We start from the raw sequence: 62663 nt of genomic DNA, 5'->3' as shown, positions 1-62663 counted from the left end.
CCAATTAATACACATTACAAAGGCCACACCTTACACCCCAATTAATACACATTACAAAGGCTACACCTTACACCCCAATCAATACACATTACAAAGGCCACACCTTACACCCCAATCAATACACATTGCAAAGGCTACACCTTACACCCCAATTAATACACATTGCAAAGGCTACACCTTACACCCCAATTAATACACATTACAAAGGCCACACCTTACACCCCAATTAATACACATTACAAAGGCTACACCTTACACCCCAATCAATACACATTACAAAGGCCACACCTTACACCCCAATCAATACACATTACAAAGGCTACACCTTACACCCCAATCAATACACATTACAAAGGCCACACCTTACACCCCAATCAATACACATTACAAAGGCTACACCTTAAACTCCAACTGCTGCACAACACACGCCGTCCTTCCCAACGCAAGCTCACGCTGTTGAAGGTGAAATCGCAGCAGCGGAAGAGTTGTTGGGAGAAGAGGGAGGATTTGAGGTTCAGATCGAAGGGCAGAACTTCCAGCAAAGAGGCCTCCTGCAGCTGCTCCTCATCTGCCCTGGTGGTTGGAGTTTCCGGAGGTCCCCAGCAGGGTGAGGAGCCACGCCCGCAACGGAAGATGTCTGATGCTGAGGCTGCCATTGGGAGAAAATTCCAGAGAATTGGCCCTAACGAGGAAGAAGAACAAGCTGAGAGTCACACGAGCAGCCACACGACGCAGAGGCGTCTAGGAACCTCGAGATTTGCGATGAGCTCGCTCTGCTACATAGCATGGGTGTCGCGACACCCGCAGGGAAGCCCGTGCACTTGTGAGAAGCAGGCTACAGCCCCTTGGACCGCCAGGAAAGCTCCCCGCCGCTGCTCTAAGCGAGTTAGAATTCAGCAGCATTCGTTAAAAGAACTCTGGTTTTTGTCGCAGCCTCTAATACCTGCGGAACTACCACAGGCCTGGGTTGTAGGGTAGGGGGCGAGCCTGTGGGGGCAGGGGGAGGCCTTGGACTTGCTACGGTGGATTTGTTTGGCTGCTTCTGCAGCCAAAGAAGTCTAGAAATCTGATTTCGGAGTACAAATACACGAGAGTGAGAAGAAATGCGGATTCAGGCATAGGACTAGCAGTTTCAACGGATGGGAAAGGGGGGCCCTCGCTGAGGACACCCACCAGAGGAAAGATGAACAGAGCCCACGGCGAATTCAATCTCCCAGAGAATAGGCGAACTCCCTGGTAAAAGCACTGTGTAACACGAAGGTGCATGTGTCGTTGTTACGCCGCTTTTTGTGCTGCTTCCTGCCCTGTGTTCTGTCGGGAGCATGGGGCCCTCCAGGGGCTTGACAAGCCTTCGAAACGGGAGGCCTTCTGGCAACAATCGAAATTCCGAGTTTCTTCTTCCCCTGCTAAGTCAGGGACCATTCTGCTGACAGCCGACTCGTCTAAGTCTCTCCTCCAACAGGACGTGTTCTTCAGTGTTTCTGCATGCGCGAGGACTGCGGAGGCAGCAGCAGCAGTCACTTGCTGCAGCAAGAGAAAGGAATTGCAGCGGCAGCTGCTCTCAGCCCGCATGAAGTGGAATTCGGTGCGAAGGTCATGCATACGGGATATTTGGAGTCGGGAGGCAGCGGTAAGCCGCTTTACGCGCCGTTTGGGAGTTCGGCATGACAGTGTATCAGGCGTGCGATGAACGAGAGGACTGGGAGTCCGAAGCCGGCAAAATAATATTTAGGCGGTAATCTTGAACGCGCGGCTCTGGTTGCGGGAAAGCACGCGAGGTTAAAGGGCCGTATTCTCCGCTCGCCTACCTCCTCACGCCGAGTAGAAGTAGCAGACGCAGCAGTAGCAGCACCAACAAAAGGAACGAAGATGGTGCGCCATGGCGTTTTGATCATGGGACCCGCTGGATGTGGGAAGAGCACCTTGTGCTACACATTGCAGCAGCAGTACGAGGTGTCTAGACACCGTGTGGTGTGCATAAACTTGGATCCGGCAGCCGAGTATATGCCTTACGAGCCTGATATTGACATAAGGGAGCTCATCTCGGCGGACGAGGCGGCAGAAGAACTGCACTTGGGCCCTAACGGTTCCCTAGTTTTCTGTATTGAGTATCTAGAAAAGAACAAGGAATGGCTGGAGGAAAAGATCTTGACAACCTGTGAAGATGACTTGCTTTTGTTTGACCTCCCCGGCCAGATTGAGCTCTATATACACCTGGACGCCTTTAGACACATCTTCAGCTACTTGGAAAGACAAGGCCTCCGGCTCTGCGTTGCCTACTGCCTAGACATTACCTTTTTTTCTGATCCCGCCAAGTCGATCAGCGGTTCTCTCCTCGCCCTAAACGCGATGCTCTTCTTCGAGCTTCCCCACGTCAACATCTTCACGAAATGTGATTTGGTCGCAAAAGTAAACATCACTAGAAAAGCCCGCAGACGCAAGAGAGAGAGCACCACCCCGGAGAACATCTCCCACCACTCGGCTGAGCCACCACTGGCAGCCGGACCGAGTCAAGACAGTGCAGCAACTGGTGTGGTGGAAGAGCCGAGAAGTTGCCGGCAGCCTCGGAAGCTCAGCACTGCCAGCAGCAGGGACGACTCGGAAGAAGAGCATAGTGGAAGCAGTGATGAAGAGGAAGGGAAGTGGGGCAGCCACTGGGCTGGGAGGTGGCTCGACTCTTCACCGTTTGGTCAGAGGATCGAAGACGCCGATGCCGACGAGACAGAAGAAGATGTCGTTGTCGAGCAGCTGCTAGCCAAGGACGTGCAAGATATCGTGGAAGAGCTCGACGTAAGCGCCCCTGCTGCTGGTAACCTTGAGATTGTTGTTGCATTTGCTGCTGCTGCTTCTTTTGCTATTTCGTTGCGGGCGCCGCTAGTGGTCTTGGAGTCTCTTCCGCGCTGGGTTGGCTTCGGTGCAGTAGCTTAGTGCGTGAACGGCTACTTTGACGGTGATGCTCGAGCATCTGGATATTGGTCACCCAAAATTTGTGCGACAATTTAAAATTCGGCAAATTCAAAAGCATCTCCAAGGGGCAATAAATCGCTTTATTTCTGAATATGCCTGAAAAGTATACGCGTCTAGCAACTTGCAATAATGATGCTAGGCGAAATTTCTACTTCAACACAGGCTCTCAGGTTGTATCTCGGCACTCTGGTTGTTGGAATGCAGGAGAACATGCCGGCACGTTACCAAGAGCTGCACCGCGCGTTTGCTTCTGTCCTGGAGGAGTTCGGCCTCGTATCCTTCTTCCCGCTAAACATTCTTAATGAAAACGCCATTACCAGCTTGGGTGCTTTGTTGAGGAGCACGCTGCAGGCAGATGAGGAGGAAGAACCGAGAATGGATTACGACTACCAGCAAGAATAAAAAAAACCGGGGCATGCCTCTGCCGATAGGTCCGTTGAGGCTACTCCTACTGCTGGTTCTGCAGGGTAACGCTGTCGCAACTCAGTGTGTGCTGCTACCTTTTGCTAGGAGCCCTCAGCTTGTGTAGCTCCTTTTGCCGACTGCCAGCAGCCGCCCTGTGCGGTGGTTCGCTGCTGCGTATGTAGGCAACAGCAGTTTGAACGAGACCACCTGATGCGTTGTTGCCACACTTGGTTGCGGGTAGCTCGCTTAATTGCAGCAGTATGGACGAGCAACAAAGTGTGTAGTTTCCGAGTCCATCGCATGCCTGCGGCTGTCGTCGGTAGTGCCGCAGTTCCCAGTGGTGCGTTGTTGCGGGGGGCGGGGGGAAATTTTACTGAAGCTGCAACTGCTGCTACAGCACAAACAACGGCGCCCTTAAGGTAAGCTGCAGGGACAAACCTCCCACAGTGGTGTCTTTTGCATGTATTTATTCAGGACGTTGCATTTCGTGGTCGCTGTAGCGGGCCAAGCTGCACAAAAGATATTTCCACCTTTACTGGGTTTATCTGAATAAGGAACAATATAGAATTGACTTGCTGGATTGTCTGCTCGGATAGCTTGTTTATTGAAGAGCGTCACCAGCTGGACAAAGAAAACGCAGTGTTTTGTGCCCATGTATGCACTGAATGCGATGTGCAACTAGCGGTGAATGATCGAAGTGCTTCACGGGTGGAGTAACACGCACCTAGCTGTGCTGGCTCCCCCATGTCGAGAACTGTAAAGGGGTGGGGTTGAGCAGGGAGGATTTCCAATACTCACTTTGTAACTTTCTACCAAGTTTCTATCGAGTTGGAGCTAGTTGTCTGCCGTCGGCCATATTAGATGGAGCGCTACAGGCATTAGCTGGGCGTGGTTCAATGCAGCTGTTTCCCATTGGATCCACTGATTGTGGATCCAATGGGGTGTCTGGATGACCTGCAACAGTTGTCGGGTTTCGGTGGTGTCATTTAATGATTCAGTTGTTTGATTTTGTTGGCAACGGCAACGGGAAAACCGCTTTCTAGCTGTGGATGTTGACACTTGCGCAACGAGTATTGGGGTAGCAGAGGCCGGCCTACAAGATGCTGTGAACTCAATAGCTCCACACCTGGTATATATATATATATATATATATATATACATGATATGCCTCCCTATAGAAGGTGCACAGATGCCTCGATAAGGTTATGCTGGCGTAATAGCACGACAGCAGTAGGGTTCTGCAAGTACTCGAAAGTTCTGGCCGCCGGTTGGGGGATGCATCTCACTTTGTGCCCAGAAGATGAAAATGAGTTGCTCCTTGTGGCGCATCTATTAGACGGAGAAGCACTTCAATGGTTGCTCGATTCATGCAGAGGTCGTCGGCCTGAGAGGATTACTACATTTCAAACCTTCACACTGTCCATGTCACATTAGTTTATGCCGATCTCTGCTCAACAGCAAGCATTGGGATAACTGGAAAAGCACATAAAGAGCAATGTGTCAATAGATGTATACATCAAGAAGTATGCAACCATTCGTACAACATAACGTATACGAACAGGTCCCTAATCAGTGGTCTAACTTGAGTCTACTTGGAGGGTTACCACAGGTGGTCGCAGGATGCATACCGACTACGATCAAAACTGACCAGTGGGACGTCTTCAAAATAATAAACGAGTTGAAGTATACAGCGCAACTGTGCACCACCCAGCACCTTTGACCGAAAAAAGACCTGAATCGGGATTTATAATCTGCGGGTATCACAGCCTTGGCAACTGGCTATAGCCCAAAGTCGAAGGCGGAAGAAAAGTTCAAAAGGCAGAGCAAGCCGGCACTCCTAGCCAGCCCAAACAGCCTCCCAACAGCCCATCTGCTGAAATTACGAGAAGTTGCGCCATGTCCGGAACTGCGAACGCATGCAAAAACCACAAAACTTGAATAACAGATTGGGGCTTAGCTAAAGCAGGATGCTCGGCAGGTTTTTCTGGATGTTTAGAAGCCTAAAAGCCTTGGATTAATAGATTATGTTGTGCTCCCCGTAGGGAGACCATTCCAGCCACACAATTCGATGCGACGTACGTTGAGTGTTTTTGATTTGGGCTTCCTGATTTCCATTCCCAGCGCAACTTAGATGTTCTCAAACAAGGAGAGAAGACAGCTAGGAGGCGCATTGATGCATCCTCCGAGCGTTCCGAGCATCCGCAGTTAGCTGCCCATAGCATCTAGCTCAAACGCATACAACGCTGCGTCTTCTGGAGTTTTAAGAATAATACTCCGTAATACATAGGGTATACAAGGAGGAAAAAGAATCAGTCCGCTCTCGAGTAAATATAGTCTGACAGTGTTGTGTGCAGCTTATCCGGATGCATCTTTCCTCACCCATTTCAAAGACGCCCCAGTGTGTTCTCTACCCGTCCGTTGACACCAACTCCATGCAGGGCACCAAAAGAGTCCTCACTCTGTGGTCACTCACCAGGCCCACAAAAAGCAAAGGCTTTTATTCCAAAAACCAGCGCGTGTATCCAATGGTTGAGAATTTTGACAGGAAGAAAGACACACGCACTGCTCAATAGCGAACGAGTGGCCAAACCAGCATGACCGAGGCAGTGCGATGGCGCGCTGTCGTCGGCTGGTGCCTCCTGCTCCAAGAAAACTAGAAAACAGGTGAGATGTATTAAGGGAATCAAATTGAGACTAGTCGGCCTCCACGCTATTTATAGCAGCTTCTGCATGGTAATACAGCTGGTGCAGGCAGTATAGTCAACTTCAATATCCCAAAACAGCCATACGGAGGAATAAATAAGACACCATAGCTGAGAGTGCAAGCGCACAAATGTAAGTGCAAGGACTAACGTCACAATTATCACCGATAAAAATTAAGCTGTGTCAATAGACTAAGGCAACCTTACCAGTCACAGCATGCGCCGGAGAAGTAAATTACCAAAAACACAGGCAATTTCGTCCATGGTGACTAGCCCTGCTAGCCAAAAGGTTGCCGCAACTTTTTCTGCAGGCAACTTAGCCTTTAACTACCTCTCGCAGCCAGTGAGGTTGGCGTTCCCCACTTCACTTCACTCGGAACTCTCACGTGGTGTCTCTTCGATGTTCAGTAGGCCAATTTTCCAGCAACTTTACGGCTCTTTTCGTGGAGGTAAACATAAGTTGAGAATAACGCAACAGCTTTATAAGCTGGACATAGCTGGATCAGGAAATGAAGCGACATCTTTTGAGTCTATCGAGAAAGACGTAGGTGCTACCCAGACTCTTGACTTCCAATAGTCCACCAACAAAGTCCACAGTCAGCGCAGTTCACAGCAAACCAGGCACTTTTGCAGATGTCCAGGTTTTTTTAAAAATGCAACGGTTTAGCTGCTGACAAGGTGGGCATGATACTGCATACTCGTTCGCCGCGGGACGCATCACTTGCCACCAAAATGACCGTGTGAGCTTTTCCAATATAATCATGTGCTTTGCCCAAGATGGCACTGCGGAGCGAAGTTGAAACGTACCGGCGACGAAACATCCTGTAGGCCATTGTCAAAGTGGAAGTGCTGCATTTCCTGCCATGCTGGATGTTGGCACTAGTAGCGGAGGTACAGGTGTAAAACGCACAAGCCACATGCCTTAACGCATCAACACCAGGTTATTCTCAAAGGGACCGGGCCATTCTTGCACTCTGCCGTGTCCAGTAAAGTTTTTATCTGCCGCTCAATTCCACTTTAATGCTGTGGATGCATCTGCTACCGCGGAACAGCTTAAAATCGATCCAAAGAATAGCTGAATGCGGTGTTCTGGAAACCGGCAGGTGGCGAGCCTGTTGAAGGCTCGCCAATATTTAGCGCATCCGCGTACTCCTCCTGGATTGTTGCCAGTTCATGCTGTTCCTCGGCTGGACACTCAATCAAAATGCTCAATAAGGAACTGGTCTTGGAGCCACCGAAACTGGATGCATTGTCAAAATTTCTTCCCTTACTGCATTGTGAGTCGCCCTCATAAGTCCTCTGCCTCCTCTTGGTGAGACACTGACAGTATCCCGCCTATCCTGGATAAAGCAAGTGTCATCAAGGATTTAGAAAAGGGCCTTTTCAGCGCTTCAAGGCACACTAGCTTCAATAGGGAGCAGCTGTGGCTGCATGTGCGCCATCCAATGAGTCGCCCATCGTCCACATAGAAGTGCGTCATGGTTAACGATTCTAGCATAAAAGTCACAGAACACGGCCACAAAACCTTATTAGACTTCAAAGTGGCACTTGAGTGCCATAGCCTTGCCAGCTCTTGCATCTGACGCCCGTCAGCGAACCTGCTTCTTAAGGATTGCACCGACGAGTGACAGCCAGCTTGCACATCTGCGCCGTCTCCTTAGATAGCACCCACTTCACATCCATTGTCAAGTAACTCCCGCAGTTCTTGACCATTTATGTGGGCATGTGTCATACACTCACACGGTTGCGTTCTGCTCTGTAGTCGTTTGATAAGGCGCGACAGGTGAGCCCAAATCTTGGAACGTAAAGCTGCTCTATCAGCGACAGCAAGATCGACGGATAAACAGACTCAAGGGGTCCTAAGAAGACACAGATTCACATGTTCCCAAGCAATATGTAATGCCAACAAGTTCAACGCCAGTCCACCTGTGGGAACCTTCCGGGTAGTTCCTACGCAAACCACTGAATAGGTAGTTGTTCGTCTACAACGGGTCTTTTGCAACCAAGAATTACATACCTCAAGATGCGTAGAAACGTTGGCAGCTTGATCTCTATGTGTTTTTCCAGTTCTCCCAATGCTTGCCGTTGAGTCGAAATCGGAATAAACCGATCCGTCACGGACTGTGTGGTGTCTTAAAATGTAGTACTCTCACACGCAGCCGACCTCTGCACGAATCGAGCCACCACTGAAGTGCTTTTTTTGAATAGATATGCCACAAGTATCGCTCGTCGCTCGAGAGCGGAGAACAGCTGCGTCGAACTACGTACCGATACCAACTGTGATGCTGTATCTAAGGTACCCTCAGTGGAGCACTTTACTCTAGACTCAGTAAATGCAGTTTCATTAGAAGGCTTTTTGTAGCCTTTATCGAAAGGAGTTTCAACTTTTGTTGTCATGACTCCTAAGGGGTCCGACATGAGGCCACAAGGACAGCTAGGTTGTGCATCGCTGCAGCTTCCAAGCACTCGAGCATTCACAGCTCATTCTCCATATAAACTAGCGCACTAGCACGCAACGTTGATTAGTGATGTATTGAGCTATTGCTACTTCACAGCAACTAGGAATACGATCAGCTAAAGCAAACATCCTACTCTGTATAAGTTCTTAACTAAAAGAGCTAGTGCAGCAGGAATCATTTGAGTGCAGCTTGACACGCTACATAGCCCCTCTTCCCTCTTACAGGGGCCCTGAGGTCTGAAGGCGATAAAAGCTTGGAAAATTTACGAAGGATGAGCAATAACTCATGTTTTTGGTGTTGTCTTAGTTTGGGGCCAAGTGTATCCCTGTACAGGCCGCAGGAGGAGGGGTATGCCTTGACCCAATGCAACAAAACAAATAAAAAACATAAGCATGTACTAAAAATGGCTTCCCATCTTTCTGGAAACTTTATGCAGGGGTAGCGGCGTGAACAAAAACGGATAGATAGCGTGCTCGCTGCTTGACTCTCTGCACGCTACGAGTGTTGTGCATCCCGGTGCAAAATAGCCATTTGGGCAAGGGCTCGCCTGGTAAACTCTATTGTTCTAGCCTTACTAGGCAAGAAATAGCGCATAAAAACGCTAAAGTGACTTATTTCCGTATGGATTTATTCTAATTTAAATATAAGCGATGTAACAGAAAGTGTTTGTGTGTTGTCTCTACAGTAGCCAAGGAAGTCACTTGATACACTATTTACTGAATGCCGGCACAAGCGCCTTTACCTATGGGCTCTACTATGATTGGGTGCAAATGGTAAAACTTTGCGTGGCTCGCAAGTAATATCACATTGGAACGCATGAGACATGGCCACTGCTGGTTGTTCTTCTCCAGCGCCTCAGCAAAAGCAATGCAAGCTGCAAAATGCATTTAAGAAAGTCTGTATGCTTACTGATAATACTATAAAGGTAAGTTTCATGTGTAAGATTTTGAAAGAGAATTAAAAGCATGAATGCACAATGATTTGCAATTAATTACTACTGCTCCCCGACATGGACGGAAAACCGATGCTGCTGGTCCAGTGGTCTGCAGCTACTCCTTGAGCGGCTCTACCCATCCGCATTCAGACAGTGAAAGCTAAACAGCATCATGATTATGTTTTACTCAAATCTTATAGTTCATTTACAGAAATCCCCTTGCCACCGCTCTGTGTAGAACTTTAAAATGCACCTGCCTTCGTTTACTGTAGGCCTGGACAGAGACTCCTCCCATGTGTCGGCACCTTTCCAAAAAATATGATTTGCATGAAGTAGTTCTTACACATGCAGGCCCACCAAATTAGTTGAAATTTCTGAAGATACTGATGAACTTTGGCGCTTCCATTTGTCGACAAGAGTGCACCGGCGAACTCCTCCAAAAATGAAAGCCTCCATATTTTTTTCAGGAGTCCTGACTCCTGCCCTAGTTTTAGGCATTCAACCAGCGCAATTCTTCACGGAAGACGCCTCTCCTGTTCTGGTAATGCAAGATCATGAGCCTTCATTTTTGGAAGGAGCGCACTATGTGCGAGCATTGCGTGCAGCTAGACTGGGTGCACAAGCTGCCCAGAGACATGCAGTGAATCTTCCTCCCGCAAACCAGCCGCCGGGGGGAGCCACGCGTTTAAGAACCCCTGGGGGTCTGTTGGGACCACAACCAGGTGCTCGCCGCTACCCGCTCGTTGAAGCCAAGCCTGCTGTGCGAGCAACACCACATGTCTATCTTCCGAGAATGCAGCCAAGGGTCATTAGTGTCCTTGGGCCAAAGTATAGCCCTTTCCGTATTCCTCCAGCAATCCTCTCTAAGCCTCTTTCTCCGGCTGTGGGTATGAACGCGGCCCGTCACCTACATACGACTTCTCCGCTGCAGGGGGAACGGGGCACATCGGATACCCCACCGGAGCAAGACGCGCCTACTCAACAGGTTGTAAAGGTAGAAGACCTCCGGAATGAGCTTGCTGATGCCGTGAAACACAATGCGAAAGTTCTAGATGACTACGATACCCGTCATAGGCCTCCTGAAGCTGCTGCGTTTGAGGCTAGCTTCCGGCTTGCTTTGCAGAGCATGAATCCTGGCGTCCCCAAGGGGACAGTTGTCTTGCGCGATCTGAAAGAGTGTAATTCTGATCAAATACTTGTTTCGCAATGCAACGCAAAACTGGGAAAAGTACTGGGGAGAGGTGGTAACGGATTAGTGGTCGAGGTGATGGTGGAAGATACGAACACTCAAAAGATCCTTGGAGTTCAGAAGTTTGCAGTAAAGTTTATTTATTTCGAGGGAAAACCTGGAATCCCCGCTGACCGGACTGTGGAATTTGCTAAATCAGTAGTATCTGGTTCTCTGGAAGAGGAGCTGGCTTCAGTTGGGAAGGTAGTTGACACGGTACGTGCGAATGGCCATCGATCCCCAACTGCAAGCATATCCCGCGAAAACAGATGGTCATTGCCACTCTTCGAGGCCGTTGTAGGAGACAGTGCAGGGGCGATTTGTCACATTGAGAATCTTTTTTTTTCGGGTAGAGTACTTTTATCAGAGCAAATGCTGGGGGATGCAACCAACATCTTGGAGCACAATATATCGGGTGCACCGACGCTTAACCTATCCATGGGTGCACGAGAGTACCTTTGCAAACAATTCCTTTTCTCACTTCAAAAACTACATGCACTGGGCCTTGTCCACTTCGATGTAAAGCCCCAAAACATCCTAATTTCTAGCAGCGGAGAAGCGCACGTTGCGGACTTTGGGGCCGTTGAGAAGGAAGGTTTCTGGCGACCATGCCGATCTGGGGTAACTCCTCTCTACGCAGATCCAACACAAGCAGAGTGTATATTGAGAGATGGTAGGATGAACGCTGATCCACTCTTTGATTCGTGGTCGGCGGGGGTCACAGTCTTTCAAATTCTAACGAACGGGAATTTGCCGTTTGGCCTTACTCCTCATGGCAACGTTCTAGCAAAACTCGTGGTTTTGGATAAGTCAAGAAACACGAGCTACGGAAGCCCATTTCCGATGAGCTCACCGGAAGAGGCAAATGCGAAGAAGCTTCGGGAGGCTGGTGCCAGCGAGCCGGCGATCAGAATTGTTCAAGGCTTGCTCCAACACAAGAAGTTTTTGAGACGGCAGGTGAGTGAGGCCCTTGAGGAGAACCCTGATTGGCTGGAGGGCAAGGAGTAAGAGTGCGGAATCTATATTTGAGGGCTCTGACAATGGCGCGATGGCCGTTGATGCTGGATTGCATGCAGCTCAAAGCTATCAAGTTTAAGAGGCATGTGTGACGATGTGTAGTAGCTTCAACCCAGCGTGTACCGCTCCTTAGCCTGCAGCATGGTTTATAAAGAATGCATGCCCAAAGCATGTTTTTTTCCCCAGGTGAATATAGCATAGGCCTGCTGGCACCCGTTCGCGTACCTGGAATCCAGGGGCAGTGCGAGGTCACCTAAGTGTACCACAAACATACAATGACAGTGTAGTAGATTTCTTTGAGTGTCATAGGAGGCGATTATTCGGCCTCTTGATGTTGTTCATACGGCAGCAGAGGGCTTATCCATCCAATTAGGTTTCGAGTAAGCCTACCGTATTTTTGTATCGTAAGTGTGAGGCTGGAATCTTTGAAGCTCGCAACGAGTAAAAACGTATTGAGAGTCCCTACAGGCTTTGTTTCTTACTTTTGCCAGCCATGGTATTATCTACGCGCTTGTATTTTGGCACACAAGTGTGAGAAGTGAGAATGCAGGGTAGAGTATATCTTTTCGGAGCCTGTGCGACTTGTCTTCCCGTTGGTGTAACGCGTGGCAGACAAGGCATCGCAGGACCGAAGCATTCTTTAAAAGCGTAACAGCCCGTTTCATTCGTGTGACGACGCTAACCTCCCTACGTTTTTAGCTTGAACTATTTGTTTCATCTAATAGCTCGATATTTTGGTCTATATTTAAGAGCAGTGGTACGAAGCAGTGAGCATAGTTGTTTGCGCCGAGTTACTCCAGAGATTCGGTGAAAAAGTACCAAAGCCAAAGTAAGGCATCTTCGTCAGTACGCTGACTGCATAGAACCTTCTTCGAAATAAAGGTCGTGCAAAAGTTGTAGCAAGGCATATCTGCTCGTTCTCCCTTCCCGTGGAGGATACACACAAAGCTTCAAAAAATTAAGATCAGGGGCGAACTTGACCGATTTTGGGCTCATTCACAAGAGTTATCGCAGTTCGCTTGCGAAGAATAGAGAATTCTGAACTTGGGAATCGCTGTACACTTAGTAGGACGTTGTTTAGTGGTTTTTAGCACTTCTTCCTTCCCCTGCCCACTCCCCTAAGAGTTCCCACATGAAAGGAGAGGGAAAAGTAGCGTGAGCCTGGTTGCAATCGCTAAGGACTCCGAGCATTCACAGCTTGTTACCCATGGCATCTAGCGCGCACGCACACAAAATTGCGTCAACTTAATTCAAGCTAACAGTACTTTGGAATATGCAAGTAAGACACAGCAGACAGACCAATCGGCCAGCCTTTCGTACTTAGCTAAATATATAGTATACCAGAGGGTGCTTATGCGTAGCGAAGCTCGGTAGATCTTTCCTCACTTTCGAAACTAACGTTCTCGGGTAAGCACCTGTACGTCGACAGCAGTTACATGCCAGGAAGCGCTGCTCTCACCCTATCGCCACTTTTCAGGGAGGTAAAGCCACGAAAAAAACGCTGCTTAAGAAAACAAAATCGCTGAAGGAAAGCTGACTGAAAGAAAGAGACATACACTCGGCAACAACCAACGAAGGACATAAATAACGGTTCCCAGACATCCCGATGGCCCGCTGACGTTGGGATGGCGAAATGTATAAGCCTCCTGCTAGCTAAAAGCAGGAAATAAGCAAAATGTTTTAAAGGCATGAGAAGAGACATCACTTCAGCAGTGTCTTCGCATATATAGAGTTATCTATGCACACAAATGCACCCGGCTTTTTTCGCAGTATGTCGACATCTACGCCCCAAATTAGCCATAAAGAATGATGCTGGGACAGCATAGCTGAGAGTGCCTACGCACAGATCTGAATGTAGAGGACAGCTTCAAAAAATACATGGCAACGTTCTGATCAATAGCAAGAGATAAATGTAGCCCTTTCCAGCAGAGCATGAACTAAGTATAGCGGGCTAAAGTAGCCTTTAAACACTATTCGTCACGCTAGAGTTATTAATAGTGACTGAAGAAGAAATCGACAAACTGATTTTCCACCTCGTGTATCCTTTATATTACATAGCCCTGCTAGCTTGATACAAGAAGGAACAAACTTAGCTTTGTTTGTGTTAGCTGCTATGGGCACCTAGCTCCAAATGCTCAACGTCCAGAGAGTGCATGTGGGCACACACTAGCTGTGTTTCTCCCTGTTGCCAGAACGCTTGAGGGCGATGCCAAGGGAAGGCGGGAACTCTTTCAGAAGGACAATCAACAACATTCTACCGAATTTTTTCTGACTCTGGAGTAGGTGTCGCTAAAGGTACACCAGATGGATTGTTACATTTGTAAGCACCCCACCATTCGATGCAGTGGTTTACCATCCATCCAGTGGCAGTTGAGGCAGTCTAATTTCTTGTTTTCCTACAACAGTTGTCCGGCATGGCTTATGTTATTTGTCATTTAAGTACTTTGCTACTCTTTGCTAGGCTTTCTAGGTGATGACACCTGCTGATTATGGAAGTTAGCGGTGATGGGGCGCCTGTTGTGGAGGCAGCGGGCGTTTTTCAGGCTGATATAAACACAGCAGCGCCATGGCCGGTAGAAAAGTCTGATCCGACATCCGATGAAGTGTTACCAGATGCATCGATATGACTATGGTGGCTAGGGACGTAAGCCCGCAGTAAGACTGGGCAGGCACTAGAAGATTAGTTTAGCTAGTTGGAGATGTTCTTTGCTTTGTTCCCCAAGATGAAGAGAAAGGAGTGCTCCTTGTGGACTGCCTAGCGAGGTGAGAGACACTTCGATGCTGCTCTAGTCAAGCAGATTCAGAAGTCTACCTGCAGGGACTACGACTCTTCAAACCTTCATACAAGCCTGGACTCATGGGTTTATGTCGAATTCTGCTCAACGGCAAGCGCTAGGATGACTGAGAAAGCAGATGAAGGGCAATCAACAGATGGATTGGCACACCGAGAGATACGCTCATACGGCTTTTCAAGGCCGAAAAATAGCTGCTTCTTAGTGGTTAATCTGAGGTCTTCCTCAAGTGCCACCCCGGGTTGCCGCAGGATAGGCAGGGACTGAGCGAAACAAACATTCACTGAAGATGGACTAGTTGAAGGTTCAAGAACAAACGGTCGGATGGATCAGCCATCGTGGACTGAGAAGGCTACGGCACTGAAACGCCGGTATAAGTTCTAAAGAGGTCCTGTCAGCCTGGTCCGTGACCTCTGTGCGGGACCCTTAAGCCATGACGTAATCCTAGGTATACCCTGGGTGACTTAATGAATGGCGCGCATGCGACGGCAGCTGCTCACTGTGGAGATAAATAGGCTCTAAAGCGCTAGAAAGAAGCATCTTTTTTGGTCTCCTCAACAACGTTACGTTCACTCACGGTGAGGGATGTGGAGTCTGTGCCTTACTACGATGAGGTGGAGTACTTATCAGGCCACCTCAGCAGCGCAGTAAGAGAAGCGGGTTCTCAGCATGCATCCCATCTCATTGGCTCAGCGAAGGGATTTCCATTAGGGAACTCATCTTAACGCCCAGCTGAGGGGAAGCAGGAATGGGCAAATAACGAAGAAGACTTCGCGACTGTGATGAATAATGACGAGCTTCCAACAGGCAGGCCACCTGCTGGTCGTCCAGAGCACCACGTTTAGCTAACCATTGGGTCAGCTTTAAACTATCTTTCGCGGTACCGTACGCCTCACAGTGTGAAGGGGAAAATGAGCGGCAGGCGAAGGATCCGATGGGAAAAGTTGGGGTGCAGGAGTTGACTGGCGCATCCGGGTTAACACGGTGTTCGTGCCTAAAGGCGGTGCATCTGCTTCAACTTTGCATTCCTGAACAAGATTACCGTGAAACGGGATAACAAGGAAGCACTGCACATTGTGCGAGGCATGTGGGACAGCTTTCATTCCTTCTTCCAGCTCGTTGGTGTTGCACTAGTAGTAACTACGCTCATGCGGTTGAAAGCAGTAGAGCGCGTATGTGACCTCGAGAAACTGATTGAAAAGCTTGCAGATAAAGAAGTTATGCAACAATTTCAGATTCATCTTGCCAAGCTGCATTATCTCGTAAACGACGCTTCTTTCTTTCACTGCAGCAGGACACGGCTCGAGGACGTGCCTCTGCAGGAGGGTCTGGAGCAAGCCAGTCCTGGTGAAAAGCGTGAGATCGAAATTTGAACCTGCTTCCAGTGCAGAGCACAGACAGCGAACAGAATAAGACTTCCTAGAGTCAAATGCAAATCGAGTCTGGAGAGTGAGCGCCCTGACGTGGGGCACATCGAGACCTTGGAAAACAACCAGCCGAGAATAACTGTCCCGTCCAGTGCACTCTCCAATTGCGCCACAAGGGCGTTGGGATCGTCTACTCCTGCAGCACAGCGAGCTTTGGTCCCTCTAGCGCCGAATCTATGTAGATTAATACACTACCACATGCGACCAGCGGCTGAAGAACGCCGTAGAAGCAATGATTGTCGACGCGACGTCGTGGTATGCTTTAGCTAGCGGCTTCAAAAGGGTAAAGGATGACCTGTGGGTCTACTGACCGTCGACGGGAGGTTCCCAGAAAGTAACAAAAACCAATGACATTCTCTCGGCTTGCTGGAAGGCTGCCAACGCCTTGGCCTTGAAAAGAAAACATGGCGACAGCATTGAGCCCGCACGTGCTCTCATATTGTCTTTCCGATTTGGCTTAGAGTGTGTTGTATCGCCACCTGCGATGCTGAGATTCGCCTATCGTTTACTTTAGGGCAGGGTCGATGTGAACTTGTGTCCAAAACTCGGGCTCTAAATGTGGTTGCATACTTACGTACTGGTATTACTGAGTGGATAGCCCTTTCGTTCGAATTAGCTCGGGCATACATGCCCACCACTCAAAGCCGTTCCGCGAGGGATGGACACGGGAAGAGCTTTGCATTGTCACCGTGAGCCCCTCCAGCGACGTTTTCATCTGTGTGCTTGCCTTTTGCGTGTTTCTTTGAGTATTATTCATCCCTGTTTGAGTGCACTCGGGGCTGTGTCTCACATTTCCCTGGACTGTTCAATTTGCTTTTCGTTATTTCTTAATTTCAACTGGAGATGATTGTAATAATCGAGCACTGTGAACGCGTTCACAACTTATTTATTTGCAGTTGAGGGCTTTCAGTATCCACGAAAACCTAAAGAACATGGGGGTCATCCCTAGTGCTTGAGGAACCTCAGTCGACGAATAGTGCTGATTTAAGATGCATGCTCGTCTAGATCATAATTTAAGAGAAATTCTACTTGACCCCAATGAGAGTGGCAGGAGACTTTGTTCAAAATGCCATAGTTGTGTGCGGTTCCGGCATACTTTAGCGTATCAAGGAGTTTGTGCTGATTTGTTGGCGTTGCTAAAGAATGAACAAATTTCGACGCATATGCTTTTCTGCTAGATGCTTGTCGCAGATGCGGAGCTTACGCTCACTGGGGCAAAGAAAAAATTATCAACCCGAAACGCACATTTGGCTGGCAAGAGACAGCCTCCGATGAAGGAGAAGTCTTGAGTACTGTTCCTGCACTCCGTTGAGTTGGTGTTTGCCTGTCTCTATTCACGAAGACAACTGTCCATCATGCTGAGGTCTGGCCTGCAAGCTGGTGCCTGCAGGCTTAGTAGGCGTAAAGCTGTGCTTAAAGAGAAGGGTTATCGGAGTGTCTTTATGCAGCAACATATTGGATTCTACACGAAAGAAGATTGACTCTTTTCATGTAAACTCTATGAGTGTACTTGGAAAAATGGAGCGGAGTGATTATGCATATTGAAGTCTTCGCTTGCGTGCATGCAGCCCGCAATGAAAAGCTTTAGTACGTCAACGTGCAGAGGAGGCTCGAGACATCACCAGAACTAATCAATACATGACGCTGTTCAGAAAACAGCTTTTTGCTGGAGGCTTGGGTCTGTGGAAGGAGCTAGTGGGATACTAGGGGAACCAGCTGGTCCAGACCTGCAGCGCCTCTTGGTACTGCACTCGAGCGCCATAGGGCCGTTTATCATCCCTGGAACCCCAACACTGCCCACCAGGGCCTCGGCTATTGATAGAGCACATAGGTGTCTCTGAGGATCTTAGTGAACCTTCCTGTTCCAAGAATCTATTGATGGGTGATCCGTTCCTCACAAAGTCCGGAAACCTGCATAATACTAGTTATGAGGAAGAACTCGCACATCAGATAGTGCTTCTTATGCCTGTTTTGGGTCCCCTTCCATTAAATTTTCGGGCATTGATTCAGAGAAATAGTCGCAGTTGAATTGTCGCCTGGAGCTGAACAAATCAGAAAGCACAGCAAAAACCTGCGCAAGCAGAAAAATCTAAAAGCTCCTAAAAGTCGGCTAGCTGCACGGCTTGCGGTCAAAACCGCTGTTGCAGTCAATTTTTCAGCAAGTCGGAAGCCGCATCTGCCTTGTTCTCTCCCGAGTTCCCGCGGTTTATGTTTGCTTGCGGAGCTGCGATAGAGAAGCAACACTTCTGTCGATGCAGATAACACTATTGTGGAGTGTCGAGAGCCATGCACAAGGACGTATGCTTCTTAGTCCAAGGGACACAATGCAAAGGGCACGCTTAATATTAGTAATTGGCATCACACATATTCATCAAGATGTAGTGCGAGCATAAACTAAGGAGCTTGATATTCCACTTATTCTACTTGTTGCGGATAAAATAGTAACTGCATATACTTAGAATGAAATCTGTGTGCCTTTCCGCTACCTTTCGTTGTGCAATTTATTGTGTGTTCTAGAACTGCACAAGGGGTGCAGAAACACTATACCCGTCTATCCCCCCTCCGCCTAGCAGAGCCATGTGGAGTGAGGGAAAGTACAGGAGCGAGCACCTTGAACTGCGTGTTCAAAACCTTTTCTCATGCGTGTGCGGTTGTGGGGTGAAGGGTCTCTGAATAGTACAGGATCGCTACAAAAGTTCCATCAAGTAGTTGCAAGAAGTCCGAGGACCTCCTTTAACGACCACAAAATACCTTTTACTCTAATTATGACTTGGTCTTGGTTTTAAATGTCTGTCTTGGGGGACCACAGGAAGCGCTACATCAAGCGGAATCTGCCTCGAAACGCGTTACAAGGAACATGTTACCGGGTATCCGAAACCGGCATCGAAAGAATCACAATATATCCGTATACTACTATGGCAGAGAATAACTATTCTCACTGAGGTCAATAAAGTGCAAATACAATTGAGTTCGTTAATTGCGTGAGATAGTGTGTAACCTAAGCACCATCGGGCATGCGCAAGTCACGAGGATGGAACGATATTTTTGCTGACCTACAAGTCAAAGACAAAGTGTCATGGTAATTCGATTCTATGCTCATTGAAGTTTTGAGAACGTAGTGCAGCGCCAGCAGGGAAGACCAAGGGTACAGTTCCACCGGCAAGGCCACGCCCGACAACGTATTGGGCGGACTGGTCCAAAAAACCTAAGCATTGTAGGAAAGCTTCTTTCTCTATGGAGAAAGACTGCAAATCGCTTTTCATATTATTTTGCACAATGCTTCACGGCTTCTTGTAGAACCGTTTCTCTCACTGCGTGTGAGGTGCAGGCAGCCTGGGTCGGCGGATACACAACCTCTGTGAACGAGGGCCGTTGATCCCATGCCGTATCCTTGAATGCTTATCTTCGAAGTTCTCAACTGACTCACTCTTTCTTTGCAGGATACTTGATTGCAGGTTATTTGTTTTTAATCGGGCTATGTGAGGGTCCTTGTACAGTGTGAACGATGAAGGCACTACTGTTCGGTATAGGCGTCCTGGCGCCTGTCATGGCCTTGTGCTTCGCGTCGGCAACGAAGCTAGAACCAGAGGTTGGAGAAAACCCCAACCGTTTCCAGAGGACTCCTGCAGCCCCACGAGGCTTTCGTGACGTAGTTAATGCGGTTCAGGGGACCATGCATGGCCGAAAAAAGCATATGGCCGATGTTGTATTGCAAGTCCTGCAATCGACGAAGCAGACACGTGGAACAGAACATACGGTCCCCAAGCCTACAACACACAGGAGAAACACAAAAATTTGCCTGAAGCTCAGCAAGCGATTCTGGATACGCTGGGGATTAACCGCAAAGCCGAGACTGCAGACAAAAAGGCCGCTGGCAAGGGTGGTGTTCATGAGCTCGAGTCTCAGGTTCGCGACACGCTAAATGGAATTCAAGAGGGAAACAAACTGTACCTTTATAATGTGAAAGATCCTATTACAGGTAAAGCCATTGTGGACAAATGTGAGGTGGGCAATATTCATTTCCTAGGAGCTGGAGGCACGGCAGTGGTTGTTCAAATAAGTATTGAAAGCGAAACAGCACGATACCATCTCGGCAGTGATACTTTTGCAATGAAACTGTTGTACAGTAAGTTACCAAGCGGGGAACCTTCGCCTAATTGGATCAACTTCGTTTTAGGGGATATGGCAGATATGATTGATGGGGAAATTGCTCCACTCAGAGAGTCCGCCAACGCTTCTCGTAAAGCGGGCAGGCACAATACAGCAAAAAGCATCGCCAAAGATAACGGTTGGGCACTGCCGGCATTTGAGGCTACGGTAGGCACAGCTGAACTGACATTTTTTCTGAAAGGCGGAGTTGGTTTTTTTAACCGCGCTATTCTTGCAGAACCCATGTTGGGCGACGGAGCTCAGCTGCTTTTTGAAAGCGCTTCAGGTAGAAATGTCAGCCGCCTTCCCGTGAAAGCAAGAGAGTACTTCTGTCAGCAGCTAATTACAACGACAGCGAAGCTTCATGCCGCAAATCTAGTGCATCAGGATATTAAACCAGAAAACGTATTGATTGGGAAGGATGGTTTAGTTAATCTCGCTGATTTCGGCATGCTTGGTAAGGTGGGCGACAGGCGGAGATGTGCCGAAAGGATCACATACCTCTTTATGGATCCAACACATGCACGGTGCACATTGCGTGACTCTTTTTCTTTCTTAACGGAGAAGTACGATGCTTGGAGTGTTGGTATGACATGCTATATCATCATGACAAACGGCGATCTCCCCTACCACATTTTTATTGGGGACGGCGCTGCAGAGCACCTTGCGAGTCTCGATAAAACTATTTCCTACCGTTCCCGTACCATGGAGTCACCAGCGAAGAAGCTGAAAGCGGTGGGAATTTCCGATGGCTGGGCAGATACTGTTACCAGCTTGCTGGACCGAGACAGGAACCACCGACCAACCCTACGCCAGGTGCTCTCCACGCTTCCAGAATGAGCTTAGGGTGTGTCAAACAGTAATACTCCAGGGGCGCTTACAATGCCACAGGAATTTACTTCTATAAAAGTACTGTTCTGGTGACTTTCCGACGTACTTATAAAAATATTGTCGTCTCTGAGGTTGCACAGCGCATATCCGACTGAAGAGGATGTTGGTTTTGTTTCAAGGTCAACGATACGTATTGTTGATGCGAGGCTGTGCGCCACTACCATTTGGTTACCAGCATCTTTGGACTAGTATGCAGTATTTTATTAGGTCGGGGACAGGCTCTTGTGGGAACCAGCAAGAGTGATTCTATGTCTTATCCAGTTTGAACATATGGTCCCTGCAGTGAAGGTTAAGCATTGTACCGTGCTTTCCCTGACGCAAAAGTGCTTTTGGAAATCGAAATTTGAGGCACCGCATATAATTATTATGGCGAACTGGCTCTCATTCCACATCAGTTTATACCGCATTAGCCAGGGGATTACATGTAGTTGATTAGACAGCCTATGCGGTCGTAGCTTACCTAATATGCTAAGCTCACCCTAAGATTTTACTCTTAGGGTGTGGGTATGTAAGACCAGCTTTTCCAAGTTAGGTAAGCATCATCCCTGTGCAGTTTGGTGTGCCTTGCAGAGCAAGTATATTGCGAGAAGGATAAATTGTAGCGCATGTAGCTCTGTGGGGAAGTTGGGGTCGCCAGTCGTTTGGTGCTTTTAGCATCGGTGCGTGCTGTATCCGACGCGGATTTTAACTTTTATTAGTTCCACCAGACTGCCCCGACACGCGCTCTCTAGTGTGTCTGCTTCCACCGAGCATCTGCAGACGCAGTTCGTATGCGCTTCCACCGCTAGTTCCTCTCCTTCTGAACGAGGATGGCTGTTGGACAAGGGTAGAATGCTGCTTTTGACGGCATTCAGCAGGCGCGATGCGACTGTTTTCAGGCTAAATGATAAACTGTTTACGCCGTAGCTACGGAGATGCATCTTTGGGGAGTTCAGTGTGAGATGATCCACATGCAGGGTGGGACGTTTGGCGAAAACACGTACACAGCACGGTGGAGGATGCAGCGTTCGCGAGCCCTCTCTTGCGAACCTATCGGTTTCTCACGCCCCCTACCCCCTCCAGCACCACTAAAAAAGAAATCTAGGGAATGGGCTGAGGGGATTGCTGGTGCCCCCCAGGAATGGGTTGCCCTTCCTCGTGGGCATACAGCCGCGCTTGACGCCAGCGAAACGCCTTGCGATACTGCACTCCAGCAAACAAAAAAACAGCTCTAGCTTTCAGAGCCTCAATCCCCGCGAGGACGCACAGAACCTGTCACCGAGAGACAGCGAAAGTAAGTGCTGCGTAGCGTCTCACCTCTGCGATTTCCTCGTCTGGAATGAAGCCCTTGAGACTACCGGGTCGGTCGTCAGTGTCGGCGTAGTGCTGTGCAGTGTCGCACCAGACGTTGTTGGATTATTCTCCGTGGATCTGCCTGCCACACTAGCGCGCTCGCCTACACCTGCGTTCTTACGCTAAGAGAGTAAAGACATGAAAGCCCCAAGGAAGGGGCCGATGATAAGGGTGAACTTCACCTCTGTAATGAACTTGACTTGTGCACCCGGATACGCAGAAGTTATCATGTACCTGCAGGGGTAGACCATGTCGTCTTACGCAGCATTTCCCTCAGACAACTTCAGCTCCCAGGCCAAGCCGGAGAGCAGCAGACACCCCACAAGACTGCAGTATCATGCACAAGTGTGGTGTGGAAGGCATCGCGAGTTCGCCCCCATGCAGAATCCTCTGGCGAGGGCAGCAAATCAAGGATCAAAACCACACCCGCACATCTAGGCCCCACCTTGCCCACTCTTTGACTCCAAATCTGTGCTGTAGAGGCCCCTGGAAGACAAACGCGAACTGGCCGTCGCATGCAGATAGCAACCGGAGAATTCCACTGCCCTGAACGACCAGCAGCAGCAGCAACAACAGCAGAGACGACAGCACGCGCATCCGCCCACCTAGCGCCTCCGTGAAGGCGCACCCGCCTTCAGGGAGTAGGTCGTGGATCTCGTGGGAAAAAGAAAAAAAGATTATCCCACGCCAATCCCCCCTTTTCCCCCTTCCCTGATGATGCGTATGACTCAGCGTCCAACGTACATCGGATCGCGTAAAGGTGGGAAGCACGTGCTCAATCTTCTTCAGCTCCTGAACAAGCACAAACGCAACTCGCGGCACTGCCACAAAGCTGGACTGCGGCCAGAGACAGCGACAGAGGCAGTGTATGCCAGCCTGGAAAAAAGCTGCAGATGAGGTGCCCCTACGTACAAGTAACAGCCACTACAGCGGCACGCTAAGACAACAAGATCCTCTTTACATTAGGATCTATGCGGGTGCCCCCCGCCGCCTCTTCTGCTGTTATTGCCACATCCGAAGCTCGGCCTAGTCCTTCCTCCTCGACGAAAACTAGTGAGCCTTCCCGCTGGTCAAATACACTGCGGCAGCGGCAGCAAACACAGCAAAAACGCAGCACAGCAGCGGCAGTCATGAAGGCTTCAAGAGAGACAGAGAGAGACAGAGAGAGAGAAACAGAGATAGACAGACAGATAGAGAGAAATTCACTAGCTCGATGGCTATAGTTGCACCCAAAGAGCCTTGTCCTATGACAGCAGGCAAAAGTGCAAGTGTCGATACACCCCAGCCCTGGAGGAAGCTGCTCCCCTTTGCAGCATTCTCCCTTCCCATTTTTTGCAGGCATCTAAGCAAGCGCAGTTGCAGCAAGCGCCTGAAAGCTCCCGTTGCAGTGTGTAAAGGCTGAACTCACACTCGCTGCGACAAAAGGTTGGCTGTTTGGAAGTCGTATGCAATGTTTGGTTGGTTTTGCCCCAACTCGAAGCCGAAGTCTACAGCGGCACGGCGCTTGCGCCTCGCTCCATCTCCGAACAAGGGAGTACCCCATGCATACAGCCTACTGTTGCTGAAACGGCGATGGGAACTGTTGCTGAAACGGCAGTGGAAACTGTTGCTGAAACGGCAGTGGAAACTGGTGCTGAGAGTGTGAGGAGGGCTGCTGCATGGAGGGAGGCGGTGTGAGCGCTCCTTCCTCGAGACTACTGCTGCCCCTCTTGGTATGGCTGTATGGCATGGTGGCTGGAGGTATCCCATGCGTAGAAAAGGATTTTGGGATGGCCTTTGAAGCCATGCTGCTGTGGAAGTCGTGTCAAAGGCCACCCCTGAAGGGAGCCTGTGAGGCTTGCAGGAGACAGCCTGCGCGCAGTGCAGGTGCCTGCATTCTCCGGAGGGTTCTTCAAGCAGCAAGCGTGCGAGCAGGAGCTGACACAGCACGACCACGTGCTTCTGCGACAACAGGGAGCTCGTGCATGGCGTGCGCATACTCGGCATGTTTTAAGTGCCGAAAACGTCTGGCAGCCTGCATGCGTCGCCTCCGACTGGCTGCTCTTTTTCTTCTGCCGCTTTGGAAACGCTGCTGCTGGTCGAGCCTCGGCAGCGAGCATCACGCGGCGCTGCGTCTTGCAGGCTACACTGTGGAAGGTGCAGACGTTTCGATGGAAGTGGGGGGTGTTTGAATTTCCTTGGCCCCCCTGGGAATGAAGGAAGCGCTTTTTCTCCCTGCTTGCCATCCGCCCCCCTCCCCCCAAAGCGCGAAATGCTGCGCAAATAATCACAAAAACGTTGGTTTTTGCTTCCCGGGGGGCCCCTAGTCGGCAGGGGGGCCCCTTCCTCCCTCTCCTTCCTCCGCCGGATAGGCGCCACTGACGGTGCATGCGACCCCCAGCCACTCACTTGCACAACCCCTCTTCGCTGCCCTCTCCTCCCGCTGAGCTCCGCCCTTCCTTCTGCACAATGTGTCTCTCTCTGCAGGTTAGGATGGCTTAGAAATGCATTTAAGGGATGCCTTTAAGGGTTCGCTTCCCTGGATCTGCCTGGCAAAGGCCGCTGCAGGAGCGGCTGCAGTGCCAGCAAGACACCGATGCGCTTCGCTACCTCCTCCGCTTCTAGCCGTCCCCCGCTAAACTCCCCGCTTCGCCAGCTAGCCGTCGTTCCCCAGGGGAAATATTCAGCGCAAAACTTCTGGAGCAACAAGCGGTTGCCATCAGCAGCGCCGTCATCGCTGCACAGCAGAAGACGCAGCAGGGGGGCAGCGAGGCAGCCACGGCAAGGACGGCATGCCTTTAGCATTCTGCGACCATGAGGCACCTTGGACTCTTATTAAGGCGCAAGCTGGGAATCTCCCTCCCTAGCAGCAACGCGACAAGCATGAGCAGGGGAGAGAGAATTCTATTTCTCCTGCTTAGACTGAGGCCGTTCGCGTAAGCTCGAGCGCGCTCCCGCGCTGTATCTGCAGAAGCCTTGCTCGGCAGTGGCCTCTTTTAGCAGCTCCCTCCTCAATTCCTTTTTCTCGCGGCGAGCCTCTGCGAGGCTCCCGATGGTCTCGTTCCACGGTGTTGCTTTTTGAGCGTTTCGTCCTGAGGCTATCACCTCCCCCTTTCCTGCGCTGGGCTTCTTTCTACACGAAACTCCTGCTACGCTCATCGGCGAAGCAGAGCTGTCTGCCTCCTGTCTGCGCCTAGCCTTCTCCCCTTCCCTCTAAACGCACATCCCTGTAGTTATGCGTGCCCTCCGAAGCACACTTTGCTTCCTCAACGTCTTTCTTTCTCTCTCTCTCTGCTCGCTCTCTCTCCGCTCTTTCTTCCCCCCATTCACACCCGCGCCGTTCTCCAGTGCATCCCTCCTGATCCCTGAAACAACGCGCCTACCTGTGGCACATGCACATGCACATGCGTATGCACATGCGTGTTGTCTGCTGCCCATCAGGCCTTTGCTCTTTCTAGCCGGCGTCATTTTTTTGATTTGTCTCCCGTCATGGCCTCATCCGACAGAAGTCGAAGAGCATGCCTTCGTATCTGGTCAGCATGGATCTGCTTTCAACGCTTCAAGAAAGACTCCCGCTGCCGAAACCGTCTTGCCTCTCGCAACGCTCGTGTACATCAGACTGGAGGCTGCCACGGCTGCCGCTTGGCGCTCTCGAACGGCCACTGCCAGCTTGCCATGCCTCTCGGGTTCCCTCCGCCCCTCCCGATACCCCTTTCTCTACCTTCCCGACTCCTCAAAACACGCCACCAGCGGCACTCCGTCCACTGCCGCTGATGCGACTCCTGCATCGCCCCCCCCCAGGCGTCGTCTCGACCGCTGCTCGGAAAGAGCGCATGCTCCCGCTGCGCTGCAAGAGCTGCATGCCGTCTTCACAGCCCTCCAACTGGAGTCCGTCTTGCAGCCCTTCTACCTCGCAGAGCCTTTGGGGACGGCGGCGGCAACGGAGATGCCGATCGCAGCTGCCTCAACAGCAGCCACTCTACACTTCAACTTCGTCGGAGTCGCACGCAGCAGCAGGGGAGACGGTCGGGAAGCTGTTGTGCTCCCCTTTCTGTACGATTTCCTCGATCCCCCCGCGGCGCCTCCTGTCCCCTTCGATTCTGCAGGTGCGGAGGAGCACTCCTCCACAACTGCAGACTCGACAGTCGTGGCGCGAACAGTGCAGCGTTTCCTCGAAGCAGCCAGCGTCGCAGGCGCAGCCCAAGCCGCGGCGCTCCCTGCAAAGGGCCTTAAAGCCTTAGACGACGTCGACTGGCTGAGCCTCCTGCAGCAACTGCCTCCTTTAGACACCTTCGCGGAGACTTTGCTCACGCAACACGGACTCAGAATGTCGTCACGCGTTGCCGCAGCCGCAGCTGCTGCCCTTGCTGTACAACTGCACCAACATTCGCCATGGTTAGCCAAAGACGTCATCCTCGTTGTTGCCGATAGGCAGCTCCCCTACGCTGCAGGTTCGCCTTGCCGCGCTTCTCCGCTGCTGCCTGCCCTTGCTAAAGCCTCTCGAGCCGCTTTCTTCTCTCTCTGTCTCTCTCCAATTCCCCTTCCCCACAGGCAAGGCGCCGCTGCTTGCTCGAGAACTTCTCGGCGTCGTGGCGCGTCGCGCTCTCCTATATCCTGTGCTGTCTCCGTCTTGTCTCCGTCTGCTGTAGGACTGCGTGCCTTTTCGGAGGAGTTTTTCAGAGGTCGCTCTCATCCTCATCATAGCGTCAGCCTCGGAGGTCACCCCGTCGTGCATGTGGGGATGGTGGTGGAATTGAGGGGAGTGCTGCCTTTGGATCCCTCAGTCCCCGCAGCGGCAGCGGCAGCAGTTGCCGCTACAGCTGATGATGATGAGGGCGAAGACGCAGTCGCTGCAGTTGCTGAAGCCGCTCTTGCGGCAGGCTCCCGCTGGACAGATCCCCACGTCATTCCGCGCAAACTCCGACAAGAACTGCTGCTGCTGCTGCAGGAGCAGCAACGCCAGCCACATAGGGGCCTCCTGCTGCCTGACTACGGAGCTTTGAGCTTCATGCATGTCGATTTTGGTGCGGTCCGGCTGTCTTGGAACGCACTGCGACTCCCTTAACCGCCTCGCCGCTGTCTGTCGCTGCGAGCCAACGCTCGTGTATGGCTGTTCTGCGTGTGCTGTAGCGTCTTTTGGTATGCGCACTGCATGCGTATATGTAGGTTTGTGTGGAGGGCTCTTCAAATGTGGAGCTGTGGAAAATTTGTGGATGTGTTCGTGTTGTTGTGTGTATGTGTATGTGTTGTTGTGTGTATGTGTATGTGTTGTTTTGTATGTGTATGTGTTGTTTTGTATGTGTATGTGTTGTTGTGTGTATGTGTATGTGTTGTTTTGTGTATGTGTATGTGTTGTTTTGTATGTGTATGTGTTGTTTTGTATGTGTATGTGTTGTTTTGTATGTGTATGTGTTGTTGTGTGTATGTGTATGTGTTGTTGTGTGTATTTACGTATGTATATGTGTGTGTGTATGTATCTGTATGTGTAAAATGTATGTATGTTTTCGTGTGTGTATGTTTGTATGTATGCACACACGTATGTGTGTGTATGTGTATGCATGCTTATGTATAATTATGTGTGTTGTGTATATGTATATATATATGTATGTATGTGGCTGCATGTGTCTCGCTGTTCTTGGGGAGTTGCAGAAGGAGCTGATGGGCAGCTAGTGAATGAAGACATGGCTAACGTCGTGTTGCAGGAAGCGCGTGGCGAGTCTCTCTCTACGACCTTGCGCAGCGTAGGCATTTGCATGAGCCAGCTGCATGAGCCAGCTGCGGAGGTAGCAGTTGCTTGTGCAGCACACCTTCTTGTCTGTTGCTAGAAGGCTGTTCTTGCTGTGGGCGACGCGGCTGCGGATGCTGCCGCTTCAGTTGCGTCTTGCGAGGTGTTCTGTGTGTGTCTCTGTATGTGTGTCTGTATGTGTATGTGTGTCTGTATGTATATGTGTGTCTGTATGTGTATGTGTGTCAATTTGTCTGTCTGTATGGCTGTCAATCTGTGTGTCTGTCTGTTTGTCTGCAGTTTTGGGAGCAAGTGTCGCGGCCGTTGCTTGGTGCTGGTGCCCACACAAGCGTTGAGCCTCTTCTTCGGTGAGGCATTTCAGAATTTGTGAAATTTAGATTTTGCGCTTGCAGCGAGCGTTGCGTTGGATGTGCTGTGTGTCCAGTGTACTCTAGGCAGGGTGTGTCGAGGCTGCTGTTGCGGGTGTGGGGAGGGAGTCGATTTTGCTGTTGTTCGCGCGAGTGCTCCTGCAGGGAAGGCATGAGCGCTGCAGCGGCTGTTGTGCATCCAGCACTGCCTGGAGAGTCTCGCTCGTTTGGCTGGAAGGCTGTTCTCTCGTGAGCCGCCACGTGTAGCGGACTTAAGGATCAAGGGTGCCCTTTATTCTTTAAGGAATGCAGTCTCGGTGCCAGTCTGCTCAGCTCCTATGGCGAGCTGGAAGCCAGAGTCGATGTCTTTCTGTCTGTTTCTTCCCACCTACTCTCTCTCTCTGTCTCTACGCGCATCTCCTCTCTCGCCCTCCTCTTTTCCCCCTTCCTTCTGAACCTCGTCCTCCTCTCTGTTTCTTCCCACCTACTCTCTCTCTCTCTGTCTCTACGCGCATCTCCTCTGTCGCCATCCTCTTTTCCCCCTTCCTTGGGAACCTCGTCCTCCTCTCTGTTTCTTCCCACCTACTCTCTCTCTCTGTCTCTACGCGCATCTCCTCTGTCGCCATCCTCTTTTCCCCCTTCCTTCTGAACCTCGTCCTCCTCTCTGTTTCTTCCCACCTACTCTCTCTCTCTGTCTCTACGCGCATCTCCTCTCTCGCCCTCCTCTTTTCCCCCTTCCTTGGGAACCTCGTCCTCCTCTCTGTTTCTTCCCACCTACTCTCTCTCTCTGTCTCTACGCGCGTCTCCTCTGTCGCCATCCTCTTTTCCCCCTTCCTTGGGAAACTCGTCCTCCTCTGTCTGTGGCTTCCCTGCGGTCACACAGTGTGTAAACAACTCATCTCTTCCCTCCCTCTTCCTTCCTTCGGAGGAAGAGAGAAAGATGAATACATAAAGCGCAGTCTCCTCCTCAAGCAACACAGCCACGCCTTCTTAGTCTTTTCTGCCGCCGCTGTGCTGCAGGGTGTTAGAGCGAGTCGTTCGCTCCTGCAGCAACGTCGAGGCATCCCTCTTCCGATCCTTTATTAGCTACTTTTACATTACCAGAAATTCGCATGTTTCAGGCGGTACCTTCATCTTCATCACGCCGCTTCTTATCCTCTTGATTGCACTGCCCGTAAGTTGGCAATACAGTTGCATGCTGTGCGTAGTCGAACCCCCTCCCTCAGGCTCTTGCAAGTAGTTTGCGATCCTCTCGCCTAAGTGCAACTCAGAGGCACGCATCCTTGGGGTTCTGCCGCAGTCTCCTCATGACACTCCAGGATACCAAGTCAAACAACTAGCTGCAGCAGGAGCTGCTGCTGCTGCTGCGTGCGCTTTGCAGCTGCTGTCTTCTCGCATCGCCTGTGACGTCAGAACCTTAGTTTTGGGCATAGCAGGAGTCTCATTAGCGACACTTGCGGCTCTTCCCGTGTATTTAGCAGCCACCTCGGTAGGTATTCTCCCCACAAGGCTGCTTCTTCTGCGACTGCTGCTGCCCCTCTTTTCGCGTCTCCAAGTGCTGCTGCCCTAACGTTTCTCAGATTGAGCTTTTCTCGCATACGCCTCCCAAGTCGTGAAGCCTTATAGACTTCCCCGTCATGCACTTCCTCCCGCTGCTGCTCCTTTTACCTTGCTGCTGCTCCTTTTAGCTTGCTCCTGCTCCTTTTACCTTGCTCCTGCTCCTTTTACCTTGCTCCTTTTAGCTTGCTGCTGCTCCTTTTAGCTTGCTCCTTCTAGCTTGCTGCTGCTCTTTCTAGCTTGCTGCTTTTTGCTTTGCTGGTGGCCGCCTTTTTCGGCTTAAGCCTCTGAGGGCAGTTCGTACTGTGGGAAAAAGCCGAAGGGCAAGGGGGGAAGAGTGCGCGAGCACCGTCAATCGAGCTTTCTCTAACATCGATTCCCCTAAATCCTGGTGTCATGCCCTTCTCCTGACACTTTTCAATAGCCGAGGCATGCAGCTGTTCACGGGCTTTGTCTGCAGCCTCGCTTTGGTGCTTTCCTCTATGGCACTTCTGCTGCTCCTCGCTGCACCCAGTGGAATACCGAAGATCTCCTCCAGTACACGCAGGTAGAGCTTCTTTCCTGAATTTTTAATGGCTCCTTCGTGCAATTGCAACTCGAGTGACTTTGCAGAGGCTACCACCGCTTCCCTGGTGTCTGTGGCGGAGCTGCCGAGTGCGTCGTTGCTGCCTTGGCGCATGCTGGCCTTTCATCAGCTCCTTGCAACCTATTGGGGAGGCTTTGCATACGCTTGGCACGGCCGTTTTTCATTCGATTCTTTCTCTGAAGTATGCCTTTCATGGTGTTGCAGAAGGCTGCCCTTTGGCTCTATGCTGCTCTCCCTTTGTATGTGGTGCTCCTCGTCCTCGCGGTGTATGCTGCTCGCCGCATTCGTCAGACGCAACTTGAAGGTACCCTCAGCTCTTGCTGTCGCTGCTGTTGTTGTTATTTACACTGCTGCTGTTGTTGTTATTCGCACTGCTGCTGCTGTTGTTATTTACACTGCTGCTGTTGTTGTTATTCGCACTGCTGGTGCTGTTGTTATTTTTGCACTGCTGCTGCTGTTGTTATTTTTGCACTGCTGCTGTTGTTAATTTCGCACTGCTGCTGCTACTACTACTACTTTTGGTAATACTTCTTTTCTGCCGCTGTTGCTGTGGCGGCTCGATTCGTCTCTATCACCCGCAGCGTGCTGCATGAATGCGTGTTGGTGGTCTGTGCGTGTGGTTGACGTCGCAGCTCATGAACACACTTCCCAAATAGAAGATCCCGGCTGTCTTTTTTCCCCTCCCGGAACGCGCGAGCTTTTCGCAGCAGCTGTGGCTGCGGCAGGACAGACCTCACCGCAAGGAGCCGCAGCAGCAGTACCGTCCACCACCGATGATGGAGATACAGATGCAGACATGTTACGGCAGCAACAGGAGCAGGCACTCGAACAGCCTCAGCGACAAGAAGCTCTGCAGATGATTGCAGACCAGTTGCTAGACTTCTGGCTGCCTCCTGTTGCCCCCCCAGCTCTTTGGATATGCATTCGCACGGGCTGTAGACTGCTGCTCGTCATCATCCTGCTTGCACTTGTCGTAAGTCGCTTGGTGTGGTTGCGGTCCAATTTGCTGCTGCTGCTGCCTTAGGGGCTTTTGGGTGCCACCATTGGCCTCCACGCAACCTCTGCAAAGTGCAAAGCGGAACGCTGATATTCCTGTCGTGCAGATATCCAACGTTTCCGTATCATGGCTGCTGGGAGTTGTGCTCGTGCCAGCCATGCAGCTGATGGTTCCTCTCTTCCACGACCCCACAGCCTGCCTGCGGCGGCAGCTGCAACAGCAGCAGCAACAGCAGCAACAGCAACAGCAGCAACAGCAACAGCAGCAGCAGCAACCGACCGCGGAACGTCAAGAGGAGTGCTCAAAATCGGCAGATGCAAATGCTGCTGCTGCTGCTGCTGTTGTCGTTGCAGCGAAAAATAGCACTTACGCATTACACCCGGACGAGAACATTCAGCAGCAACTCAAAAAGCTGCAGTGGCGTCACAAGCTGCTGCTGCTGAGGAAGGTAGTTCTGTGCGTGGGTGTGCTGCTATGTGTCCTTCTGTTCACAGACTTTGAGCCTTTGCGGGTAAGCCTCTCCTCTGCATGCAGCAGCAGTGATAAATCCCGTTGCTTGTAAATTGCGTTTCGCGGGTGCAGCTTTCAACGCCTGTATTTGCTTGCGCTTGTCCGCAGCCGCTTCGCTCCAGCCTATATGCAGCAGTCGCACGCTTCGCTGCTGCAGCTGGCGCTGCACTTCCCCCCGGCTCGAAAAACCTTCCCTCCCCGCAACTGCTGCTGCAGTGGCTTGGGTCAGGTGTTTTGCAGCAGCAGCAGGAGCAGCAGCACCACATGCCCTTCAATGCTGCAGCGGCGACAGCCACGGGAGACGCAGCTGTGCCGGCCCTTGTCACTTTTAGCTCTACTCCCGAAACACTGGATGTGCATGCGCCTCCCCCAGAGGAGGCATGGACTGCCGCGTTGTTCCTGCCGCAGTGGCTGTCACAAATCCTGCTGCCTACTCGTCCCAACGGGCTTCTTCTGCTACTGTACGGGGCCGGGAGAGACTCTCTGTGTATTAGCAGCAGCACTTTTCACCTATTTGTTTTCGGGATTCTACCGCTTCTGTTCTGCTTCTTCATCACACTCTTTTTTCTGCCGGCATGAGATGGCAAGGGTGTTGAGAACCCTTCAAACCAGTTGGTTGCTGCTTCCTCTACAGCACATCGACACAAACATATCTAAATTGGCACCTTTCGCGATAAAGCCGAAGCGCCTGCATGCGTGCAGCCACCACACGCGCAGCCCTTTCAGGGGGACGCGTGGGTCTGCACGCATTGTACGAGTTCTTCTGGTGTATGTACACATCCGTTCCTCAGTCGACAGCTCCAGTTTTCCCCCTTGAGCCGTCCCTTCCCTACTTGACCCTCCTAGTTCACCTCCAAATAAAGAGATAGCCCTACTGCGGGGGCTCACGCACGTGGAATGATGCAGTGCCGCTAGGAACAGCTTTTTCCGTCTTTGACTCTCCATAAGCACCAAGCGCTGTGCAATGCACAACTGCTGCACACACTAAGTGCCGGCCTTATCTCTTCCCACCGTGGAATTGGAAATCGCAGTTAAAACATGGCACATCTTGGTGCAGGTGACCGTGGAGTTGGTGGTGATACTCGAGGGGAGGGGGAAAGCGCAATGGCCTGGGAGTCTTCTCTGCACAAAGGTGTTCCTGGAGTGGATTCGCGGCATATGTTTTGCCTCAGTATGTAACATGAGGATCTCGAGGCGTTAATAATACTACTGCATGCACGGACGCACTCCCAGCTTTTCACGTTCCTTCTCCAGACCTGCCACCAGCACTTTTAGAGCTGCGCATTATTCGGGAACATGGTACACACAAGCTAGCGTGAGCGCAGCAGGCGATTTGCAAGGCTTCTGATAAAAGGCCATGTAATACCTTGCAGTTCGTGGTGGTCTCGTACATAGAGGCCATGTGAGACACACTGCAGTTCGTAATGATGTCGTCCATTGCCGCGGCTGTCGACCGAAATTCCGTTTTGTGAGAAGTTGAGGGCAACTTCGAGAACCGCGAGGGGCTTCTTTTCAGTTCGCTAGGATATACTCTGATGCCTTTTGAGACGGCTTTTTAAATGGCCCCGAAACGAGCCGTCCCATTGGTGTATCCATGAGCCTGCTGCTAGTAAAAATCTGCCCCTGAACAATCTTCGTGCCATGCAGCCCCTTGACGGCGGCAAGCAGTTCCTTTGCCACAAGTGGAGCTGCAGCCGTTGAAACCCGCTGACTCGAAGTGCCGCCGCCGCGACTGGCGCAGGCCAGCGTGAGAGCCCTTCTGGTCACCGGAAAGAATATGAGCACACGATTGATAAGAACTATGCGCTTTCCCGAAGTGCCGGCGGGCTCAACGGGTATCCCACAGCTCCCTGGCAAACAGGGGCTGACAGGTCCCTGCGCGCTTCGGATAACGAATTTTAAAACCCTTTAATTAGAGCCTCGAGCGCTGCCCTCATAGCCGTGCTGGCCTGGTGTAGGGCGGCTTCGGTAACTCTGTCGTCCGCACGCTCATAATGTATTTTCCTGCGGAGTTCGGGGTTCCCAAATGCCTCTTTTGTTCCTCTTTTAAAGCATCTTACCGTAATAAGGACAGCGTCAGACCGTTTGCACATTGTGAACAAGAAGTGCCTCGAAATCCGGTGCTGCAAAGTACAATTCCTGTGTGCGAATTAGTGTGATTTGTTGCTTGCTCGGTACCCTGGAAAAATCGCGCATTGGTCTATCGCCCCAGCCGGCTGATGATGCTGAAGCAGCTCGCCTACCGGATGCCAAATCTCCTTCGTCCAACCTGAAGTTTCTGTCTACAGCTTAAATTATCTTCCTGCGTAGAGATCGAATGCCGCTGGCACCTTCCATTTACGGAGGAGCAGCAAGTGCTACTACCCTTTCATGAAAAGCTGGCTGCGGCCTCGGCGGTGCGAGAGTAACCCATGCACTCGATTTACCCAGAGTGAAGGGCTTTGCGGATTCTGCCACAAACTTTGAGAGCGTTGATGGCGCTGGCCTCTGGATTTTCAAAGTTTTGTTTCAGTATTTTCCAGCAGCATACTGCGTTGTAGTTTGTCTCGAGAGATATGTACCTCGAGAATCGGATAGCTGTGCAAGTGTCACCGGTGACTGGGTTGTTGGCTGTGAGCCAGATGCCTGCCCAGGCGGCCTCATCGCCACGCCACCGCGTATCAAGACGTTCACAAAGCCTTGCGGCCTGTTTTCACCTTAGTAGGGTCAGCCGATCGAGCTTGGAGCTCTAAGGGCTCATGAGGGGCGTCTGCAGCGTCTCTTCACAAGAGATGCCTCTGGTCGCTCCTGTGGCAGAACCCGAAGGCGGGGACACCACAATCTGAAAAAACCATTAAAAACTGATCGCTTTAATGCAAAACAAAGGTTTGAAATCTACAGCCACACAAAGATTCATAATCCAGGAGCAGTCATGCGAAAGGCCTCGAGGAAGTCTCTTGTGAGGATGGAGTCACCTCGAGCGGCCAAACAGTTATTCAGACGTGTTTCACGCGAATAATTCATGAAACTTTCTTCAAATGTCAGCACCACTTGATATTTTATTTGCGTCAGGGGGATATTTGCACTACTCTCAAGAAACAATGTTCCAGAGAACCCGGATTTCCCAAGCCTGAATTGTCTTGTCGGCCGAGACAAAGCCATGTATTTCACTTAAATTTCCCTAAAAAAGAGTCCACAACATGCGGCGTTGGCTCACAGACACGCACTTCATAAAAACCGCTTATGTGTTCACGGCAGAAGATATGTAGAATGCCCATTGGTTGAGAACAAATCGATGTGGCGCAACTTCAGCGCTGTTCAACTAGAGGCACAGGGGTCACCGACTCCTGCCCGTCTCTCCCCATTTTTTTTACTTTGCTCAATAGAATCAAAGGTTTTAGTACTTTTTGAAGCCCATGAGCATTAAAAACCGCTCACTACCTTGTGGTGGGCTGTCCAGGGGTTCCGCAGGGAAAGAAGGCTGGAGTAACGTCGTTCTGGGGACTTTAGTGCCCCTCCGGCAGTTTCAAACACTCTGTCCGGTGTTCGCTAGCTTCTTTTGTAGGCTTGACAATGTTTCTTGGTTTATATTAAGAAATGTGCGGCGGTTCCTGCTTTAAAGTCTCAGCTTTTTCGAGAACACGCTTACTGCAGTCCTCCCCACGTGCATTGGTGTAATAGCACATGTGATAAGCTCTGTGAAATGCCTCCGTTACCTTTATCGCATTTTAAACTATTCTCTGTATGTGAATATTAGAAATCCCTGTCGGTACAAATGTGGCGTATGAGAGTGTGTTTTGTGGAGTCGCAGACGGCAAAAATCATCGCCTGTGGCTCAATTACATGCCTTATCGACTCCAACTTCTGGCTAGAGAAAGTACTACACGTGTGGCGAGTTTTTCTAAAAGTTCGCGTTAGGTAGAATATGGTGGAATCGAAGAGAAGCCCCACAAATGCTTGCACCTGCCATCGCCTGCAGGTGTCTGCACTCCATCGCACCGTCAGTGGCACTGCACTGACACCCCTAGGAGGTTTGAGCCCCCAATCGCTTCCCGCTTCCCTAAGAGCGTACAGTGGAGGCTTCCGGCAGATCTTCAATCTGCTTCACGCAAAAGAATGCCAAATCCTTTTTCAAAAAATTTCGGTGGTAGACCAGGAGCGTGCTGAGAATGATGCACCCCAGTTTCAATCATGGCCAATTCCAGACTACTAAAGGGTATTCATGAGTCCTTTATGTCAAACACATAGAGGCTAAAGACAGCCGCGGGTTCCGGGAGTCTCCCCCTGAGAGAGGGCACAAGGGGCGCTTTTATTTCGTTGCAACAATTACAAACTGTAGCAAGGCTGAGGCACTGTTGAGCTCTATTTTGAATGACACCGTAGGGGCGTACAGATATCAGTCCCCTGATTCAATCAGGGGCATCCATATGCAAAGTAAATATCGGTCTTTTGCCACCTTGCTCTATGTGCTAGACAAGTGATCATTGATATTACCCACGTGGTATCGGCTTCAACGGGGTACATGCAGTCCTATGAAAACGAAATAGCGCTACTTAATGCCCGATCCGTAGCATATCCCGATCTTAGTGCACCTCTCAAAGCTTTTGTATTTCGATTCCATTGAACTAAAATGCATTGCTTCGCGGAGCATACCGGGACCCCTACAGAAGTGGCTCCTAGCACCTGCCACACGGGTGGGACAGCTATCCGCCTTAGCATAGCCTGGTATGCATTGAAGCATGGAACACGCCGACCTGCAGTAGACACGATTTGCACGATTAACATGTAGCCGTAATTGATATGTACACTACATTGGAAATGCAGCAGAAGCAAGTGCCCTCGTGACATGCCCAACAGCGACAAGGGATATCCCCGTAGGATTTATTAGGGGGGCCTACGTGAAAAAAAACCCCTAACGCGCTTGCAAAGCCATGCAGACCAACCCGACTGCAAAACGTTCAATGCTTGAACATGGTGTGATATAATTTTCAATGCTGCACACACGACTTGAAGCTTTCCATGCAGCAACCCAAGCAGGCTTTCTGTATGAACACAGTGAAATCCAGACTCAATGCGAACTTAATACAAGGTTGCTGAGTGTAATACAAATGAGCTCCCACCTCCTGCTTCCTGTGCCCTTGAGGTTTCCCAACACCAGGAAACAGTGGCAGATAGCAATGAAGTATTCGCACCTAGAAACTCCGAGCACTCACAGCTATTTGCATATACCATTTCGCGCACATGTATACAAACTGACTCTTATATTGAGATAGCAGCTCTGCAATAAATATGATGTACCAGCCGCAAAACCGAATTGTCAATTCCTTGTTACGTCGTACCTATATAAAAGTGCTGCAATAGAAAGTGTTTGTCTAGCCCAGTCCGCAACACCGAAGGCATAACAGATGTGTATTTCTAGTGATATGGGGTGGAAAACGCAAACCTCGATGGCTGCCGCAGGACTGAATTGTGGGCTTCGTTGCCAGTGGGGGAGTCTGCGTGCTATTTGGCTAGCAGCGCTAGCCCCTGTGAACTGTATTCCTCGCTGTCCTTGGTATTTGTCCTTTCCCAGCGCATGCTCTGCTTGCAAACGCTACATTTATTCATGGGTAAAGCTTGAAAAGCTGCAGGTTGTTGTCGTTGTGCTGCCTAAACTCAAACTCATGCACAGGCGCTCGCAGGGAAGGTGCCTGTACAACAATCTTCCTCGTGCCTCTCCGGCGCAGTGAAATCACCTGTGCTACATGCAGCTTCTGTTGTTGTATGCAGAGAATGCTCCATGATGCGAGGACGCACCACTGGGCCGGTGCGTGTCCTTAATTCCTTTAGACATTTAACTTGTCTTCTATTTTATCATAGCAAGATGCTCACGACTTTCGGCGCTCCGACAGTAGCGCGCCATCGCAGTCGCATTAGTTGGTTCCTCGTTCGTTGTCGGCTAGAGTGTGTGTGTCTTCCTTCACATCGATTTCCGCGAGCAGTTGAGGTCCGTTATCGCTTTTCTAGTTTGCGATATTTTGCTTTTCCTGCCTGCCTTGGGAGGACGACACAGGAAGTTTTTTCTTCCGGCAACATGCATGCACTTGGTCTTGACGGACAGGAACAGAACATGAGGGCGTATGTTTGAAGCATGGGGGCGGAAGGTGTAACGGGCTAAACGCTACACTTCAGGACTTGCTACTACACTAGTGATATTTCACAGGAATCAGTAGAGGATAGTTGCTATGTTTGCTTGTATACCTTATTTATTGCACAGAACCGTTAGATCCCTATTCGAAGACGCAATATGATGTGCATGCGCGATAGAAGCTATGCGCAGCTAGATGTGGATGCTAGAAGCGCATAGAGGGTGCGGGTGCGCATACGTTAGCTGCCCCTTGTCCATCATGTAGGGAAATTCGGGGGAGTGGCAGCAGGAGGAGCGCCTTGTCTAGGAATACACTCAACAAGCTTGTAGTAAGTTTGTATTGAGGCTGGAACTAGGCATCTCCCTACGAAGGGCCCAAAAGGGAGCGGCACAAAGGTGGACCTGCTATTAGCGTTGCGGATGCGTTATTGCTTTAGAAGGCTTTTGTAGGAAAGAATGATCCGTGGAGGTGTTTCGCGGGTTGGCGAACAGAGCTACGCTACAGAAGACCGTTGGTAGAGATGAGGGGTCGGCGTGCACGAATTCTGTCTTTTTTAGCAGCTCGAGGTGAAGTGCAGAGGCAGTGGTACGGGAGTTGTCTGAGGCTTGCTTGCTTGCTGCAAAGTGGAATCAGCCCGCTTACTCCGAAGCTGCAGCGCCTCCCTCCAGTGTGTTTCTGCTAGCGCCGTCATGAACGGCAGGGGGTGCCTCCCCCTTGAAGGAAGCCCATACGGGTGCCTCTAGACTGTCCAGAAGGAGCTGCAGCCGTTGTTGCAGCAGCTGTTGCTGCTTTTTTGCTAGCACCAACTTCATCTCCCGTGCTGCAGGCACCCGCGTACGATGTGTTTTAGCCCCTGAAAAAAAACTTGATGCCTCTGGTGTCACAGCTACTGCTCCTGCATGCCAGAGGTGGAGTACGTACCGGCTCTGGGGTCAGTAGTGGCAGCCGTTGCTGCCGCTTCTTTCAGCTTGACCAGCACTGGAGCCTTGGAGACGCGCTGCAGCAGGTGCCCTAGTTGCTGCTGTAAGGAAAACGCAGCAGGCGACGACGCGGAGGCGCTGTTAGAGCCGCAACTGTTTTGGTGCCCCTGCTGCAGACTCCGCAGCTGCTCCATCATTGCGTCTGTGTCTCGTCGCCTCTGCAACACCAGCCAGCAGCCTCTGCACAGAAGCGAGAATCACTTTTGCGCGGATTTGAGGCCCCTTTCGACAGCTCACTAAGGCGCAGCGGCAGCACCACGACAAGACGCTGAAGGCTGCCTGGAGGCTGACCGAGCCGCGTAAGACGCATGCACAAGCGTACGCAGGCAGGCAGGCTACAGACAGACAAGGAAACCGAAGCGAACAAGGCAGAGACTTGAAGCGGAACTGTGCGTGGCAAGCCTTGAGTAGCAGACTGGCTGCCCCCAAAGACTCCACTGTGTGCTCACAAGCACGGAGGGGCCAAGGATCGGGAGAGGGATCTCGAAACGCATGCGTGTCGAGGAGGAGAGCAACGGTCGAAGGGGGTCGTAACCTCAAAAGACGCACTTTCGCAGAGACAGCGACAAGCCAGGCATCAGCCATCAGGAGAGCGCTATCGTCGGGAGCTCGTGGAAAATCGGGTTCCTGCGAAGCACACAGCGAGAGCGGCACAACTGCCTCCTGCCTCTGCAAGCCCACCACAATAGGCCGTTTATTCTAGAGTTTGGAGCCTTGCTGCTGCTGCTGCTGAAGAGATGTCTGCCTCTTTCTAGGATCGCCCGACCGCTTCCTTCAGAAACTCGAGGAGCTCCTCGCGAGACGCCAGAGGCCGCTCCAGTAGACGCCCTGCGTAAACGCAACCAACAGGCAGTCTCCACCAAGAAGCTCGCTCTCCCCCCCTCACTGGCTAGCTGACTCGCCACGGGATGGCTAGCTAGCCAGCTGTCCAGCTGGGCAGCCGCTGGCTCGGAAGGCGCCAAGAAGCAGCCTCGGCACGAAAAGCGCCGATAACCTGTGGCTACGTCAGGAGGGCACTCATTCTACAGGCTGCCAGCGGTCTACTGCGCGCGCTGGAAACATTTCAGTGCCAGAAAAAAATGGACTTAGAGACGTCGGCTGATGGTCACACCAAGTGCTTGTCTGGCAGTCTGAGGCTCCACGTTGTAGACTTGCTGCAGCTGGAATGCAGCAGCCAGAGCAACCGAAAGAGACCCCTGCAGTTGCTGTTGCTGCTGCTGTCGCTGCAGATCTGACAGAGAGCGAGGCAATCGCAAAGCAGATTGAAAGCCTACTACCCACGTTCCTCCTCCAAGCACGCTCTTGCCGCTCGTTGGAGCTGACAGACTCCCCACTTGCTGATCCCGCGAAAGCTGCAGTCTCTTCGGCTGCAGTTCTTGCTGCTGCCGCAGCTGCGAGAGAACTTCCATGACTTGCTGCGTCTTCGCCGTGAGGCTTGCTCCCCTCTGCTTCTCTATAAGCGACCAGTCAAACAGTCCAAACCGTAAGGGACGGAGTGAGCCTCCCTAAAGCAATCAGAAAAGCAGCAGGCACAGTCGCAACCTCTCTGCAGCACTGTAAATGCTCTCTCTCTCTCTGGCTCTGTCTTTCTGTCTCTGTCTTTCTGTCTCTGTCTTTCTGTCTCTGTCTTTGTCTCTCTGTCTTTGTCTCTCTCTCTCTCTTCAGCGCATGCGCTGCTGCTGGCAGAAAAAAGACTCGTGCTTCCTGCCTGGCTTCTGACTCACATCGACCAGCGCATACGCAAGAGAACCCCGCACGTTGGCAATGCCTAAACACAGAGGCAAGCAGTCAGCAGCTCCCTCGTCTCTGCTGCTGTTGCTCCTGGTAGGTTCGCGGATCTCGCTGCTGTTGCTGTTGCTCATACCGCAGCCAGAGTCTCTGCCAGAGTCTCTGCCAGAGTCTCTGCCAGAGTCTCTGCCAGAGTCTCTGCTGCTCCTGACGCTGGATGAGAGGGAACGACCTACAAGCGGGCGAAATGCGGCTAGGAGGCGCCTACTGCATGCAACACGAGGCAAGCTACACGTAGGCTGGAGCGCACTGCTGCCACTGCTGCTGCAGATCGGAGCTGATATCTCCAACACTTGCCTGCCGCTTGCGACGTCGGCAGGTCGAAAATTGTTTTCCCGAGCTGCCGTTCGAACTGCCACGCGGGAGGAGGATGCTGCAGTAGCTGATGCAGTAGCTGCTGCAGTAGCCACTCGATTAGCTGCTTGCGTTTTTGCTGCCGCTGCAGCGGCTGCAAGAGGAATAGTCTTGCTGCCAGCGTTTAGCAGCAACATCTGCCCTTGACGCCGCTTCCACTGCCACAGCAGCTCCCACTATACAGCACTACGAGGTCCAGCAGCAAGAATTCCTGCTCTTGCAGATGCAGCTTCGCCGCGGCTGCAGTATGACGACCACTCACCACGCTGCTAGGAGGCAGCCCGCATGTTTCCCAGTGGAGTGCTCAGTCTAGTGCGACTGCATCTGATAGGAGTTGCTGCTTGCCACGACGAGGTGGAGGTTTTTCGCTGCTGGAGAGCTTATTTTTAATCGTTTATTCGCTGCACAGGCATTTTTCCGAGGTATGCAGGGGCCCCCTTCGGGGGCCCCCTAGGGCCCAGGGGTGCGAGGGTACAGCGGGGGGGCCCCTCTTCGGATTTCGGTTTTTTCAAAGACTTGGAAAAATGGCTGCTGCTGCGGCTGCTGCTACTTCATCAGAACTGCGATCTGTTTCTCTGCACGCGCTTTTCCTTTTTGCCTGGCACGGGCACTGCGTTTGCAGATGGTCTTCCTTGCTGCAAAGGCGACAACAGCGGCTGCTGCTGCTGCTGCTGCTGCAGCTGCCGCAACAGCGAGGGTAATTCCACATGCGTTTCCCCGTGCACTGCGCTGCCGTTCATTACGAGGTGTCGATATCGTCGCCCCCTTAGAGAGCAGCAGCAGATACAGCAGAGGCAGCAGCATCAGCAGCAGCAGATACAGCAGCAGCAGCAGATACAGCAGCAGCAGCATTAGCAGCAGCATTAGCAGCAGCATTAGCAGCAGCCTATCGCGGTCTTGCCAGGCTGCGCCCGTTGAAGCGGCCTTCGTCTGCAGCTCCACATCAGCAGCAGGCAGTAGCAGAAGAAGTGGCGGCAACAGCAGCAGCAGCAGCAGCTTGGACTTCAGTTCCTTGGGTAGCTGCTTTTCTGTGTGCAAGCCGCAGCGCTGGAGATGTGGCGTGCCTGCCCTCGGTGATAGCAGCAGCAGCGACGGCAGCAGCAGCACCGTCCGAGGGATCTCGTGGCAGCAGCTGCAGCAGCAGCGTTTCTCAAAACATCCTTTGAAGCTCAAGACTCGAGAACTGCAGCATCCCCATGTCTCAGGCACGTTCTTGGCCTTTAAATGCGACTGCTGGATTTCGTTGAGGCTGCACACTTCGGCTGTCAAGGCTTGCTCAAGTTTCAGACTAGGATAAGGTCTCTCTCTTTTTCTGTCTGTGCGTCTGTCTGTGCGTCTGTCTCTCTCTGTCTACAGCTCGTGTGGCTGGATTTCCACAGCTGAGATTTGCTGCTTGTGCGTCTTCTGTGCAGCTCCTGAGCATCTGCCCCCTCCCCGCTATGCAGCGGCTCGACTTGAAGGAATCCAACAGTTCGTTCCCGCAAATTGTTATCGAGAGATGGTAGGCATTCTCAATCGGCGTGCTTCGTTGCATCATCCTGCTGAACCTTCCAGGCCTGCCTAAACAGCTCTTTCAGCGTCTTTTCGACTGCTCCTTCCAGCGAGAACTAACACCCCGCGATTTCGACAGCGAACTCCCCCTGCTAAAGGGGTGGCAGCAGCACACAAGGAGATTTTCGTCTCCAGAGCGACGAAAAATCTCCCCCTAGAACGACTCCTTCCAGCATCCGCAAGGCCTCCCACCCTCTGCTGTTGTTGCGCTGCTGTTGTTGCGCTGCTGTTGTTGCGCTGCTGTTGTTGCGCTGCTGCCACGGCAGTGTTTGTCGGAAGTCGGAGGTTCTAGATGTGGCTGCTGCGCCTTCTACTTGCGGCTTGCTTGCGGCTGCAGAGGATGGATTTGAGCAGGGAAGGCGTATTTCTGGGGTTTGACTTCCCCCTGTCTCTGAACGGCAAGTGGAATTCGTGGAGGCGACGAAAGTACAACACCAGATCACACGACAGCCACTACTTGGCGGCGCAGAGTGCAAAGGGGGTGAACTATTATCCGCGGTGAGGCTTTTTGGACGGCTCCAGAGCGAGGAGTGCCTCGTTTCCCTCTTCTAAGGCGCACCAGCAGTCGCAGGCAGCTGGGTGCTCGTGAAGAGAAAATTGGGAAGAAGGGGGAAGGCGATGTGAGGGAGACTGAGGAAGAATGACGGGAGCGAGGGAGGAAGGCAGGCAGGAGGGTAGAACAGAGGCATTCGCTGTCACTGGAAAAAGCAACCTACGACGCGTGAAGGCTCAGTTGCGGAGTTCGCGCATATACCTGCCCCTTCACGCATTCTTCGAAACTTATCTGCAGTGCATGTGTGTGTGTCTGTTCGCAGACAGCATGTTTTCGCAGTGCAGTGGCAGGAAGACTCTGTCCACCGTGTTCGCTGGTTTCGAGCTGCTTACGGCATCCGCAGGGCACTGCGAGCCGCGCAAGCGTTTAGACGCACTTTGGAGGCTTTAGGTGCGTTCTTTCGCAGACGCTTCGAGAGGGGAAAGCGTTTTGGGGAAAAGAGGGAGGAAGGGGGTATGTTCTGCCTCGCCAGATGGTGGCTGTGGGTGTAGGGAGGGAGCAGGGAGGCTGCCTTCGCTCTACAGCCAAAGTCGCGCGCGGGAAAGAGGACGCTACGGCTTTTTGGCAGGAAGGCAGTCGTGTTGGCTGCTTGAGGCTGCAGGCAGCCTTCAGTGCGGTCAAACAACTGGAGAGGACGACCACACAAGAACGATGCCACACAGAACGTTTGGCCTTAAGCCTTGCTGGGTAGGGTGCGTCGTGATTTTGGCTGCTTTGAGTTTACCGTGCAGGTCGAGTGGACGGGGAGCAGAGCGAACGCCAGCTGCGTCAGAAGGCAGCAGCGAATCGGCGGGAGCTGCGCCTGCGCAAGAAACTCTTTGCGAAGATTTCCTCTGGTCAGTTCTAAGGACTGCAACACACAGCAACCGCAGCGGCAACAGCAGCAACAGCGACGGCGACAGCAGCAGCAGCAGCAGCAGCACAGGCACGCAGGCGCATGTAGCGGCGCGCATTATTTCACTTTGTTGGTGTGGTCTCCATTTCTCGCTCCTTGAACTCACCGCAACTCTAGGGTGTAATGAACTCGAAAGGCCTACTTGCCTCGGGGGAGACGATCGTCCCCTGCCGATGCAGCCGCAAAACTCCAATCGCTCGACTGCGCCATCCCTGCTGCCCCTTTATCCCTCTTTTTTCTGTTTGTGTTTGCGCTCGCTCTCGAGCCAATACGAGCCAGCTTGCCTGAGTGTCAATTCAAAGGCACCTGTCCTCCTCCAGTGCATGCGTGTTTTTGCAATTTGCTGCCGTATGCCGTAAAGGCGGGGTCCTTATGACCCCGTTTCTTCTTGCCGGCTGGCTTCTGTGCGAGTCAATTTAGTGCTGTTGATGAGTGTATTTGTTCGCCATTGAAGAGACAAGCTGAAGAGGCAGGCAACAGCCTCGTAGGGTGCAGCCCAACTCAACTCTGCGAGAAGCGCCAGGGGGCGGCAGCCAGGGAGAGTGGGTTCGCTATCACGGAAGGAAAGGCAGGCCTACTTAGTTCGAAGTGCGGATAACGAGTGGAGGAAAAGAAAAGGCACAAGCGTAGTACACAGAAAAGGAGTTTTCATGACAGAATACACAAAAGGCTACGGGCAGACACTCACCGAGCGACAGTTGGGAGGACCTTTATTACGGGCAGTGCGAAATGGTGGCAGGAAGGATATGTTCTTCATCGTCAAAGACAGACACAAGGGGAAACACAATAAAAGGGAGGCTGTGCATACAATTTGGCACCGCTTTAGCTACGCGAGCTGTATATTGAACTGCGGATGCGTGAAAAAGGGAATACCAACTTCAGTGGGGGGTAGGTGTGCGACTGTAGAGACCCTAAGGTATTGCAGAGCACTGTGAACTCGATACAAGGGAGGCAGCGTTGCATGCATGCATGCATGTACGCTAGGCGTTTTGTAGCAGCACTTGTAAAATGTCGGAGTACCTCGAGAGTCCAGCCGCATGCACAGTAGTGGGCCCTCTCTCTCCCCTTTGGTGCGCGGGCAGCGGGGGGAGTTTCCTCAGAACGCTATAGAAGTCTGCTCGTCAAAGTTCGCATCGAGTGGATTACTAAGTGACGGAGACGCTTAATTTAACATTACAAGGTCTATGTGCCCCTGCTGCTACGAGCAGCAGGGGCACATAGACCCTCTAGGTGAAAGTCGCTGCAGGCGTGGGTGTCTGGTTGCTAGCTAGCGAGCTAGCTAGCAACACGAGAACGCTACGCACTGCGGAAGACGCGTGCACTGCGGTTCACGCTATTTAATTGCTTGGATCCTTTCAACGCGCCCTCGTGTAGAACAGAATCGGGCTGAACGGGGGAATGCTACTAGCCGCATGCAGACTGTTAGCTCCTCTTGATCCCGCACGGCACCGTCTGTTGCCCAGCGGCCTTAGTGTAGAGACAAAGCCTCTCTAATCGGTATTTTAAAGAAGACAGACACTGCTCTACCCAGGCACCCTAGAACACGCTTCCCTCTCATTGCATGCGTTAAATGTGCTAAACGCAGCCTCCAGAGCGTTACACGCGCACATACCCTGTGTGCTGTTCTAGAGGGAGGCCCCCCTTCCCTCCCCAAAGACCGCTTCATTCAGCCTCTTCGTCTTCGGGCTGGAGGGGTTCCCCGTTCTCGTCGCACTCGACAACTGCCTCTACCTACGGCACCCACCCACCAGCGATTCGAACCATTTTTAGGAGGTCGTGCGGCAGCGCAATTCTTGCCCCACCCCCCTCGCAAGAGTTCTCGCAGTGGAAAGCCTACAGGAAATTACGCTTCTCGCTACGCTGCAGAGCGCAGGGTGCAAGCCACTTGCCTCTGGATAGTAGTACTTGAGCATTTGTTCCATCCCTCTCTTGACAGTGACGGTGGAGGAAGGGCAGCCTTGGCAGCTCCCCAGCAAGTGTACATACAGCTGGCCGGTCTCGCTATCGAACCGCAGAACCTCCAGATCTCCCCCGTCTCCCTGCAGGATGCACAGGCAGGCAGCGAAGAAGGGGAGCGATCTGGGATGCAGAGGAACGCGAGACTTTTAGCCATCTGTGCCGCACTCAGAGGCAGCGAAGAAAGCTTTCAAGACACACACAAAAAATCTCTCTCCGCATGTGCCTTTGGAATTTTCGCCTGCCCCAGCTAGCCAGCCAGCCAGCTGCGCATCGTGTGCCGCAGAGAAGCGATCAGGGGGAACAACAACGCAAACACAAATTAGCAGAGCTGCAGCTGGCTTCGGAAAAACAAACCCACCCCCACCCCCCTCCCTCTGCACAAGCCTCTCTCAGAGGTCGGCCTGTATAAGGCTCAAGACTCTGGCCGTCGAGGACGGCGAGTTGCATGCTTCCAGTTCCTCCTTAGCGCCATTGCAGAGGCGCCTTTCTTCAAGAAGTTCGAATTCAGACAGAAATATGCTTCTCCCTCCCTATAGCCACGATCAAATGAGCGTAGAAAGGCCAAACAACGTACTTGCAACATGGGCCTGACGCGACAGTTTAGCGTCTCTTTGATTGATTCAAAGAGCTCCTCTTCTTCAGGTCCCATAGGCGCTTCGGCTGCCGAGGAAGCCTCATGGGCGTGCTCCTTTTTTGATGCTTCTGCCGCTGCTGCCTCGTCTGCCGCTGCCGCCTCGTCCGCCGCTGCTGCCTCCGTCGCGTGCGCCAGCTGAGCGGCAGCAGAAAGTCTGCGTTTTGCCAAAAGCAGAAACAGAAACAAGTCCAGGAGACAGTTGTGCCTACACCCAAACAGCAGCAGTTAAGAAACGCGGTCTACCTGCATAAAGATCCCACGCCCTCCTAGTGACACCCTTTCTGAGAGCACGCCTCTTCCACCTGCTCGCAATGCTACTGCAGATCACCGGATGGCTGCCTCGACTCTAGGCTTCAGATCTTCCCACTGCGCCTCAGCCTCCTTCACGACTGACACGAAGCCAGCGCCAAGAAGAACGGACACGACGCCCCTCTCCTGAGGCAGTACAGCAGTCAAAAACACACCAGCACAGGTCTGACATTAGCAGCCACAGCTGCTCATGAAAGCCTCGCCTCGCGCAAGCCATAGCAGCTCAGCACCCGAAGCAGTCCTTGCGTCTTAGCGATCAGCGCATCGTTTTCACCTGCAAGATGGCCTGTGCCATTGGAGAGTCCGCTACACCTGAGAAGCCAGAAGGAAAATGAGCGGAAAACGTCGTGATTTTGTGGTTTTTCTTCCTTGCCGTGGTCGGTTGCCTCCCAGTTAGAATGAGGCACACACCTGAAGCGCCCTTGACAAGGGGCAGAGCAGCAGAAGGGGGAACGGGCGACGACAGCAGAAGAGCACTCTCGAGCAGCAGAGGAGGAGGAGCGAGGATCGTACCGGGCGAAGTTTTGGTAAAATTTCTCGAAGCGAAGCTTCCCTTGGCATTTACAAGCGGCCGAGGCAGCAGAGGTCTGAACTTTAGAGCATTCGGATTTGGAGTCTCCTCCACTGGTATCGACTCCATCACCGGTGAGGCTGAAGATGAGAGAAAACGCGGTGTTGCCACGCGTTGAATGGTGTCTAAGTGTGCTGCAGCTGTAAGTCCGAGTGGGCCCCAAGACAGGCTTGCACTTTGGCGTCGATTGCCATTTTGCGGTGTAGCCGGAGAGGCACTTGTTGTCAACAAGCGGCCATGAAGCCTCTCGGGAAAAGCTGAAACTGCGGCTACATGGAGGGCGCGTGCAGAAGATTTTCTTGGCTGCGTGGCTGCCACTGCTCGCCGCACGCTGAGCCCATACATCTTCCTCTCCTGGATGCAGGAGTATCCACAAGATCTGAAAACAAGGCGGTGGAAGATCAGTGCTCCGCGTGGCGGTTCCTGCGCCGCCGGCGAAGAGTCTGCTATGCCCGAGAAATGCTAACAATTACGAGATCTCGGATCCAAGCAACAGGGAGAGAGGAGGCTAACAGGAAGGGGCCCTACTGGGCGGGGAGTTGGGGGGGGAAGGGGGAAAAGGGGCCTGCGGCTTCTCCCAAACTCAGAGGTATGTGGAAAGAAAAGACAAAGAAATAACACGAAGATTGCAATACTTTATCGCTTGTCAGAAGAAAGAACCACGGCTAAGTGGCTGCCGACAGAGGGCCTGCACACACAGGTCACCTGCAGGCTTCCGCGGATGAAGCACTTGTGACTGCGCCTTTGCTGCTGCACGGCGCGCAGTGTAATGCCGTTTCTCCTGCAGTGTGATGATGCAAAACGCGGTATTTCGGAAATCAAGGCGAGCGGCTTCTTCGGACGACTCCTGGAAGCAAATGGGTTGGAAGACATGCATGCCACGGGCATGCATGACTTCCAACCCATTTGCTCTCCTCATGTATGGCTGCCAGTCCTGAGAAAATACGCTGCTGCGAATGGATTTTTCCCACACATACTGCAATGATCCAGCGGTTCGGCGCGGCAAAGTCCACGCAGCGGTATTTTCTCGGGCGCTGGTTTCAGGTGCTTTTCCTGTGGTACCACCCCTGCACCTGACGACTCGCATTTTAAGGCTTAAAAGCCGCTGCTGCACGTCCTGTGGTTTGGACCGCAAGGGGGCTAATCACGTTTGGGAATGCCGCTGTGGATAAAGTTGGATCCGCTGACTAGGGTGGTGCGCAAACGAGAAGGTTAGCACAAACCTCAGCTGCTGAAGCAGCCGCGCGTTGAGCTTTCTAATGGGGGCGGGGGGTGCCGCTGCAACTACGCAAGGGGAAACTATGAGGCTCTGCTGCTTTTGCTGCCGATATTGCGGTTGATTGTATCACTGCGAACGCCACTGCTGCTATTAGTCTGCGCTTACAAGGTGAGACCACCGACTGGGCAGGGCCTGACATGGGCGTACTCTGCACGGAAGGGACTATTGAGGCTTTGCTGCACGGCCACTGGTGTAAGAGAACTCAACCACAGCAGCAGCATCTTTCACGTTTCATACGGTCGAGCCTGCTGGACGACAATTAGGGGGCCAGCCCCTTCTTAGCTGCCCGGAGATAGTGAAAAGATGAACGTTCCAAATGATACACAATATTCAAAATTAGCCGATATACTCAGGCTGCCGCCGTCGCTGCTGCTCGTGGCAGCGCTCCTGCCGCTCTCAATGCTGCTGGCTGGGCTGAAGCATCAAGAGGCAAAAGACTGCGTTGACGATGCAACTACAGTGGCTTTGGACGACCCTTGTTAGCCAGTAACCGCAGGTGCTGCCCCTGCATTGCACTTCCTCTACTGGCGTTTTGGTAGTGACACTGACGGTTGCAGCAGTAGCGTTAGCAGCTACTGCGAACGCTCAGCCTCCCTCTGCAGTGGACACAGGCCTCACGGTGTTTTGTCCTGAGCTGCAGCAGCGGGAGTAATCCTCCAGGTTCAGCCACAAGTGCCGCAGCAGCTTAGGGTCCTAAGATCTGAGGCGTACAAAAGTCGCACACAAGGTTCAAGCAGCAGCAGCCCAGGCTTCACTTGCCGCACTTCTCTATTCTGTGGGGGCATCAACCGTTAGACGCCAAGCTTTTCCGGGGAAGCAGCCGCTCATGGCTGCAACAAAACCTTATAGGCCAAACTCTGACGAGGGGGTAGGACGAGACACACGCGTTGCGCTGGCGGAAGCAGTAATTCTAATTGGAACGCGGCCAGCAACGCCAGTGGCCTTTGGCACGACCCTAGCAATAGCTATCTTACCACAATCAGATGCATAATCCCCCACTGTGGCAGCAGCGATGGCAGGAGGGGTCTATTGAAAAATATTTGTTGCAACATGCCGCATCCCTGCTTTACCTGTTTCGCGAAGGCTGGCAAGTCGCTGCGAATGCTCGAATAGCTCGTAGGCTAAGGGTACGCGCACCGTAGCTGTCGCTCCCACCTAGGAGTGAAAACTCAAAGACGCATAGGCAGGAGAAGCAGAAAGTTTATTCTGAAAATCGATGACGACTTTCTACTAGGCTATATAAATGCAGAGTTAATTGTTTCCCTGTAGAAACCCTAGATGGCGCGCTACAGCTGGCATCATCGCATGGTCCGCCACAGCTGCCCCCCGCTCAGTCACTAGCTTGGATGCAGTGGGATGCCAGCTTTGCCTACAACCGCTGTTTGGTCTCGAAACAGCTGCTTGGCTATGCAGTCATCTGTTTTTCTTTGGCACAAACCAGACGAAGAAGTTTGCAGCTAGGTGGGTGGGACCGATTACCATCCTCTCGCGAACCAATGCTTTTCCTTGCTCTATCGATTTGCCGAAAGAATTGGGCTGCCAGAGAACAAAAAATATTGGCTTCCTAGAGAAGTTTTGAGACTTCCAAAATTATTCACGGTTCGCCCAGCAGGCAAATGACTCGTGTGCAGGTAAAAGATCCACAAGGTGCCCCAGAAGTGCTGGATTATAAGACTATTGAGGGGCGATGACACGGCAGATGGGAGTTTCTAGTAATATGGGGTGGAAAACGCAAACCTCGATGGCTGCCGCAGGAATCGATTGTGGGTTTCGTTGCCAGTGGGGGAGTCTGCGTGCTATTTGGCTAGCAGCGCTAGCCCCTGTGAACTGTATTCCTCGCTGTCCTTGGTATTTTTCCTTTCCCAGCGCATGCTCTGCTTGCAAACGCTACACTTATTCATGGGTAAAGCTTGAAAAGCTGCAGGTTGTTGTCGTTGTGCTGCCTAAAGTCAAACTCATGCACAGGCGCTCGCAGGGAAGGTGCCTGTACAACAATCTTCCTCGTGCCTCTCTGGCGCAGTGAAATCACCTGTGCTACATGCAGCTTCTGTTGTTGTATGCAGAGAATGCTCCATGATGCGAGGACGCACCACTGGGCCGGTGCGTGTCCTTAATTCCTTTAGACATTTAACTTGTCTTCTGTTTTATCATAGCAAGATGCTCACGACTTTCAGCGCTCCGACAGTAGCGCACCATCGCAGTCGCATTAGTTGGTTCCTCGTTCGTTGTCGGCTCGAGTGTGTGTGTCTTCCTTCACATCGATTTCCGCGAGCAGTTGAGGTCCGTTATCGCTTTTCTAGTTTGCGATATTTTGCTTTTCCTGCCTGCCTTGGGAGGACGACACAGGGAGTTTTTTCTTCCGGCAACATGCATGCACTTGGTCTTGACGGACAGGAACAGAACATGAGGGCGTATGTTTGAAGCATGGGGGCGGAAGGTGTAACGGGCTAAAATCTACACTTCAGAAGTTGCTACTACACTAGTGATATTTCACAGGAATCAGTAGAGCATAGTCTAGTGGATTTGTCTGCTTGTATACATTATTTATTGCACAGAACCGTTAGATCCCTATTCGAAGATGCAATATGATGTGCATGTGCGTTAGAAGCTATGCGCAGCTAGATGTGGATGCTAGAAGCGCATAGAGGGTGCAGGAGCGCATAGGTTAGCTGCCCCTTCTCCATCGTGTCAGGAAATTTGGGGGAGTGGCAGCAGGAGGAGCGCCTTGTCTAGGAATACACCCAGCGAGCTTGTAGTAAGTTTGTATTGAGGCTGGAACTAGGCGTCTCCCTACGGAGACACTAGATGGGGCGTCACACTGTTTGTGCAGCGGTGCATGCGCAAATTGTATGCCTAGTAGCGCGCATCACGGCAATGATTTTCTTTCATGGGGAGCAGTGCTCGTGGTGCCTGGAATTGGGTACAGGGTTGGTGAGAAAGGCCCTGTGTGTTTGGCAGCCTCAGAGCCATTAGCCTAAAGGTGTGAAAACCTCTCGCCTGGCCTACTTCGCTTCCTGCCGCGTTTCAGATAGCCCAAGCTACCAAGTGCTGCTCTGACCAACTGTCCTTAGCGTGAGCCAGAGGTGCAAACCACCCTACACTAGGGCACAGAGGGAAGGCGCTATTTTTAGACTGGTGGTGTCGCAAGTGTGAGCATTTGGCTGCTGCTGCTAGACACTGATTCTACTCCTACAGACCCGCATCTGACATGGATGGGATGCATCTTGCTATTCTGCACACTTGCTACAAAAAATAAGATCTCGTTGCACGCGGTGGGCGGCATGAAAATGCGGTGCGGTCGCTGCGCTGGGAAACTTGTGAGAGCTTCAGAAAGGTCTTTACATGCGCGTATGCAGCGTTTTGCGTGTATGCGTCTGAATCAAAAAGCGTATTTTCTGACCCGAGAGAAAGGCAGACAGTGGGAAGCGGAGGAGGCCTCTGTTCGGCAGATTTGCAGGCGGAGGCGCTGCGCCCCACACCCCGCAGCAGCCAGTAGCGACACCCTTTCAGAAGGCGACGTTCACTTGTACCCATTTTCCATCTTGCCTTTTGTTGAGGCCTTCGCGTTTCTGTGACTCCCAAGAGCGCTGCGAAAATGGCCAAGTCCAAAAACCACACCAACCATAACCAGGCAAGTGGGAAGTCGCCGCTGCTCATGAGGCTGCCGGCACAGCAAGTGCTGGCGCCCCCCCGATGTAGCGCTCTTTCTGGAGGTGTATCGCGTTTTGCGTTGCAAAGGGGAAGCTCGTTGTGACCGCTGGGGTGGAGAGGGCACGAACTCCCGCAATGCATGCATGCGCAAGGGGGCGGGGCCGTGCAAACGGCGGTTCCAGGCGCGAGACGCAGTTTTCCCACGTGTGCAGCGCCTCTCCGCATCGCTGCGTTCAGTGCCTACTGCAGTTTCGACATTACGGGGGAAATGGAGCCTGCAGGGGGCGAGCGGGGTCGGCAGCCACGCTCCGCCGCTCTTCAGGATCGCGCTGCTCCTGCACGTTTTCGAGTTGGTGTGTGCTGTTGATGCTGCAGAACAAAAAGGCCCATCGCAATGGGATCAAGAAGGCTCCCAAGAGGAGAAAGACCTCCACCAAAGGAGTATGCACGGTGCAGGGGAGGAGCGGTGCCTGGCCTAACCGTTTTTGTCTATGACTGTGTACAGCTGACGCGCTAACGGGGACTGTTGCTTTTGTGCTTGCTGTATAGTGGCTGTTGGGCGTTCGCGATGATGACACAAAAGCGCTTCCACACTTCTGTGTGGCCCCGACGTACATCGTGGGGAAGTTGGCTTTTGCACGTCAGGCTGATATATATGGACGCATCCAACCCGTTTGTTTCATCCAGTTCAGGTTCCAGTGTTGTTGCATTGGTCTGTGTCAAGGCTTCGAATACGAGCTGCGTAAAGGGAGCAGGAATAAAGTTTCCTTTCAATTGGCTGCATGGCGCGCGTGGGCTGTAATGAGGTTTTGGGGTATCGATCGGACCCTGTGGAGGGATAATGTGTGTGTTTCGTTGTGCAGATGTGCCCTAAGTTCCTGCGCAACCAGCGGTACTGCAAGAAGGGCATGCTAAAGATGAACGAGGAATGAGCAGACGTGCGAGTCTGCGGCATCTGGAGCGCCTCGCGCACAGGCAAACAAGCACTTGCAGCCTAGAGAGAGGATCTGTCTTCCTTTTGGAGACAGTGAGTGGGAGGCGGGGCGATTTTTTTGCTCCTCGACTGCGCAGACTGCTCTCTTCGGAGGCTTGCATAATATTTCACGTCTTGTTGCGGGAGCGATACGCGTGGCACTATTCACAAGACGCCTGTGGGAGGCATCAAGCAATTCCCTATCTGCGTAAACGAGCACAGCTACAAGGGCACTGTAGGCAGCTGCATGTGAGAGGCAGTGGACACCCTAGTAAAGCTGAATACACACACTTTAGAGTGTGAAGCGCACTTGAGAGAAGCGGATGAAAAGAAACCGCAGTACAGAACAGTGCGTTCTTCTCGCTCGGGGCATATACTCCCCCCTCGCGTTAGGGCACAGGCGCGAGAGAGCCTCGTTATTCAAAGCGCCACCACGGCGAATAACGGCTGCAAAGTGTCGATTCAAAGACTGCGCAGTTCACTGCAGAAACTACAAAACCGTTCACCACCATTCGGTGTGGGGGTGCGTACTGTACACTGCCGAATCATAGATAGGCCGAAAAGGCATAATGCGGCAAGGTGACTCGCTGGCCGCTTTTAGCTTTAGAAACATCTACAGCTTGGAAATCTTGGGGAACATATCCTTTGTGAACTTCATGGCTGCCTGGGTGCTTCCTTTGATCTTCATTTTCCCCTGCAAGTATGCCATTTGGGGGTTCATCTTTCCGGTTGCGAGCTTGAAAAACACGTCATCCTTCAGTGTAAAGCAGCAATCGAAAGGCTCCGTGGTCGAGTTGGGCAGCTCCCGAACGGTCGGTGGCATTCGCTTCAGGTTGATGTACAGCGTGCAGGGGGCTCCGCCGGTGGTTGGAATAAGGTCCACGCGATACACGCAGCCGACCTGGAGAAATCAAAGAATTTCAGGTTCAACGATAAGGGCAGTGAAGAAAGCGACACCGTGGTGCATGATTTGCGAAGGGTCGCCTACGCTTGTTTGGCAGAGCTGGTTTTTCGGGATCACTACATGGAAGACGGACCTGCTTGACTAGATTTGATCCTGCCTGCGATTTGAGATGATCCTTCATGTATGGAAAGAGTTTGGCGCTCTGCAGTTTCATTGCTTCCGGGCTCAGCTCCCCAGCCGAGTCGGTTGTCTCCGGTGCTGGTGGTGCTACGCTTTTCAGGAAGTGCTCAACTGCCTGCGATGCGTCTAAAGAGAGCATCTCAGCGGATATGGAGGGAAAGAGATCGGGAGTAAATTTAGTCGCTTTGCCCATACTTCCACGGATCTTCATCTTGCCTTGCAAAAATGCAACTTGCGGATTGAGCCGGCCCAGACAGATAAGTGCAAACACCTCATCCGCCATGATGAACGTTGCGTCTGCGGTGCCGTGATGGCCTTCCATGGCCTTTCCCCCTGGACGCACAGCAGAGCGACACCAGCTAAGCGCTAAGTGCGTTGTGGAGCCTTCCCAGACGCTTGCCAGCGGCTGGCGGCTGCCTGCAGTGCAGGCAGCAACGCGGATGAGAAGAATAGGTCTTCTTGAATCGCATTCAAAAGCCGCCTCTTACCGCTCTCCGCGCGGAGGTCGATGGTCCACTTGAGAGTCGGGGGCTGCCCCTGCTTCGGAGAGATTTCAAAGTGGAAACAGCTGTTCACCTTGCTCTTCAACTTGGATGCGGCATCCGTGGCGCGTTCCAAGTACGCCGCGATCATGCGAAAGATCTTTGCAGACTTTGTTCCGGGAGCTGCATCCGCAGGAGTGTCACTCGGCTTCTTCGGTTCTGCTGGCTGCTGGCGCATTTCAGTTGACATTTGTTGGGAGGCCTTCAGTGCCAGGCAACGCACAAAAATGCAATGCAAACGTCTCTCAATTGAATTGGTCATGAAAGTATCCGGAACGCTCTGATGTAATGACCAAAAGTGCCGACTTAGTGACTGGACAGCAGCGACAGTAGGCGCATACCATCACAAGCGAGTCTTGGAGAGACGTTGGATAGGATACGTCACTTCTAAAGTCCACAACCTGCTGCCACTCTCGCGTCAAATCTTCAAGCGTGTAGGAAGATGGAAAGACCTTGCCTGGACTCCTCTGCCAGCGAACAGCGGCCACCCAGCCCGCTCCCACCTCGAAAATCTGAAAAAAATGCAGCCTTGCACCAATAGGCACGTCAGCGCGCAGACCATCGCCGGTTGCTCCATTTTCGAATCGCTGGAAAGCTCATGAGTTGAGCACAGCAAACGCACCTGCCCAGACTCCGTGCACTCCCTTGAGGCAAGGAAAAGCACAACGGGGGCGACGCATTCAGGCTTGAGGGCCTCAAGTGCTGAAGGCGGCAGAATTTTCTCGGTCATGCGCGTCCCTGGGGGCGAACGTTGCAATCACGGGCACAAATGCTTCCCTTTTGGCTGTGTCTAGTGCAGCCATGAATATTGGCCTCTTGGTAAAAACTTCGCGCAGTTTCTGCACTTTTGATGGATTTCACATATCCCTGCTAGGGGCAGCACCAAGGCACCCATACGCGCATTGCTATGTCAGTTCAGAGCCAGGTCCCAGCATCTGACCTGCAAGTGGTGCAATGCAATTTACATGGATGTTGTACTTGGCACCTTCCTTTGCCAGAGTTCTGGTCATGCCGACGAGCGCCATCTTCGCGGCACCATAGTTTGCCTGCACCCAGCAAAAGTTTCCAAAGAGGAAGGTGCGAGCCAGCTAGTCGTACACCCGAAACTTCTGAAATCGCCATGTGGCAAGCGACCACGGAGCACTACTCCTGCACACAGACCACGCGACGATCGGATCCGAGGATGCCAAGAATCGCACCTGGCCAAAGTTTCCATAGAGGCCTGATGCGCTTGCTGTATTGACGATCCGGCCGTAACCCTGCTTCACCATATGGGGCCATGCGGCTTTTGTACATAGATAGGCGCCTTTCACGTGGATCTGAACAAAGCAACACCGCAGCGCACCGGAACAAAAGCCTGGAAAGCAAGTGCACCATGACACTGCCTAGAGAAGGCTGAACGGCACGCGCCCACGCGACAGCTTAAGGCAGACAGCTGTACAAACGGATGTGCTTTGTCGTCCGATTCTTGGGGCTTAGCTACTATTGGTGTCTGATTAGGCATGCGACGTGGAAAGCAAGAAAACTGTCCGTTCCCAAGGCATAGAGCCACATTTATGTGTGTATATATACATGCTGCACGAGCAGTACGCAGAAAAATAGGTATTCTCCAAGGCGGACCTGCATAACTTGATCCCAGTCGCGTTCGCTCATTTTTGCAAATGAGGAATCTCGCAGGATGCCTGCATTATTGACGAGGATGTCTATTCTCCCCCACGTTTTGATCGCCACCTCGACGATGCGGGAGCCACTCAGAACGTCATCATAGTTTGCAACGGCCTCGCCTCCAGCTTTGCGAATTTCGGCAACCACCGCATCTGCAGGGCGAATGCCTGTACATAGGCAGAGAGAAGAAAGAATGTGCTTGTGCAATAGAATGGTGCACGTTTGGCAGGCTGCGCGTGAAAGGGCACCTTGCAAACGCCGCATGCTGCCCAGAAGCGCTTCTAAAAGAAAAAGATCATCGACCGGGTGGAAGGAAACGTCGCTAGTCTCAACAGCTAAAGCCCTAAAATAGCCCCGTATATAGGGCCACAGTCAAAGGCAGTCCACGCAGGTGCAAGATGATTGGGGGAAGCGTTTGAAACACCAAGGTGGGCGGGTGGTAAGTACAGGGAGTGAGGGGCCCATAGCGGTGGCCAGAAGGCACGCGGAGGGAGTGGAATCTCATGCAGTAGAAGGACACAGGAAATTCGTCAATAAGATATTAGCTGCAGGGGAGTTTTCGCAGATTGTTGGCATTTGCGAAAGCACGGGGGGGGATCCCACGGCACATACGAACAAAAGATACAACATGAGAAATGCCGAATGATGCGTGAACGTGGACTACGCCGGTTGGTGGAAACACAGACACACAGGTAGCTCCAGCTGCAGCTACACGAAACAGTGCAGATGAACTCTTGGGGTCAAGCAGTCCTGGCGGGTTCCTGATTGTACGAGATCGGGTGTGCTGTCAGACGGCGCTGAATAATAACCAAGCTGACGTTTTTTCCGTTGCACGGCACTTTCTCTTGTATAATTCTGAGGGTCGCGGCGCGTGCTCGTTTGCCTGTTCCACCATAGGTACGGATCCTGCCAACCTTCAAAGCGCCATGCGTGCACTATTATTCAGAAGAAAGCTGAACTCACGTTCTGGTGTTCCTACATCTCCCGCGAGCGCAACACCCAGATCATTGACGACCACTTTTGCTCCCCTCGCGGCAAATGCAAGGGCATATGCTCGCCCGAGGCCGCCCCCGGAGCCTGCACGCACAGCGCATCCGATGTCGTGCACCTGAACGCAAGCGCTCGAGCGCTTCGGTGCCATACGTGTGCAGAGAGGTATATCCAGCCAGCTCCTGCATGACCGAGACATGTGCACGGGCATACATTCACCAAACTGTGGATGGAAACATCACGAGAGGGAGAACCCGCCAGTTTCCGACACGCAACAGCCTCCATCATGCGCTCGTTGCCCATCGACTTGGAGCCCTGTTGTGGAAAGCGCTTCATGAATGGAATCATTCATTCGAGTCTTTTTCTTGATTTCATAGCAGAAGACAAGACTGCGGAAAGGAATACGCACGAGTTTGTGGAAGAACTGGGTGCTCAAGGGCACAAGTAGCAACTGACCTGTGATAACGGCCACCTGGCCGTCGAACCGTTTCTTCATTATGTCAATCTCCCAAAGATTGTGGAAGGCTGAAGATGGTGTCAGGGATGACTAATAAAAGAGTCCGAACGGGCCCGATACCGAAGGTTTCTGAATCTACAGTTCGGAAGAGGGCAACTCAATCAGAGGGCCATCGGCGAGACACAGTTAGGCAGCCATTATTCTGCCACAAATACTATAAATGCAGTATTTTCAAGGAAAGGGAAACACTGCACACGGCAGAGCCCGCGCAAGCCAGCCCACTTCTGCGCCGACGCTAGTGGAGCTGCTGTTTCGCCTCTGCACACTCAACATAGTAGCGTCTCGTCGGCTGACGTCCAGGCGAGACGTCATTACCTTTTTAAACTGTTGCATCCATATATTTCTTTTGGCTCCAAACATCCGTGACGTGAGTCATATGTGAATCTCGGACTGCCGTGTGCAGTGCTGGTAGGACACTGAGCAGCCTAGGTCCACTGTAGCGTAAATAGGTCCTTAAAATGCGATAGCAGTCACATGAAGCAAACCCGTATTACTCGGCTGTGATATCTTTGGCTATGCTGTGGCATAAAACTTTGCTACAGCAGGATTGCAGACTTTCTGCCTACCGTTTGGCGGGAGAGTGCCACGTAGGCGTTCCTACAACCGTCCTCAGTAGAGCGGCAATGCGGTGGCGGAGAGGCACACTTTCAATTTAATTGCACTTTAACACTTCGTCGGACAATAAAACGAGTGTAGTGTGAGGGCGAGCCGTATGCAACCGGTGTGAACACCGTAGCAAGCAAAGCTATACTCTGGCACCCTCTTCCACAGTAGGTACATCTAGCTTAATTCTAGTGAACAGTTGACTAACTGGTTTGTTATATCGTATAGATTATTTATTGCAGGGAAGTCTTTTAACTGAATTCGATGATGCGCTGCTGTGTGCGTATGCGCTAGGGGCTACGTGCAAGTGGTTCTGCACAATTTTCGTATAGCCAGGGTGCGGCTAGGCACACCCTAGCTTACCCTTCCTCCTCATGTTCGGAACTCTATTGAACCCGAGGAGGAGAAGCCAGGAAAGCCTTTTGGGGAGCCTCTGAATGCCGTTCTAGTAAACTTGTTTCATTCTAGATCTAAGCATTACTCCAAGAATACCTTAGATGGGAAGATGCAACAGCCGCAATCTAAAAGGCCCAAGGTAATACCCCTACGATCTACATTCGCCTCTCACTGTACTGCCGCCCAGAACATGCTGTTGGATGCATAAGAGGCTTTGCTCTCTACAAGCGGAGCCTCGCTGCTGGAGAAGGTTAACTGAGTCAGCAGCCGTTTTAATGTAGCGGGCCGTCCTGACCGGAAAATTCTTGGCAATCCACGCACGCAGTCGGGAAGCCAAGGGCTACTAGCGACAAAAAGACATTGTAAAAAAAGCAGCTGCAGGGAAGCATTTTTTTTGTGCCCGAATACCTGCGTCTCGCTGAGCCACCACCCGTTCTTGCTTGCAAGCCGGGGCCAAAGAGGACTCGCAAAAAGAGACGATGAGATGGGTGCAGGAGGAAACGCCTCCCGCGGTGTTTCCAGTTGAAGAGGGGCGTTTCTGTAGAGAGCTGCGACACCACGGGCTGCTATTGAACCTGTGAACTGCCCGCTACCTCAGGCGTCAGCGGGAAAACCATCCACGCGCACTGGCGCAGATCACGTGGCAAATCGCGAGACGCAGCTACTTTCGACGCGAAACACTGCGTCAGCACTCAAAATGTGTGAAACCATAACGTGTTGAAATACGGATCTTTTTTTGGCGGAGGCGGGAGGGGAGCAGCCAGACCCTGCCGAGGGTCAGGGGGCCCCCCCTGCCACCTTCCTGCCGTATTCGTGGAAGCGACTCGCAAGATGCTCAATACTCGATGTCTGTTTGAGTCGCATGTACTTTTTGCTTGCTTTGTGTGGACATATAACGGCATAGCCTCAGAAGCTTCGAAGCCGCCTCGTGCGGCTTGGGGTGTTGCGGAAGACCCTTTGCTTGCAAGGGCACGCCTGCCACGCGCACCAGCCAGCCTGTAGAAGAACGGCGTCAGAAGCATCGAGAGCCACGATTGTTGACGGGAGAAACGTTTTCTTTGCCGATATACAGTCAGAGCTTCGCCACTTCAGGGGGTCCTGACCACGCCTTGTTGCTGGTTCGTGTGCTGTGCATCATCGAAAGACTGCGTTTTGCCAACATGCACTAGCAGCTGCGGGGAACAGCTCTGGCAGCATGCATCCCGGGTGGTATTGTGCCTGACGATGGGAATATGCGCCGCAGCAGGCCGCAGCTGAATAATAAGTAAGCCGCTGCTGCTGCTGCTGCTGCTGCTGCTGCTGCTGCTGCTTGCCCACGCAACTCTGCCTGTGGCAGTGCTGCTGCACCTAGGACTGCGAGGAAGATGGCAGAGACACCGCAGAGGCCTCCAGACTTTGACGCATGCGGTGTGCTTGAAAGTAGCTGTGGCGAAGGGGGGAAGAAAGGCGAGGAGGAGGAGGCGGAGGATGCTGACGAGCAGCGGAGCCGTCAGCACCGAACTGCTTGCTGGGGTACTGCAGCAGGCTGCGAGAACGGCAGCAGTCGTGGCAGTATCCGGCGAGGGAGCAGTGAGGCCGGTGCTCCCCTGAAAACAACTCCTGCCACTACCACCACGATCACCACTGGGGGTGGTGATCGTGGTGGTAGTGTGGGCGAGAGGCCTTCCATAGATACACCCACCAGCAGTGACAGCGGCACGCGCGTCATCGACAGGGCAAACAGCCTCTCGAAGGCTTTCTCCCCTTTTCGCTGTCTTTCCCAAGTGAGCTTCTCACCGCAAATGTCTCTTGCCGCTGTTTGCTGATTCCTGCTGTTGATAGCGCCGTGAACCCGTCTGCTCCAGTTGCGGATAACCTCGAACTGCATGCGCTACAGGTGAAGTACGAAGATGGAGGAGTCTACAGAGGCGGCTGCTTGCTGCTGCTGCCTCCAGGCTGCAGCAGCAAAAGCAGCAGCAACGGCGACGACGGCAGCAGCAGCAGCAGCAGCCACAGCTCCTCGGAGCGTGCGCCACCTCAAAGCTTCTCCGACGACATCTTCCAGCTTGCTGCAGCTCCAGCAGCAGCATCTACAGCGAGTTTAGCTGTAGATGCTGTTGCTGCTGCTGCTCGTCTTTCGGCGGTTGCCAGTGCAGCTCCGATGCTATCTCAACACGAGAAACGACAACACATCAATCAGCGGGGGCTTCTGATTCGACACGGAGTTGGCTATTATTCCTCACGCCTCTGCAAGCGCCTTCGCGGCACCAGCGGCAACAGCACCAGCGGGAACAGCAGCAGCAGCAACAGCAGCAGCAGCAGCAGCAATGAAGAGGAAAAGATGTGCGCGCGCGCTGCGGCTGCGCAGTGCAGCAGCACGCAGGGGAGCTGCGAGGCTTGCAAGACAGAGGACGGCAGCAGCGACTGGAGGGAAGAGGCTGCCGCTGAGACTGCTGCCCTCATAGCAACAGCCGATGCAGCTGCTGCTGCTGCAGCGTGGTCAGGAAAGAGTCTAACGACGGCAGCAAGAAGCAGAAAAGTCGGAGGCGAAGTGCAGCCTGCGCTGCAGTGGCATGCGTTTGGTGGTCAGTGGGTAGCCAGCCTGCGCAGTGGCATTGGCATCGATCTGCAGGAGCACGTGCAGCAGGAGGAGCAGCGGCTAGCTGCGAGGCGGCTGCTGCTGCTTCGTGGAGGCTCTTGGGCAGCTGACAAGCCGTCAGGATGGGGAGTGAAGCTGCAGTTTGAGCAGCAGCTGACTGCGAAAGTCGCCAGCAGCGCAAGCAGTGGCGGCTCTAGCGTGTCTTTGGTAGTGGGGAAGTTTCACGAAGGCTACCTGTAAGAGCATTCATATCCTGCGCTCGAGCTGTTTTTGTTGCTGCTTCTACTTTTGTTTTTGTTGCTGCTTCTACTTTTGTTGCTGCTTCTGCTTCTGTTTTTGTTGCTGCTTCTGGCTCTACTGCTGTTTTTGTTGCTGCTTCTGCTTCTACTTCTGTTTTGTTGCTACTTCTGTTTTTGTTGCTACTTCTGTTTTTGTTGCTGCTTCTGTTTTTGTTGCTACTTCTGTTTTTGTTGCTGCTTCTGTTTTTGTTGCTACTTCTGTTTTTGTTGCTACTTCTGTTTTTGTTGCTACTTCTGTTTTTGTTGCTACTTCTGTTTTTGTTGCTACTTCTGTTTTTGTTGCTGCTTCTGCTTCTCCTTCTGTTTTTGTTGCTACTTCTGTTTTTGTTGCTGCTCCTGTTTTTGTTGCTACTTCTGTTT

At 52.1% G+C, this 62663-nt stretch overlaps 8 protein-coding genes across 8 annotated transcripts; 5 read left to right on the top strand and 3 right to left on the bottom strand.

Annotated features, from left to right (window-relative positions):
• Positions 1-1869: 1869 nt before the first annotated feature.
• LOC34618074 (GPN-loop GTPase 3) lies at positions 1870-3369 on the top strand. The gene is made up of 3 exons (XM_026337850.1): positions 1870-2532; positions 2572-2790; positions 3172-3369. Exons 1-3 carry the CDS (start codon positions 1870-1872, stop codon positions 3367-3369), a joined length of 1080 nt encoding a protein of 359 aa, XP_026193635.1.
• Positions 3370-9909: 6540 nt separating this feature from the next.
• LOC34618073 lies at positions 9910-11703 on the top strand. The gene has a single exon (XM_022731417.2). The coding sequence runs from the start codon at positions 9910-9912 to the stop codon at positions 11701-11703; it is 1794 nt and encodes a 597-aa protein (XP_022589823.2).
• Positions 11704-19436: 7733 nt separating this feature from the next.
• Positions 19437-20920, top strand: LOC34618072. Its single transcript, XM_026337849.1, has 2 exons — positions 19437-19592; positions 19715-20920. Exons 1-2 carry the CDS (start codon positions 19437-19439, stop codon positions 20918-20920), a joined length of 1362 nt encoding a protein of 453 aa, XP_026193634.1.
• A 1001-nt stretch (positions 20921-21921) lies between these two features.
• LOC34618070 lies at positions 21922-31765 on the top strand (the record flags this gene model as incomplete). Its single annotated transcript, XM_026337848.1, has 14 exons — positions 21922-22155; positions 22838-22890; positions 23064-23164; positions 23270-23409; positions 23490-23559; positions 23835-23942; positions 24059-24296; positions 25150-25218; positions 25724-26733; positions 26932-27000; positions 27130-27306; positions 27932-28023; positions 28308-28378; positions 31729-31765. Coding segments are annotated over exons 1-14 (2469 nt in total), but the record flags the coding sequence as incomplete, so codon positions are not given.
• A 7005-nt stretch (positions 31766-38770) lies between these two features.
• LOC34624342 lies at positions 38771-41667 on the bottom strand. The gene is made up of 7 exons (XM_026337847.1): positions 41657-41667; positions 40909-40988; positions 40231-40343; positions 39874-40134; positions 39662-39781; positions 39054-39270; positions 38771-38952 (listed from the first exon to the last, which is right to left on the bottom strand). The coding sequence occupies exons 1-7, from the start codon at positions 41665-41667 to the stop codon at positions 38771-38773; spliced, it is 984 nt and encodes a 327-aa protein (XP_026193632.1).
• Positions 41668-43145: 1478 nt separating this feature from the next.
• On the top strand, positions 43146-44205 carry LOC34624341. The gene is made up of 3 exons (XM_026337846.1): positions 43146-43303; positions 43621-43748; positions 44090-44205. Exons 1-3 carry the CDS (start codon positions 43146-43148, stop codon positions 44203-44205), a joined length of 402 nt encoding a protein of 133 aa, XP_026193631.1.
• A 1710-nt stretch (positions 44206-45915) lies between these two features.
• LOC34624340 (nifU-like protein C1709.19c) lies at positions 45916-48071 on the bottom strand. Its single transcript, XM_026337845.1, has 6 exons — positions 47669-48071; positions 47430-47467; positions 47175-47281; positions 46787-47000; positions 46143-46292; positions 45916-45984 (listed from the first exon to the last, which is right to left on the bottom strand). The coding sequence occupies exons 1-6, from the start codon at positions 48069-48071 to the stop codon at positions 45916-45918; spliced, it is 981 nt and encodes a 326-aa protein (XP_026193630.1).
• A 6171-nt stretch (positions 48072-54242) lies between these two features.
• LOC34624584 (peroxisomal multifunctional enzyme A) lies at positions 54243-58406 on the bottom strand. Its single transcript, XM_026337844.1, has 10 exons — positions 58367-58406; positions 57884-57997; positions 56876-57087; positions 56455-56574; positions 56196-56301; positions 55878-55993; positions 55597-55767; positions 55202-55457; positions 54667-55046; positions 54243-54530 (listed from the first exon to the last, which is right to left on the bottom strand). Exons 1-10 carry the CDS (start codon positions 58404-58406, stop codon positions 54243-54245), a joined length of 1803 nt encoding a protein of 600 aa, XP_026193629.1.
• Between the last annotated feature and the right edge of the window lie 4257 nt (positions 58407-62663).

This window comes from Cyclospora cayetanensis, unplaced genomic scaffold (assembly GCF_002999335.1).
Source record: "Cyclospora cayetanensis isolate NF1_C8 unplaced genomic scaffold, CcayRef3 CcayRef3_contig_206, whole genome shotgun sequence".
Taxonomy (NCBI): Eukaryota; Apicomplexa; class Conoidasida; order Eucoccidiorida; family Eimeriidae; genus Cyclospora; species Cyclospora cayetanensis.
Note: the sequence above shows the minus strand (reverse complement) of the source record. Positions and strands in the feature narration are given on the sequence as shown.

Excerpts from the sequence above, each read along its gene's own strand:
- LOC34618074 (XM_026337850.1), top strand. The coding sequence starts at position 1,870 with ATGGTGCGCCATGGCGTTTTGATCATGGGACCCGCTGGATGTGGGAAG. Across the intron at positions 2,533-2,571 it reads AAGACAGTGCAGCAACTGGT|CTCAGCACTGCCAGCAGCAG; the intron begins GTGGTGGAAGAG and ends CAGCCTCGGAAG. Across the intron at positions 2,791-3,171 it reads ATATCGTGGAAGAGCTCGAC|GAGAACATGCCGGCACGTTA; the intron begins GTAAGCGCCCCT and ends GTTGGAATGCAG.
- LOC34624341 (XM_026337846.1), top strand. The coding sequence starts at position 43,146 with ATGGATTTGAGCAGGGAAGGCGTATTTCTGGGGTTTGACTTCCCCCTG. Across the intron at positions 43,304-43,620 it reads GGGGTGAACTATTATCCGCG|ACAGCATGTTTTCGCAGTGC; the intron begins GTGAGGCTTTTT and ends GTCTGTTCGCAG. Across the intron at positions 43,749-44,089 it reads ACGCACTTTGGAGGCTTTAG|GTCGAGTGGACGGGGAGCAG; the intron begins GTGCGTTCTTTC and ends TTTACCGTGCAG.
- LOC34624342 (XM_026337847.1), bottom strand. Across the intron at positions 40,344-40,908 it reads ACAGCAGCAGAGACGAGGGA|ATCTGCAGCGACAGCAGCAG; the intron begins GCTGCTGACTGC and ends GCTCTCTGTCAG. Across the intron at positions 40,135-40,230 it reads AGCCTCAGACTGCCAGACAA|AATGAGTGCCCTCCTGACGT; the intron begins GCACTTGGTGTG and ends GGCAGCCTGTAG.
- LOC34618073 (XM_022731417.2), top strand. The coding sequence starts at position 9,910 with ATGAAAGCCTCCATATTTTTTTCAGGAGTCCTGACTCCTGCCCTAGTT.
- LOC34618072 (XM_026337849.1), top strand. The coding sequence starts at position 19,437 with ATGAAGGCACTACTGTTCGGTATAGGCGTCCTGGCGCCTGTCATGGCC. Across the intron at positions 19,593-19,714 it reads TTCGTGACGTAGTTAATGCG|AAACACAAAAATTTGCCTGA; the intron begins GTTCAGGGGACC and ends AACACACAGGAG.
- LOC34624584 (XM_026337844.1), bottom strand. The coding sequence starts at position 58,406 with ATGAAGAAACGGTTCGACGGCCAGGTGGCCGTTATCACAG. Across the intron at positions 55,047-55,201 it reads CGACCTCCGCGCGGAGAGCG|GGGGAAAGGCCATGGAAGGC; the intron begins GTAAGAGGCGGC and ends CTGTGCGTCCAG. Across the intron at positions 54,531-54,666 it reads GATCAAATCTAGTCAAGCAG|GTCGGCTGCGTGTATCGCGT; the intron begins GTCCGTCTTCCA and ends TGATTTCTCCAG.
- LOC34624340 (XM_026337845.1), bottom strand. The coding sequence starts at position 48,071 with ATGTATGGGCTCAGCGTGCGGCGAGCAGTGGCAGCCACGCAGCCAAGA. Across the intron at positions 47,468-47,668 it reads TTTTACCAAAACTTCGCCCG|GTGTAGCGGACTCTCCAATG; the intron begins GTACGATCCTCG and ends CTGGCTTCTCAG. Across the intron at positions 45,985-46,142 it reads TCAAGTACTACTATCCAGAG|GTAGAGGCAGTTGTCGAGTG; the intron begins GCAAGTGGCTTG and ends TGGGTGCCGTAG.